Source organism: Zingiber officinale, chromosome 7B, assembly GCF_018446385.1.
Source record: "Zingiber officinale cultivar Zhangliang chromosome 7B, Zo_v1.1, whole genome shotgun sequence".
Lineage (NCBI taxonomy): Eukaryota > Viridiplantae > Streptophyta > Magnoliopsida > Zingiberales > Zingiberaceae > Zingiber > Zingiber officinale.
Window position 1 is genome coordinate 85338314 of NC_055999.1, and position 72089 is coordinate 85410402.

The 72089-nt window shown below is 36.9% G+C and overlaps 4 protein-coding genes and 1 long non-coding RNA gene across 12 annotated transcripts; 4 read left to right on the top strand and 1 right to left on the bottom strand.

Moving 5' to 3' along the window:
• Positions 1 to 2436: 2436 nt before the first annotated feature.
• On the bottom strand, positions 2437 to 2803 carry LOC122004831. Its single transcript, XR_006118251.1, has 3 exons — positions 2696 to 2803; positions 2530 to 2622; positions 2437 to 2460 (listed from the first exon to the last, which is right to left on the bottom strand). It is a non-coding gene; the product is annotated as an uncharacterized LOC122004831 (long non-coding RNA).
• Positions 2804 to 25140: 22337 nt separating this feature from the next.
• On the top strand, positions 25141 to 26373 carry LOC122003894. Its single transcript, XM_042558871.1, has 5 exons — positions 25141 to 25163; positions 25273 to 25515; positions 25593 to 25733; positions 25817 to 26069; positions 26217 to 26373. Exons 2-5 carry the CDS (start codon positions 25282 to 25284, stop codon positions 26309 to 26311), a joined length of 723 nt encoding a protein of 240 aa, XP_042414805.1. The 5' UTR covers positions 25141 to 25163; positions 25273 to 25281; the 3' UTR covers positions 26312 to 26373.
• Positions 26374 to 28542: 2169 nt separating this feature from the next.
• Positions 28543 to 30201, top strand: LOC122003895 (probable xyloglucan endotransglucosylase/hydrolase protein 26). Its single transcript, XM_042558872.1, has 4 exons — positions 28543 to 28706; positions 29167 to 29267; positions 29363 to 29556; positions 29651 to 30201. The coding sequence occupies exons 1-4, from the start codon at positions 28586 to 28588 to the stop codon at positions 30057 to 30059; spliced, it is 825 nt and encodes a 274-aa protein (XP_042414806.1). The 5' UTR covers positions 28543 to 28585; the 3' UTR covers positions 30060 to 30201.
• Positions 30202 to 37342: 7141 nt separating this feature from the next.
• On the top strand, positions 37343 to 40471 carry LOC122006185 (probable protein ABIL3). Of its 6 annotated transcripts, XM_042561577.1 has the most exons (10): positions 37345 to 37574; positions 37692 to 37859; positions 38757 to 38839; positions 38932 to 39082; positions 39155 to 39254; positions 39347 to 39442; positions 39536 to 39563; positions 39641 to 39762; positions 39850 to 39944; positions 40218 to 40471. In XM_042561577.1, exons 2-10 carry the CDS (start codon positions 37749 to 37751, stop codon positions 40386 to 40388), a joined length of 957 nt encoding a protein of 318 aa, XP_042417511.1. In that variant the 5' UTR covers positions 37345 to 37574; positions 37692 to 37748; the 3' UTR covers positions 40389 to 40471. The 6 variants fall into 6 exon arrangements, with proteins under 6 accessions (XP_042417515.1, XP_042417516.1, XP_042417511.1 ...); XM_042561581.1 differs by having other exon boundaries at positions 37343 to 37859; positions 38932 to 39010; XM_042561582.1 differs by having other exon boundaries at positions 37344 to 37859; positions 38932 to 39010; positions 39539 to 39563; positions 39644 to 39762.
• Positions 40472 to 45822: 5351 nt separating this feature from the next.
• Positions 45823 to 49934, top strand: LOC122006187 (ubiquitin-conjugating enzyme E2-17 kDa-like). 3 transcript variants are annotated; one of them, XM_042561584.1, is made up of 5 exons: positions 45823 to 45975; positions 46072 to 46151; positions 47658 to 47785; positions 49104 to 49208; positions 49585 to 49934. In XM_042561584.1, the coding sequence occupies exons 2-5, from the start codon at positions 46082 to 46084 to the stop codon at positions 49726 to 49728; spliced, it is 447 nt and encodes a 148-aa protein (XP_042417518.1). In that variant the 5' UTR covers positions 45823 to 45975; positions 46072 to 46081; the 3' UTR covers positions 49729 to 49934. The 3 variants fall into 3 exon arrangements, with proteins under 3 accessions (XP_042417518.1, XP_042417519.1, XP_042417520.1); XM_042561585.1 differs by having other exon boundaries at positions 45841 to 45996; XM_042561586.1 differs by lacking the exon at positions 45823 to 45975 and having other exon boundaries at positions 46003 to 46151.
• The last annotated feature ends 22155 nt before the right edge of the window (positions 49935 to 72089 follow it).

Below are 72089 nucleotides of genomic sequence, written 5' to 3' on the forward strand. Positions count from 1 at the left end.
TTCTTACCTTTTAGGTATGGAGTGACTTTATCTAAAGAGATGTCTCCGAAGACATCAAAGGAGATAGAGAACATGAAGGCAGTTCCTTATGCTTCGGCTGTGGGAAGCCTAATGTATGCAATGCTGTGTACGAGACCGGATATCTGTTTTGCCGTGGGCATGGTTAGCAGATATCAAAGTAAGCCTGGACAAGGACATTGGACTGCTATAAAGCATATATTGAAGTACCTGAGAAGGACTAGAGATTATATGCTAGTTTACCAAGCAGATGATTTGCTCCCTGTGGGTTAACGGATTCAGATTTCCAATCAGATAGGGACAATAGTAAGTCTACATCAGGCTATGTGTTTAACTTAGGAGGTGGAGTCATTGCATGGAGGAGTGTTAAGAAGAAATGCGTTTCAAACTCAACCATGGAAGCTGAGTATGTGGCAGCCTCTGAGGCAGCCAAAGAACACTACAAGAATTTGGACTTTTAACTACGCATTTTAGCGTTGCCATATGTATGTAAAATGTGTCGCAGAACATTTTGCGACGCAAACATGCGTCGCCAGCATGCGTCGCAATTGGTTCGTATGCAAATGTCAATATGATCTTTGGAGACGCATTAAGGTACACGTCGCCAAAGGTTACAAGATTTCACGACGCAAGTATCGGCGACACCTTCTTTTATTACGTCGTCAAATGGCGTCGCCAAAGGTGATGTCATTTCGCAATGCTAATATTGGTGACACCTTCTTTTATGCATCGCGAATAGGTTCTAACATGTCACGACACATGAAATGCGTCGCGAAATGTATTTTTGCTATATTTTTTTCCTTTTATTATTTGTGACGCAGTCTATGCATTACAAAATATATTGTTCATTCAGTCACAACATTATAATGTGTCTAAAATACATCATAAAAGTGTAATTTACTATTAATTAGTCAAATATTTTTAAAACATGAACACAACTAGCTGTCAAATATTATCCAAAAGAACATATAAGTAGTGAAATGCGCATTACATAATGTTGCAAAATAAAAAACTACATAGTCGATGATGGAGGCGGGGGAGGTGGTGGAGGAGGTCGAATTGAAGAACATGTTGGTGGAGGCAGGAATGAGAAGCCAGGAATGACCTGTTGAAGTTGGTGCAATAATGCTTCAAATTTTTGATGTTGCTCACGTATAGTCAGATTCTATTCATCGATTATTTTCTGCATAGTTACAAATTTTCCATAATCATCATGATGTTTTGAACTGATGTTTGTGGCTCTAGAACCACCCACTACAGATAGTTTAGGTAATGGACCTAAACCCTTCACGTAACGAGACCGTGAGCCTAAGACTTACGTCATGATATTGACATCCTTTGGCTGGCGTACATTATCAACCGTAGAGGTGAACTCTTCACTTTCTGATTGAGTCAATCGAAGATCTACCATTTCAGCCTAAAAAAAATATTAGTATGAAAAATAATGGATTAATGAATTTAAATTTTATGAATAAATACATCAACAATATGTAAAAAAAATTATAAACAAATTAATCATCAAATATACAAATAAATAACCAAATGCTATTTCATTTTACATTAATTCGATGAAGCAGAAGGAATTATGTGAAGTGCGTATCAACTATATATGCAGACAACACAATCAAAATACAATTGGATCAAGTAGCAACTATTATGTATAAATATTCATTAAACAGAATTCTTAAAATAAAATATTAAGAAACATGCAAGCAATGTTAACGTAATTAATTAGTTAACAGTCAAATAAACCTATTTTTTATGAGTGACTTTAAAATGGGTGAGTATATGATATTGAAAATTTGTGCTTTACAGTGAATATATGAGATACTTGATCTTTGCTTCTTTTTTTCTTTCTATCCTTTCTTTCAAATGAAACACAAGTAAGGGATATTCCATCTTTGATTCTTGTATCAATGATGCTTGAGCTATGTTACGGCCTTTTCTGATTGAAATTATGCTTAAATACACGGATGGTCTATTCTACTTCAGGAAATTACTTTATTATTTTGTTTATTGAAAGATATAGCTAAATGAGAAGTAAACATCAATGTGTCTCTTGAAGATGTTATTAACATTAACAATTAGATAGCTAGTTTGTACTCATCAGAGTCAAATTCTCTTTTACTGAGGACAATGCTGGAAATGCTTAAGTACATGTCCTAGAGTTTTTTTTCAAAATATCTTTATATGTTATTTAATAAGGGTAGATTTTGCCATTTTGTACTTCAGTATATGTGTTAATTGCGATGTCTCATCTACTTGAGTTGCACTAAGTAATAATAATAATCAGAGAGGATATCTAAATATAGCTTCAACTCGAATGTATTAAATACTTACATGTTTTTTTGCAGCCCAATCATTCTTCCATTGTCCTCCTTTGTGAAAAAATTTCTTGAAGGTGTCAATCACACTCGGAAGCTCTCCCGTCACAGGATCAGCCTTAAAAAATGAAACAATTTATTATCATATAAATTATGATAAGAAATTTTATTTTCAAATAAAACTTACAGCTGTGTGATAATGTTGAACCAAAGTTTTCGATCCATGTGCACCTTCAAGTGGCCTATTAAACCGATTATTAGTATTCTTTTCAGATATTTCCTATAAAAAAAGATAATATTAGTGCAAGTAACAATAAAAAAATATTTATCAACTAAATTTAACTATTACTAACCATTTGTTTTTTTGTGCCAAAATAATTACAAAGAAAATCCCAATCATCTTGGCTTACTCCCTTTTACGGCTTCCTTTTTGGTGAATCTTTATTTCCAAGTCCCCCAGTTGTTTCCAATGCCTCCTCATCTTACACCTTCCTTCTCGAATAGCTCTCATGGCAAGCCGCTCTACCTCCGCCATCACCAAGTTCATCTTTTCATATTCAAATTTGTTCTGCCAAAAAAATTCATAAATGCATAAATTATTATAAGAACATAATGCATTAAAGAACATAATGTAATTTCCCAATCTTACATCAAGACGGTCAAATATGAGTTGTTTATCGGCCAAAGAGACATCCTCCCAACTCGTAATACGAGGAGATATTGTGTCTCGAACTATTTGAGCTATCAAGTTATTAAACCATTTTCCATTTTCTCCAAGACTACCTCCGGTATGCTCTTCAAATTCAACCTTCAATTTATTTTTTTTTTGCTTTTTTAATGCCTTCTCGAGAACTCTACTACAAGATTGTTGTCTCCATGTCGTTTGTTTACCTCTTCCATCACCTCCTGATCCACCCTCATTAGCACCTGAACTACTACCATCCAAACTAGACATCCTGTAAAAAAAATAATAATAACATGAATAAATGAATGCATTGATAAATCATGAATACATGGACTATATATACAACATGAATAGAATAAACAAATATTAATTCATATAAATATATTTCTTACTTCTTCTGAAGTTGTGCCATTAGTTTCAATGTCAATATTATCATCATCGTCAATTTCAATAGTATTGTCATCTTCTTCATCATATTCTTCTAATGTGTCATCTTCAAAATCATCGTCATCAACTACAAAATCACCTATATTTTGTTGCAACTGATTGAATTGATAACCTCGGTTGGTTCGATATCATCATGATAGAAGCTGACATTCTCTAACTCTGGTAATTCTACCACTAATATCAATGGTTGCGAATTAAGTTCTTGCACTACGTGAGCATCAGTATTAGTTTTATCAACATCATTTTCAACTTCAATATTTGGATAGTCTCACACATTATGTGGGGCATAAGCTTGCACCAATTTCGACATTGGGCCATTCTTGATATCATTCAAGTAATACACTGATTTTGCTTGCGTGCAAGTATAAATGGATCATTCTTGTACCATTCTGCCCCAGTATAGATGCTCGTGAATCTGTTGTCTTCTTGAATTCCTCTTCTCCTAGGATCAGTGTCAAACCATTTGCACTTGAATATCAATACTTTACAATCTTTTAAATAACACAACTCTATCACGTCTTGAAGAACGCCATAATAGTTCTGCCCTCCTATGCCAGGTACAAGAATACCACTATTTTGTGTGGTTCGTCTAACATCTCGTTGTTCCACAAGAAACTTAACACCATTGATAATAGCACCAGAGTATGAATACACAATAAATTGGATCTATTAGCTAATGCATATAATTCATCTGTGGCCTCAGATGATCCAACTGCTCGCATTTCATTAACCTACAGAATTTTTGGAGAAGTATTACATATAAATTTAATTTGATTTCTAAGATTATTTAGAATTGAACCATTTATCGTACTAATGTAAATAGGTCTTTTTACTTGCCTTATCTTTAAACCACAATGGAAATTCAACTTCTTGTTGTTGCTCCAAATTATGCACTCCCCTTGCCAGTAGACCATTTCGATGCTCTCTACATGATATTTAAAATAATATTATCAGCTAAAAATATCCATTTAGGTAAAGGCAATAATTGAAAGAGTTACATATGACTTACTCAAGGTATTTTTCAACTTCTTGGCAATTATTTAGCACATACCACTCTGCCTTAATCCATAACGAAGGTTCAAGAACCATGATCTCTTTCTTGCCCAAAGGTCGACCAACATGCTTGAATACAGAAATAACTCGAGACGGACAAGTGTTCACCCTATCATCATTTCTTTCAGGGCGATTATATCGGGTTTCGATATCTCAAAAATACATTGACCAAAATGTTAGAGCCTCATTAACAATGTAAGCTTCGGCAATTGACCCCTCTGGACGTGCTCGATTGTTAACATATTGTTTGTAGATACCCATAGATCGTTCAATGGAATACATCCATCTAAAATACACAAGACCACCCATCATTACCTCTTGTGGTAAATGAAGAATCAAGTGAACCATAATATCAAAAAATGTCGGAGGGAATATTCTTTCCAACTTGCACAAAATAAGAACAACATTTGCCTCCAACAATTTAAGATCACTCACGTTCAATGTCTTGGCACATATTTGTTGAAAGAAATTACACAACTCAATAATAGTTTCACGAACTTCTTTGTTCAAGTATGACCTAATTCCTACTGGCAATAAACGCTGGAGCAAAACATGATAGTCATGAGACTTAAGTCCCAAAATTTTACCAGTGGCCTCATTGACATTTTTTGCTAAGTTGACGGCAAAACCATCTGGAAACTTCACTTATTTGATAAATTGACAAAATAATCTTCTATCTTGAGAACTTAATGTATATGTTGCTGGTGGCTTCTTCCATTTATTTCCATCTTTGTAGAGATGCAACTCTTTCCTAATCCCCATGTCTTGAAGATCTAGTCTTGCCTTTTCCGTGTCTTTTGATTTTCCTTCTATATTCAACAGCGTACTGAGAACATTATCACTTAAATTCTTCTCGGTGTGCATTACATCTAAGTTATGCCGAAGTGGTAAGTGTTGCCAATATTCAAGCTGAAAAAATATGCTCTTTTTCGACCAATTAAGCTCGATGGGAGAACGCTTGCGCTTTATACCTCCATATTGCTTATGTTTTCCTGGAATACCAACATGCACATGTTCTAACTGAGCTAATATTTCTTTAGCAGTCATTTCACTAGGAGGAGATCTCCTTTCTGTCTGACCATCAAACTGTTTGCTTCGTCTCATTGGATCATTTGGAGGAAGAAAACGTCTATGTCCAATATAAGCTATCTTACTCCTTATGCCTTTTGAAGGAGTTTCTTCATTACAAGTTGGACATGCTTTATACCCTTTTGTACTCCATCTAGACATTAAAGCATACGCAGGGAAATCATTGATGGTTCACAAAACTACTACACGCATTAAGAAAGTATCACTAGTTACTGCATCTCGAGTATTCACACCTTCCCATAATTTTTTTAACTCCTCTATAAGTGGCTGAAGGAACACATCCATGTCTTTTCCAGGAGATGTTGATCCAGGTATTAATAAAGACAACATTATGTTTTCAGACTTCATACACTTCCAAGGTGGCATGTTATATGGACAACTATAACAGGCCACATACTGTAAGTAGTGTTCATGCTGCCAAATAGATTAAAACCGTCTATTGCCAAACCAAGACGCGTATTTCTAGGATCCATGCCAAATACTGGAAATTTATTATCAAACATCTTCCAAGCAGAACCATCTACTGGGTGTCTTAAAACACCATTCTCTTTTGGTCGCTCAACATCATGCCATCTCATATTTTTTACGGTATGCCTAGAGCTATACAAATGCTTTAATCTAGGAGTTAGGGGAAAGTATCGCATCACCTTTTTTGGTACCTTTTTCCCTTTTGCATTTTTGTCAACCCATCTACTTGAGCCACATATAGGACAATTCTCAAACCCAACATTTTCTTTCCAGAAAAGAGCACAATCATGTTCACAGACATGGATTAACTTGTACCCTAGTCCCAATTCACGGAGCTTTCTCTTTGCCTCATAGTGTGAGTCGGGTAATATTGCTTAAGGAAATGCTTGCTTCATTAACTTAAGTAACATATCAAAAGACTTGTTACTCCACTTGTTGAGTACTTTCACATGCATTAATTTTACCAAGAAATTAAGTGCCGAGAAATTTACACATCCAGGATATAGTTCTTTTTCAATTTCCTCCAACATATCATCGAAATTCTCAGTTTGGAAACCTTCTTGTTGAATAGGCTCACTGGATTCTCCAATCTCTACTGGTCCTGTCAAATCAGCTAGAACATTTGTCATTTCATCTGGGGTATCAGTATCAGATAAATCTTCATGCTCTATTGGTGAATGTTCATATTGCTCACCATGATAATCCCACACTTTGTATGACTGTTGTATGTCATATCGTACTAGGTGTATCTCTACTAAGCCCGGTGGATGTAGTCAATGATTCAAACAATTATTACATGGACATCTTATTTTCCCCTCTTCATTGATGTACTCAATAGCATGTGCTACAAACATCCGAACACCATTTTTATATTCACGAGAGATTCGATTCGTCAAACTCATCCAACTTTTGTCAATCGTCATTTTGTGAAACTGGAGCCAATTCAAAATATATAAAACAATTGAAAAATGCTAAGATGCAGGTAACATCTAATCTGTACACAAGCATGTTTATTAAAGGATAAAATAAAATGAAATTTATTAAAGAGAAAATCCTATAAAAGAAAATTACTTTCTATGAACAATTTTTGATAAAATAATATCAAACATAATGAAAAGCTTAAAGGATCGGTTGACTCAGCTTCCAAATAGGTTGACAAATTAACCATTTAAGTTTAAATCTATAAAATCTTAAAGGATCGGAACAGACGCATATTCTTTTCTAGTTGAAAACAACAATAGATTAGAATTTAGGCAATTCTCTTAGTTTTTCTTTGTCATTGTTCCTCAGTTCATTGAAGAACTTTAGAATCACTGTTCAGACATCGATTAAAAGCAAAAGAAAAGAAAGGACAAGAATAAATGGAGCATAGGTCTGAGCTTGCTTTATGATGACATGGATGTCTTAGAATTGCAGAGAAGCTAAGGACGCCATGGAGTATCATGAACAGGGGAGAAGAAATCGCGGCAATGGTGAGAAGCAATAACAAAGAAATTAGTAGGCGAGAAGGCTTACCTGTTGAGAGGGAGCAGGAGATCCTCAGCGACTCGGCGAGCAAGATGCACAGGAGAGAAAAATCGGCAATGGTGAGAAGCACGAACGAAGAAATCGGCAGGCGAAAAGGCTTTTTGTGAAATCGGTTTAGCGTGAACGAAAAGGGTAGGGTTTTAATGCATTAAAATAAAATAAAATAAGAATTATTTAATAATTTGTTTGATTTTTTTTTAAATGATATTTAATTTGATTGATAATTTTGTTAAAAGAGAATACGAACCGTTAATTTATTAAATAAATTAAAATATTAATTATTTAAAAATTTGTTTGATTTGTTTTAAATGATATTTATTTTGATTTATAATTTTGTTAAAAGAGAATACAAATAGTTAATTTATTAAAACAAAATAAAATATTAATTATTTAATAAATTTCTTTCTAATGCATTTTCAAATGATATTTATTTTTATTTATAATTTATAAAATTTTTGGAAAATTTTTAATCTCGAATTTTATTTTAGCGACGATTAATGTATCTACGTCGCCAAATAACCACAATTTGAGGTAGGAAAAATTTCCACTACTATTAGTGACGTTGAGTGCAGAATGCGTCGCCATAGTGTCACATTTGACGACGTGCTTTCTATGTCGTGTCGCCAAATGATCTAGGTAAAATTTGTGTTATCTTTTAGCGACGTGGAGTAATATGTGTGTCGCCAAAGGCCTTCATTTGACGACGCATATTGTTTAATGTGTCGCTAAATGATACAAAATAAATGTGGAAAAATTCCCTCCTAATGTTCTATCTTATAGCGACACAAAACATTCCACACATCGCTAAAAGGTCATATTTTGCGACGTTAACCATGCTATGCGTCGCTAAAAGTTTGAATTCTTGTAGTGCGAAGCTGTATGGCTCAAGAACTTCCTAATGGACTTAGATGTGATTCCTGGTTTGCCCAAAATCATCACAATTTATTATGATAATAGTGGTGTGGTTGTAAACTCGAAGGAACCACGAGTCCATAAGGCAAGTAAACATATAGAGCGCAAGTACCACCTGATACGAGACATCGTCAAGCGAGGAGAAGTTGTCGTCGCCAAGATTGCATCAACAGATAACCTGGTAGATCCTTTCACTAAGGCCCTTCCAGCGAAAGCTTTTGATCGGCATGTGGAGGGGATGAGAATCAGATGTATGGCAGCAGATATGGCAGCTTAGTCTTTTAGTATAAGTGAGAGATTGTTAGAGTGTATACTAAAAGCCTAGCTTTTGTAAACATTTACTTTGAAATAAAGAATCACTTTTGGTCAAAAATATTTACATCTATGTTAAGTGTAGTTGTTCAATTAATTTATATCGTAGATAACATGGTGTGTGGTGTCACACATAGAAAATCATATTATCAGTTCTTTATAAATTATAAACAGTTGCTCATGACTAAGATGGAATAGAACAAACCATTGAAATAGTCGCAATATAATTAGGTATTAGTTTATCTTGACTAATAAATTACACTAGTACACTCTAAGTGTATTGAGTAGGACCATTTAAGGCAAGTTCTTTTTATACTGACTTAATAAAAGAACGAGACCTTAGTCATTATGGAAGTATGTGCTCTTAATCCTAATATAATAACAAGCACATATATTTAGTATTTATTTTTTTGACTTATCAAAGGGTGAGATTTAGCTCGACAAATCAATAGGCCCGATAAGTTGGTAAATGATATTACGTATAGTGTGTATTGTTGATTATAGAAGGAAACTGTGTCCTAGTTATCTAGGTTGAGAATGTCCCCAAGAGGAGCTCATAAGGATTGTCATGTTAAACCCTACAGGTGGACTTAGTCCGACATGACGATAAAGTTGAGTGGTACTACTCTCGAAGTTAGATATTAATTAAATGAGTTATCAGTAACTCATTAAATTAATGGATATTCGATATCTTAAACACAGGGAGATTAAAACACTCATGATAAGAAGGATCCCATAATGTAATTTGGGATTGGTGCAGTAGTGCAATAATAACTCTCTAGTGGAATGAGTTATCGTTGATGAACTTGAGTTGTGTGTTCGGGGCGAACACGAGATACTCGAGCTCATTGGGAGGCCAAAACCAATTTCTCCTCTAGGTTCCTATCGTAGCCTCATTAATGCCTTAAATCTACTCATGAAAAAACCCATCTTTGTGTCTAAGAGAGGGTCGGCCCATGGCTTGGTAACCAAGCCATGGGGCCGGCCACTTCCTCCTCAATGGGGGTCGGCCCCTTGCTTGGTGTCCAAGCAAGAAGGGGCCGACCACAATAATTCAAAGTAGGAGGGGTGTTTTGAATTTTTAAAATTTTCTCTTTGTAGATAATTACAAGTTTTAAAAGAAGGATTTTAAATTTACAAAACTTTCCTTATTTGAATTAGGTTACATGGTTTAAAAGAAAGTTTTAAAAGTTTTAAAACTTTCCTTTTTTAACCATCCACATGGTTTTTTAAAAGAGAGCTTTAGATTTAAAATTTTCCTTTTTTGTAGCCATGTTTAAAAAAGAAAATTTTAGAAGAGAAGTTTTAAATTTTAAAACTTGATTTTAATTTTTAAAACTTTCCTTTTTTAACATCCACTTTAGTAAATTAAAAGAGAACTTGTAAAATTTTATAAGAACTTTCATTCTTTGCTTGTAAAATTTTTACAAAATTATTTTTCCTTCTTTTAAGGGCCGGCCACCCTTGCTTGGTGCCCAAGCAAGGGGCCGGCCAATCATTCAATCAATTAAAGGAGAAAAAGGAAAAATAAAAGGAGGAAAGGAAAAACAAGAGAAAATTTTTAATTTTTATAAAAATCTTTCCTTATTTGCCTTGGGCAAGTATTATAAAAGAAGGGGATGAGAGGCCTCATGATACATCAATTCTTATTCTCTTGTTGGTGCTCTCTCTTGTGGCCGGCCCTCTTGCCCTTCCCTTTCCCCTTGCTCTCTTTGGTTCCTTGGTGGTGGTGGTGGCCGGATTTTAGAAAAGAAGGAAGAGGCTTTTGGGTGGTGTTCATCTTGGAGGATCGTCATCCACTCGACATCCAAGAGGAGGCGAGGAATACGACAGAAGATCTTGAGGTTATTAGCATACAAAGAAAAGGTATAACTAGTAATTATTTTCCGCATTATGCTAGTCTTTCTTTGTATGAATTTCAAACACAAGAGACATTAGATTTGTAACGCCCGGAAATTCTCAAAATTATTTTAGAAATATTCTATGATTTTTCTAGAACTTTAGGATATTTTTATGGAATTTTTAGAGTAGCGGAAGTAGCAAAAATAAATGAAGTCGTAAAATAGCCTACGCGGGTTTTGAACCCGAGACCTATTGGGTCCTACGATTTATAGCGGACTCTAGTAACCAAGTGAACCCAGCAGGGCCGTGCTGAAAGGGAAGGGAAACAATTATATTTATATTGGAGTTGGGTGAATTTAACCACTTAATATAAATAGGAAATTAAAAGAGGAGTTATTAGATTTTATTCGGGACTTTCCTCCTTCTCACCCTAACCTCACGCCGCCCCCTCCCTCCTCTTTCTCTCTCGGCGCACCAAGCCCCCAAGGGCTAGGGTTTCATCCCAAAGGCTCTAGGAGCATCTTCCGGCGACGACTCCGACACGAGGGCGCTCCCCTCCGCGAGAGGAACGCATAGACGCGAGAAGATCGTCGAAAGGATCGTCTCCTCCGGAAATCTAGCGATTAGAATAGTAAGAAACTTCGAGCAGGAGGTAAGAAACCCCTCACCTGCAGTATAAGTAGCTGTCGTATGAATTTTATGCTTCATTTTAGTAGTAGGTAGATTTTCGGCACAAAGGATGTGAATTAGTGCATACCAAGTGTTCGATTAAATATTAGTACAGTTAAAATGCGACTTAAGCATTTTACTAGCTTAGCTAAATGCAATAGAAGCCTTTTTACAGCTTATATAGTCTTGCTACAGCTTTCATGGACTAGACGTCCAATGGGTGGGCTCCCACAGTCGCCTCTAGGTTTAGATAACCTAGTTCTGGGTTTAGACAACCTAGTAAAAGCAAGACAAGTATTATTAGGTTATGTTCAGTATTTTACCTTCTCAGTGGCACTGTACTGGATTAGATATCCATTGGGTTGGGCTCCCATAGTCGTCCCTAGGTTCAGCTAACCTAGTAACCCTACTAGATTCAGAATTTGTAACCCCGGGTTTAGTTAGGGATGCGCGCACAGCAAGTACAGTTGCCGGGCCCAAACAGCAACATGATTATGTATTTTAATCTATTATGAATATAGTTTTCAAACATCACAAAATAGTTATGTGGACTCAGTACAGCTTCAGCATCAGATTAGTATTAGCTTAGCTCAGTTTTATATCGGTGTAGTTTTCTGTTGATACAACATGATAGTTTCTGATTAGCTCTATTGTTATGATCAGCTTTGCTTTTATGTGTTGTATGTCATGCCATGCTTAGCATATTCAGTATGTATTTCAAATAGCATGTTTTAAAAACATAAATTGCATTGTATGCATGTTTTGTGAGGTAGATGGTTTCTTACTAAGCGTAAAGCTTACAGATACTCTTTCCTTATACTACAGATAAAGGTAAAGGAAAGATGGACTAGCGGAGGCTGGAGGGCAATGCGATGAAGATGTGTGTGGATGGAACTTGGAATAAAGACCTTGGAGAAACTAGAAATCCATCTGAAACTTTAGCATTTTATTGAGTTGATACTTTCTTTATTTTCAGTTATTTTAATGTTATGAATCATGAAAGACCTGTTCAGATTATTAGTGTTCATGCTTAGAATGTCAGTTAGTGTTATTAGAATGTTTCCCAGTCATCTTAGAACTTGTGTGTGTGATTGAGGCACGAAGCAGTGCTGAAATCAGACTTCTATACGAAATCAGAAACCCCCAATCGATCGACCGATCGATTGGAGGCTTCTCAATCGATCAGCCGATCGATTGAGAAGTTCGTACCGCGAATAGTAAGCTCCTGGATCGATCAGCCGATCGATCCGGATGCTTTCTGTCACGAACAGAAAGTTTTGGGATTGATCACCGAATCGATTGGCCAGTCTGGATCGATCAACCGATCGATCCAGAATATTGCCCCGAGCACAGTAGCGTGCTGAATCGATCACTGGATCGATCCAACCTGAGTTCCGCATACAGTAGCCACCTGGATCGATCAATGGATCGATCAACCCATTCCAATCGATCCGTGGATCGATTGGGAGGCCTGATTTCAGTAAGAAACTCTTAGTTAAGTTCCTTGACCATTGGGGGATGTAATATATGTCATGAATGGTTTAGATCACACCCCTTAGCTCATATAGAATCAAGAAATGATAATAGTTAGCAAAATTTTAATTAGTGCAGCTTCCGCACCTAGACTTAGTGATGGTCATGGAATAGTTAGCACAGCATAATGTGACGGTCCGGCCTCACAGCTTAGTTAGTAGAAGGCGGGTCGTTACAGAGTGGTATCAGAGTCAGGTTCCCATACTTCCTACACACACATCAGCATTGAACCTGCAGCTTCTAAGTAAGAACATCTCTCACTTTGTATGTTATTGCTTTCGTGTTTGTAGATTACCAAAGCATGCTTGTTTATGATAGTAGTTAACATGATAACAATAGTTATTCCATTATGATTGTATTGGTCATGTATGTCCTTGGTTCCTTAGAAATGGCACGAGGACGCCCAGCTAGAAGGGCACCAGCTACTGAGCCCCAGCATGAGGCAGGCAGTTCAGTGCCTCCCCCAGACCTGACAGCAGCAGTTAGCTGAACAGCAACAGGAGATAGCCACCTTAAAGGCTAATCAGCAGAATACTCCCACAGTCACCCCGGAACCAAACTTAGCAACGCCAGTAGTCTTAGAGGTTCCACCAGTTCAGCCTACAGCACCAGTAGCCCCAGCAGCAGAGGTAAAAAGAGAGGCCTATCTGATCCAGTGGCAGAGAGTTAAGCCCGAGAACTTCTCAGGCACCAGTGAACCATGGGATGCTCAAGCCTGGTTCAAAACACTGGAGAGTATGATGGAACTTCTGGACTGGCCAGAACATGAGAAGGTGAAGTGCGCCTCCTTCTGCCTGACAGGAGATGCACGCATGTGGTGGGAGAGAATCAGAGCGAAGCGCCCAGTGAACCAGATGACATGGGCAGACTTCGAGAAAGAATTCTTCGAGGAATTCTTTCACATGCGGGTCACAAATCGCCATTACGACGAGTTCACTGAGTTTCGTCAGGGCAACCTATCAGTTGAGGAAGCCGTGAAGAAATTCAATAGGCTGGCTCGTCTATGCCCCGAACTAGTGAGCACAGAAAAAGAACAAGTCCGGTTGATGCTCAAGATGCTGAGGCCGGAAATAGCAATGAACGTGGCTGGCGGCGTTCATAGGCCGCAAACCACCGAAGAACTAGTCAGCAGTGCTCTGACCACCGAGCACTACCAGAATAATATCAAGCAGCAGAAGCAAGTCCTCTCAGAGTCAAAAGGGCAAGGAGGCTCAGGTCCTCAGAAACAACAAGGCCACAGCTCTAACTGGAAAGGGAACTCCAGCAACAAGCGCAAACCAGGGAGTTACCCAAAGGGAGGACCAGCCAGCAAACAGCCTAGTTATCCCAAATGTGCTACTTGTGGGAAATTCCACCCTGGAGTTTGTAGTAAGGGCACACGAGGATGCTTTGAGTGCGGACAAGAAGGGCACATGGCCAAGCAGTGTCCGAACAAAACCAGCTTTCCTCCACCACAGCCGGTTCAGTATGAAGTCAAGCCAGCACAGTTGCATCAGATGCAGGCCGCTTTAGATGGTCCACAGATCAGCCAGGGCAGATTAGAAGCCCCTCCAGCTACGACCAATGCGAGGATCTACTCACTCACTAGAGAGGACGTAGCAAATACCTCGACAGTTGTTACAGGTCAGATTGGTATTTTACAGCAAAATACAACTGTCTTATTCGATACTGGGGCAACCCATTCTTATGTATCCAGGGCATTTGTCGAGAAGTTAGCGATACCCCCAGAGGTACTTAGTAGCCAGTTCTTGACGACGTTACCTTCGGGAGAAATTATGACATCCACGCACTGGCTCAGAGCAGTGCAGTCATTATAGCAGACAGAGAGCTCTTTTGTGATCTGATAGTGCTAGAAATGACTGATTATGATGTCATATTTGGAATGGACTTCCTGATCAAATACGGGGCTTCCATCGAGTGCCGTAAACAGAGAGTTGTATTCTAACCTGAAGCAGAAGCACAGTTCGAGTTCATCGGAGAACCCAAGAGAAAGGCCAAAAAGTTTCTCTCAGTCATGAAAGCACAGAGATTAATGGATTCGGGATGTACGGGATTTTTAGCTCATGTAGTCAGTGCCGGTCAGGACCAGGACCAACAGCTAGCAGAGATTCGAGTCGTATGTGACTACCCAGCAGTCTTCCCTGAAGAGTTACCAGGCTTAGCACCAGACAGGGAGATTGAATTTAAGATAGAGCTCATTCCCGATACGAATCCTATTTCCAAAGCGCCGTACCGCATAGCTCCAGCAGAACTGAAGGAACTTCATGAGCAATTACAGGAGCTGCTTGACAAGGGCTTCATAGGTCCTAGTCACTCACCATGGGGAGCGCCTGCATTGTTCATGAAGAAGAAGGACGGGAGCATGTGCCTGTGCATAGATTACAGAGCACTGAACCAAGTCACGATCAAGAATAGATATCCTCTTCCCAGAATTGATGACCTGTTCGATCAGCTGAAGGGAGCAGCAGTGTTCTCTAAGATAGACCTCAGATCAGGTTATCATCAGGTGAAAGTTAAATAAGGGGATATACCCAAGACAGCATTCAGGACTAGATACGGACACTACGAGTTCGTAGTCATGCCCTTTGGCGTGACAAATGCTCCAGCTACTTTCATGGACCTCATGAACAGAGTATTCAGGGACTACCTAGATAGATTTGTTATTGTGTTTATCGATGACATTCTTATCTATTCAGGAACTCAGGAAGAACACGCAGAGCACCTAAGAATAGTATTACAGACCCTTCAGCAGAATCAGTTGTACGCCAAGTTCACTAAATGTGAATTTTGGTTAGATCAGGTGTCCTTCCTGGGTCACATCATCTCAAAGGATGGTATCATGGTAGACCCCAGTGAAACAGAAGTTGTGAGTAACTGGAAAAGACCCAAGAATGCCAGTGAGATCAGGAGCTTTCTGAGATTAGTGGGTTATTACAGAAAATTCGTAGAGGACTTCTCCAGGATAGCCTCCCCACTGATAGCTCTTACCAGAAAGAACAGAAAATTTCAGTGGACAGAGGACTGTGAGAACAGCTTTAGCGAGCTAAAGAGGAGATTGACCAGTGCACATATTCTGACTCTACCAGAGAACACAAACAGCTTTGATGTTTATAGTGACACCTCTAAATTGGGACTAGGAGCAGTATTGATGCAAGAGGGTAAGGTGATCGCCTACGCCTCCAGACAACTCAAGGAATATGAGAAGAATTATCCTACTCATGACCTCGAGCTTGCAGCAGTTGTGTTCGCCCTCAAAATTTGGAGACATTACTTGTATGGAGCTCAGTGTAGAGTGTATACAGATCATCAGAGTCTGAAGTACTTCTTCACTCAAAAGGATCTGAATATGCGGCAGCGCAGATGGCTGGAGCTGGTCAAGGACTACGATATAGACATCCTCTACCACCCAGGGAAAGCCAATAGGATAGCATATGCGCTTAGCAGAAAGTCCAGTGCTACCTTATTATCGCTAGCAGCCATGTCACCACCCCTACAGAAAGAGATCACAGATTTTGGTCTCGAACTTATAATGGGACAGCTCTCTACTATGACATTAGCATCTACCTTGCTTGGTGACCTTCAGACAGCTCAGGAGCAGGACCCTGAAATTCAGAAAATCAAGCAGGGGTTAGCAGAATCAGAAGGTAGAGAATTCAGAGTGTCCGATAGTGGGGTATTGTACTTCAGTGACAGACTCTATGTTCCAGATCAGGAAGAACTAAAGAGAAAGATTTTGGATGAGGCTCACATGACTCCTTATGCGATGCATCCAGGTTTCACCAAGATGTACCAGGACTTGAAGAAACGCTTTTCGTGGCCTGGGATGAAAAGAGACATCGCTAGATATGTTAGCACCTGTCTGACCTGCTAGAGGGTCAAGGCAGAACATCATAGACCAGGCGGAGTTCTGCAGCCTATCCAGATCCCAGAATGGAAGTGGGAAGACATTTCTATGGATTTCATAGTGGGATTTCCCAGAACCACGAATGGTTTTGATACCATCTGGGTAATAGTTGACAGATTGACTAAATCAGCCCACTTCTTAGCTATCAGGATATTCTACTCCATGGAACAGCTAGCTCAGTTGTATCTCAAGGAGATTGTCAGATTACATGGAGTCCCACGAACCATTATTTCAGACCGAGACGGTAGGTTCACCTCTCACTTCTGGGAGTGTGTACAGACAGCGTTGGGCACTAAGTTAAAGTTCAGCACAGCTTTCCATCCTCAGACAGATGGTCAAATAGAGCGAGTAAATCAGGTACTCGAAGATATGCTCCGAGCGTGTGCTCTAGACTTCAAAGGGAGTTGGTGCAAATATCTGAGCTTAGCAGAATTTGCATACAACAACAGCTATCAGGCCACTATCGGCATGGCACCTTACGAGGCTCTCTATGGGCGGAGGTGTAGATCTCCAATCTGCTGGTATGAGAGTGGTGAACAGAAAGAACTAGAACTTCAGACAGATCTAGTAGCAGATACCACAGCAGCTATACAGCAGATCCGCCAGAGGATAGAGACAGCTCAGAGCTGCCAGAAAAGCTATGCTGATACACGACGCAGACCCTTAGAGTTTTCAGTTGGGGATTCAGTGTTCCTCAGAGTAGCTCCCATGAAGGGAGTAATGCGTTTTGGGAAAAAGGGCAAGCTAAGTCCCAGATATGTGGGACCGTACCTTATCACTAGAAGAGTTGGCAAGGTAGCATATGAGCTAGAGCTACCACAGGAGATGTCAGCCATCCATAATGTATTTCATGTCTCTATGCTGAAGAAGCATATCCCAGATGCCACCCAGGTGATTGAGCCCCAGTCGGTACCAGTCCGCGAAGACCTCAGCTATGATAGTCGACCTATTCAGATAATAGACCGAGCAGTTAGGAAATTGCGAAACAAGGAGGTACCGTTAGTAAAAGTCATTTGGCAAAGTCACACAGCAGAAGAGGCAACTTGGGAGACAGAAGCTAGTATGAGACAGAAGTACCCAGAGTTATTCTAAGTTCGAGGACGAACTTTTTATAAGGTATGGGGGATTGTAACTCCCGGAAATTCTCAAAATTATTTTAGAAATATTCTATGATTTTTCTGAAATTTTAGGATATTTTTATGGAATTTTTAGAGTAGCGGAAGTAGCAAAAATAAATGAAGTCGTAAAATAGCCTACGCGGGTTTTGAACCCGAGACCTATTGGGTCCTACGACTTATAGCGGACTCTAGTAACCAAGTGAACCCAGTAGGGTCATGCTGAAAGGGAAGGGAAACAATTATATTTATATTAGAGTTGGGTGAATTTAACCACTTAATATAAATAGGAAATTAAAAGAGGATTTATTGGATTTTATTCGGGACTTTCCTCCTTCTAACCCTAACCTCACGTCGCCCCCTCCCTCCTCTTTCTCTCTCAGTGCACCAAGCCCCCAAGGGCTAGGGTTTCATCCCAAAGGCTCTAGGAGCATCTTCCGGCGACGACTCCGACACGAGGGCGCTCCCCTCCGCGAGAGGAACGCATAGACGCGAGAAGATCGTCGAAAGGATCGTCTCCTCCGGAAATCTAGCGATTAGAATAGTAAGAAACTTCGAGCAGGAGGTAAGAAACCCCTCACCTGCAGTATAAGTAGCTGTCATATGAATTTTATGCTTCATTTTAGTAGTAGGTAGATTTTCGGCACAAAGGATGTGAATTAGCGCATACCAAATGTTTGATTAAATATTAGTACAGTTAAAATGCGACTTAAGCATTTTACTAGCTTAGCTAAATGCAATAGAAGCCTTTTTACAGCTTATATAGTCTTGCTACAGCTTTCATGGACTAGACGTCCAATGGGTGGGCTCCCACAGTCGCCTCTAGGTTTAGATAACCTAGTTCTGGGTTTAGACAACCTAGTAAAAGCAAGACAAGTATTATTAGCTTATGTTCAGTATTTTACCTTCTCAGTGGCACTGTACTGGATTAGATATCCATTGGGTTGGGCTCCCATAGTCGTCCCTAGGTTCAGCTAACCTAGTAAACCTACTAGATTCGGAATTTGCAACCCCGGATTTAGTTAGGGATGCGCGCACAGCAAGTACAGTTGCCGGGCCCAAACAGCAACATGATTATGTATTTTAATCTATTATGAATATAGTTTTCAAACATCACAAAATAGTTATGTGGACTCAGTACAGCTTCAGCATCAGATTAGTATTAGCTTAGCTCAGTTTTATATCGGTGTAGTTTTCTGTTGATACAACATGATAGTTTATGATTAGCTCTATTGTTATGATCAGCTTTGCTTTTATGTGTTGTATGTCATGCCATGCTTAGCATATTCAGTATGTATTTCAAATAGCATGTTTTAAAAACATAAATTGCATCGTATGCATGTTTTGTGAGGTAGATGGTTTCTTACTAAGCGTAAAGCTTACAGATACTCTTTCCTTATATTGCAGATAAAGGTAAAGGAAAGATGGACTAGCGGAGGCTGGAGGGCAATGCGATGAAGATGTGTGTGGATGGAACTTGGAATAAAGACCTTGGAGAAACTAGAAATACATCTGAAACTTTAGCATTTTATTGAGTTGATACTTTCTTTATTATCAGTTATTTTAATGTTATGAATCATGAAAGACCTGTTCAGATTATTAGTGTTCATGCTTAGAATGTCAGTTAGTGTTATTAGAATGTTTCCCAATCATCTTAGAACTTGTGTGTGTGATTGAGGCACGAAACAGTGCTGAAATCAGACTTCTATACGAAATCAGAAACCCCCAATCGATCGGCCGATCGATTGGAGGCTTCTCAATCGATCAGCCGATCGATTGAGAAGTTCGTACCACGAACAGTAAGCTCCTGGATCGATCAGCCGATCGATCCGGATGCTTTCTGTCGCGAACAGAAAGTCCTGGGATTGATCACCGGATCGATTGGCCAGTCTGGATCGATCAACTGATCGATCCAGAATATTGCCCCGAGCACAGTAGCATGCTGAATCGATCACTGGATCGATCCAACCTGAGTTCCGCATACAGTAGCCACCTAGATCGATCAATGGATCGATCAAGCCATTCCAATCGATCCGTGAATCGATTGAGAGGCCTGATTTCAGTAAGAAACTCTTAGTTAAGTTCCTTGACCATTGGGGGATGTAATATATGTCATGAATGGTTTAGATCACACCCCTTAGCTCATATAGAATCAAGAAATGATAATAGTTAGCAAAATTTTAATTAGTACAGCTTCCGCACCTAGACTTAGTGATGGTCATGGAATAGTTAGCACAGCATAATGTGACGGTCCGGCCTCACAGCTTAGTTAGTAGAAGGCGGGTCGTTTCAAGATTCTAGTTTTTCGAATTTGTAATTCGAATTTATGTTTTTTTTGTTTTTCAAATTTGTGATTCGATTGTTCTTTTTGGTTAAACCTAGAGTTATATAAGGAAATTAAATATTAGATTTCCTTAAAAGACTTTGTCTAGGCGGTGGTGGATGATCCTATACCCAAGAAGGACTAGTGCCTCGCCATGTAGTCCTGGAAGCCAATTTTAAAAATTAATATTTAATTGAATTTATAACATAGGTATATTTGGATCAATAGTGTTAAGTTCTGCTTGCGATCCAAGTCTCAACCATTAAGAACAAATACGTTAAATTTGGAATCAATAATGTAAAGTTCCATTTGCGATTCCTAATTTAATTTCTAAAGAACACAATAGGTTATTAGAAAAGGTTCGACACTTGTACAAAATTTTTATACAGTGGAACCGGTACGATCTTCCTAGGACTAACCAACAGTTCCTTATGCTTCGGCTGTCAGAAGCCTAATGTATGCAATGTTGTGTACAAGACCAGATATCTATTTTGTCGTGGGCATGGTTAGCAGATATCAAATTAACCCTGGACAGGGACATTGAACTACTATAAAGCATATATTGAAGTACCTAAGAAGGACTAGAGATTATATGCTAGTATACCAAGCAGATGATTTGCTTCCTATGGGTTACACGGATTAAGACTTCCAATCAGATAGGGACAATAGTAAGTCTACATCAGGCTATGTGTTTACTTTAGGAGATGGGGTCATTGCATGGAGGAGTATTAAGCAGAAATGTGTTTCAGACTCAACCATGGAAGCTGAGTATGTGGCAGCCTCTGAGGCAGCTAAAGAAGCTGTATGGCTTAGGAACTTCCTAATGGACTTAGATGTGATTCCTGGTTTGCCCAAAATCATCACAATTTATTGTGATAATAGCGGTGCAGTTGTAAACTCGAAGGAACCACGAGCCCATAAGGCAAGTAAACATATAGAGCGCAAGTACCACCTGATACGAGACATCGTAAAGCAAGGAGAAGTTGTGGTCCACCAAGATTGCATCAGCAGATAACCTGGTAGATCCTTTCATTAAGGCCCTTCCGGCGAAAGCTTTTAATCGGCATGTGGAGGGGATGGGAATCAGATGTATGACAGCAGATATGACAGCTTAGTCTTTTAGTATAAGTGGGAGATTGTTAGAGTGTATACTAAAAGCCTAGCTTTTGTAAACATTTATTTTGAAATAAGCAATCACATTGGTCAAATATCTACATTTATGCTAAGTGTAGTTGTTCAATTAATTTATATTATATATAACATGGTGAGTGGTGTCACACATAGAAGATCATGTTATCGGTTCTTTATAAATTATAAACAGTAGCTCACGAATAAGATGGAAAGGAACAAACCATTGGAATAGTTGTAACGTAATTAGGTATTAGTTTATCTTGACTAATAAATTACACTAGTACACTCTGAGTGTATTGAGCAGGACCATTTAAGGTAAGTTCTTTTTATACTGACTTGATAAAAGAACAAGACCTTAGTTATTATGGAAGTGTGTGCTCTTAATCCTAATATAATAACAAGTACATATATTTAATATTTATTTCTTTGATTTATCAAAGGGTGAGATTTAGCTCGATAAATCAAAAGGCCCGATAAGTTGGGAAATGATATTACTTATAGTGTGTTGTTGAATATAGAAGGAAATTGTGTCCTAGTAATCTAGGTTGATAATGCCCCCAAGAGGAGCTCATAAGGATTGTTATGTTAAACCCTACAGGTGGACTTAGTCCGACATGACGATAAGGTTGAGTGGTACTACTCTTGGACTAAGATATTAATTAAAGTGAGTTGTCAGTAACCCGTTTGATTAGTGGTCATTCTACATCTTAAACACAGAGAGACTAACACACTCATGATAAGAAGAAGCCCAAAAATATAATTTGTGATTGGTGCGGTAGTTCAATAATAATTCTTTAGTGGTATGAATTATTATTGATGAAATTAAGTTGGGTGTTCGGGGCGAACACGGGAAGCTTAATTTCATCGGGAGACCAAAATTAATTCCTCCTCTCGGTCCCTATCGTAGTCTCTTGTATATAAAGAATTATATCTACCTATACCCACCTTCCTACCCACCCTTAGGTGGCCGGCCAAGTTAGCTTGGAGCCCAAGCTAGGGCCGGCCAAGACCAAAAGGATGAGCCTTGGAAGGGACCGGCCAATGCTTGGAGCCCAAGCATGGTGTGGCCGGCCCTAACCAAATTAAAAGGATTTTAGTTTAAAATATTTCCTTATCTGGAAGCCATGATTTAAAAAAAGAGTTTAAAAATTAAATATTTTCTTTTATAGTTTTCTACAAAAGATTAAGAGAAAGATTAGACATCTTTCCTTATTTATAGTTAAAAGGAGGATTTTAATTTCGAAGAAAACTTTCCTTTTTGAAAATCATCCACATATTTTAAAAGAGAGATTTTAATTTATAAAATTTCCTTTTATAACCAACCATGAAGGGAAAAATTATTAGAGAAATTTTTATTTTTGTAATTAAAACTTGCCTTATTTGGAGCTTGTGATGTGGTTGGCCATAATAGAGGGTTAAAAGGAATTTTAATTAAATTTTCCTTATTAACCAATGACAAGGAAAATAAAGGGACTTTTATTTGTAATTAAATTTCCTTATTTGTCATGACCTAGGAATATAAAAGAGGGGGTAGTGGTGCCTTCATGAGACACAACTCTATTCTATTTTCTTATCCTCTCTTCCTTGGTGGTGGCCGGCCCTTACTCCTTTGCTTCTCCTCTTCTCTTCTTCTTTGGTGGCCGGCGGCATCATCCCTTGGAGCTTGGTGGTGGTGGCCGAAACTCATCATCTCAAGGAGAGGTGCTTGGCCGAAACTTGCAAGAAGGAAGAAGAAGGGCTTGGGTGGTTCTCATCTCGGTAGATCGTTGCCCACACAATGTCCGAGATAAGTAGAGGAATACGGTAGAAGATCAAGAGGTTGTTGCTTACAAAGAAAGGTATAACTAGTAATTATTTTTCGCATCATACTAGTTTTTCTTTATATGATTCCAAACACAAGAGGCTAGAGATTCTATATATTCGAATTTGTTTCAAAGTTGTATTTCTTTTATTTTTCGATCTTGTGATTCGATTGTTCTTTTTGATTAAACCTAGAGTTATATAAGGAAATTAAATATTGAATTTCGTTAAGAGGCTTTGTCGAGGCAGTGGTGGATGTTCCCATACCCAAGAAGGTCAAGTGTCTCGCCATGTTTGACCTGGGAGCCGATTTCCGAAATAAATATTTAATTGAATTTATAACATAGGTGGATTTGGATCTATAATGTTAAGTATCGTTTGCGATCCAAGTCTAAACCTCTAAGAACAGATAAGTTAAATTTGGAATCAATAATTTTAAGTTCCGTTTGCGATTCCGAATTTAATTTCTAAAGAACACAATAGATTGTTAGGAAAGGTTCAGGACTTGTACAAAATTTTTATACAGGGGAACCGGTATGATATTCCTAGAATAACCAACATGACGTTGGAGATTGGTGGCCGAAATTACTACGAGTTTGCTGACGGGAGCAAAACGGAGCTGCTGGAACCTGTGGCTTCTGTGGCAACAACACAAACAATTGTCATTCTTCAGAACAGCAAGCACCGGGAACTAGGGCATGATGGAGAATCAAAAGAGAAAGGTGATTGAGGTTGGCTTACCCTCGAATCCCCGAACACCTCCTCACGCCAGCGATCTAGGGCACAGTGTCGACAGGGGCGGCTGCGCACAGGGCAGAGGGATGGTGGCGCTGCTCGGGTCGAGAGATGGCAGCGGCGTTAGGGACGACGAGCTCCTCACCTCGATCAGTGATCCAAAAAGGGGACGGGGAACACAGGCCGGCGAAGGAGAAAAGCTTCGGCGTCGAGTTGGCTAGGGCACGAGACAGAGGAATCTAGCGGTGTCAGACAGAAGAGAGGAGGAAGAGGAACTAGTGCTTCGGAAGTAGATGGCGGCAGCTCATCTCGATGAAGAGGATGAGGAAGGGAGAGCTTGGCGGTGTCGCGATGAAGGAGAAGGGTGAGTCGAGAGTCGGGTAGGAGATAGGGAAAAGAGAAGAAAACGACAGAGAGGGAGAGGGGAAAGTCGGGTAGAAATAAGAAGAGAAAGGGAAGATAAGGAAAGAAAATAAAAGGAAAATTAGAAACCTTAGGTTTAATTTAATTAAAGCCTAAGTTATTTTCTTATCAACTTCTATTTTAATTGGTTATTTTAAATAGACATTTTCTATACCTATTAATTTATCCTGATAAACTACCTCATATAAACTCCAAAAAATTGTCAGAAAATTTCTAAAAATTTCATTAAGATTATTCCTCAAATAATCCTATTATTTAATTATTATTTTATTCAGTATTTTATCTATTTAGTTGGTAAAATATTTGATTATGAAATTTAAAATATTTGAGAATGAAATATTTAATTAACGGAATATTTAATTATGAAATTCCGAATACGTGATAATAAGATATGATCTTAAATATTTAAGTGAAATATTTAATTTTTTAATGTGGATATTTTAATATATAATTATTTTTTATTAAAAAAATGAGTTCAGCGGGAATTTCAATTTTCTTTTGCGCCGAAATGGTGCCAAGCCATCTCGTTGCCATTCCTTTGGAACGAGGACGCCCAAAGAAGCCACCAAAGGTAAGCAGGGCGGCGAGCGATCGGACGGGCCCCGCTGCTTCCACATCCGCCTCTCAATTCGCGCTCTCGCATCTCAACGGCCAGATTCGACGGACCGAGGAGGCGCTAGGGTCATCCTGATTTGTCGTCTTCCACACTTCGGGACTTGAGACTGGTCAAGGATTAAAAACTGATTTGACAACTCGACGCATACACTTTTTGTCATTATCTTTTTGTTCTCTCTATATATAGAAATTTTTTCCTCTTATCTCATATTAACTGAAGGAAAACAAGGTAGCCAAGGTATCGAGATGGAGGATTTTTCTATAAAAGGAAAAAATATACTCTAATTTGAACGCTTTATCTAATTTGTATTCTGTGTGTGTAATGCAAAGTCTATAAAATGCCACAGTTTGGTGTCATGGAGAGCGCACAGTCGACAACTGCTCTGCTATCCTGCAGTGGCAGTGCCTCAGGCATGGCGGAGGACCTCCAGCTTCCTTCCGACCTGCTCGACGACGGATTCTTCCACGACTTCTTTGTGGAGCGCGGTGTGAGTGTTCCTGCTGGGAGCAAAGGCGACAAAGGCGGCGACTTGGCCGGCCTCGTGAGGCGGAAGGGGATGGCTCGCCCTTTCCTACATGACGACGGCGAGGTGGCTGGCTGAGTTTGTCTCTCTCAAAGTGTTTGAGTTATCTTCTTGCGCGACTGGTCTTAGTTTTGTCTCTGCAGGCGTGGAATCTGCACGCTGAGCCCGCCGGATGGGGCGCGGAGCACCGACGGCGGAGCAAGCAGGAGCGTGGACTTCTGAACCGACCTCCGGGGCACCCCCTCGGTCCCTTGCTGGCTTTGCATCAGCTGCAGGCGGCTCGAGTGCGTCTCGCCTCTTCTAATTTCCCTTCAAAATGCCATTTTTATACAGTGTTTCTTCAAATTCTAAACCCTGTTTGCTCCAGATCCTTCACCTGAAGCAGCAGCAATTACTGCAGCAGCAACTGCACGGCGCGTGGGAGGAAACACAAAGCCAAGCGAAAAGAGGCCTGCCTTTTTCCCGTCGGACTTCTTTTCCACTCCACCACCAACCCCACCCTGAATCCGGCACGAGAGCACTCTTCCTTTGCCACTCCGGCGCGAGGAAAGAATCCGCAGGCACCGGAGTCTTCCTCCCACGGACGACCGGCAACAAACCTGAGCAGCAAAATCAGTCAGGTAAACTTCTTCTCGCAGAGCATCAACCAACTAGTCGTCTAGGTGTTCGATCGTTGGCCTCTTCCAGTCCAAAGTATGAAAAAACAAAAAATCAAAACCGTTTTCTTTCTTTGCTGAACTATTCCTGAATTGTCTGAATTGTTTCAGATCCATTTATGAGAAGAGCAAACCCTGTGAGGAGCCAAAGGCATGGCCAGCCTGCAGCCACTGCGACCTGCCTTCCTGAGGAGTGGACCTATTGACCAACTTCACCAACTCTCTTACTAGTTGTGTGCATTTGGAATTAATCGGAGTCGAACAGGTAGAAGTAAAGAGGAACATCACCAGCTCACAGTGGGCGTAGGTATTATTAATCATAATGGCAAAAGAATTCATTAGCTTCTGGAGGAGGGCAAGTTTCTGGTTTGATCCTCACGCTGGGGTTTTGCTTAAACTGAAAGGATGAATGGACAGGAGGAATGAAATAATGCAGGTTTAGTAGGGAAGGATATGTCGACAATAAGCTCCTGATTTTACTCCTTTTGTAGGCTTCAAGGGCAATCAATGTATCTCATTAATGTTAACCCTTTTAATGCTCTGATTGATATCGATCTTGTTTACTGACAGCAGCATTCTTAACCCTGTCTTGTCTTGTAGTGTTCGAAATTGTCTGTCTTTCTACGTTGACCTTGGTGCCGTGCTGATTATTTCTCGTTGAACAAACATTTATTACAATAGGATAGAATTAATTTTTGACGGATTTGTCTTTGTAAAAAACTATAAGATAATTTTGTGATTTATTTTTTTCACATATTTTGAGGACGGATTAGGAAAGGCATTGGGGTTGAATATAACCTTTTTGTTATCATGAATATGGCAAGTCGATTACGCTCGTTTGACTGAACATGCTAAGTCGGTTAGGTTAGAGGGAGTTGCATTGGTCGCATCAACCTGGTGGGCTGAGCTAAGCCAGATTGGATTAATGCAAAGATTACTCATCTCTATTTGCATTAGTCCTCGTTTGTAAATCACTAAATCAAATGAGTGGTGTTAAGTGGCCCAAAACCATGTTAGTGCTAAACTTTTTGCAAATAAAACTCTGAGAGCTTGCTTATCTTCTCATGTTTCACTTGTAGAATAACATGTTTGATTCACAAGATAGAATACAAAATAATACAATAATTACTTTTAAGGAATATGAAAATAGTTTTTCTCATCTTAGTTTATGAAAAGTAATTATATGGAGTAGGTAGTCTGATGTTTGGTTTGTAAAAATCTTATATAGCCCCTCTATGTTAAGTTTGTGATCAACCCGAGCAATGCGACCAACATTATACTCATCTATGTCGATTGACTCAATCAATTTGTAACGGTCATGCAACTCAGATGTGACGTAGGATTGATGCAGGAGTGAATTTTAAGGACTATAATTTTAAATTTGGATGTTAGAAGTAGATATTCTTAAATCAAAATTTATTTGTAGATCTATGATTAATTAATGGTGGAACCCATAATAAGGCAATTTTGGATTAAAAATATCATTATGACTTTATCGGAGACTTTGAATATTTTTATTATTATTTTTTAATAATTTTTTATTTTCAGGTCAAAGGGTATTTTCATCTTTTACAAGTTAAGGTTTGTATGTATTTAAACGTACGGATGCACGACTGATGTAAGAGGTTATTTTCCTCTCTATTTAAATCTAAAGATGATAATTTATTTTCATGTATCGATTTCTCATGTCTTATTATAATTTGTTTCTAAACTTTTATCTCTGGAATAATCATTATTCTATCCAATGTCAAAATGCTACTTAGATACAAGTCATATCCATTTAAAAGTATACAAACATACAGGTAGCACAAGCTATTTTTAATGTAATGAGTTGCTATGAAACAAAAGTTCACTTAGACAATCGGAACATATGCATGAGCACCTTCGACTTTCTCAGTAGATTCCGCACTTCTCATCAAGGAAATGCATTAATAATGATCATAATAAAGTTTTCTTAAAGGCGTGGGGGACAAGTCCATGTCCCTGATTTCCCGAAGTCGTTGTTAAGCTGTTAAAAATCCATAAAGCTCGGTCCTAATTACAGGAGTTAGGTGCATTAGCTAGCGCTCCACAACAACGCGCAATGCATGAACTGGCCTTTCACGAACCCATGACTCTTTTAATTTGTGCCCCGCAATCAATTTTCCTACCTTTCACTCATGATTTTAAGATCATCACTTTATCAGCATAGAATGAAATATTGCAATTTAACCTAAAAACTATTATCAGTAGAAGCGGCCAACGAGAGTTAGCTAATTGATATGCATTTTGTATCAGAAGATTAGCACATTAGTGGAAGGCACATCTCTCATAAGAAATGCGAAGGTGAACTGGATCAGCAATTTTCAAGCAGCAGCCTATAAATATTGATCCATTCACGGTTATTCCTCAACCCAAATTTCATAGAAACAAGAGTCGAGGGACTGGCAATGGCGAGGATCCTGGGCAATTTAGTCTTCGGATTTGTTCTTCTCGTGGCCATGGGGCATGCCCTCGCAGACTTCAACTTCTACAGAGACATGGTCTGCTACTGGGGACCTCGCAACTTGGCCGTGTGGAACAATGGAACAAACTTGGCACTCAACCTCAACAACGCCTCAGGTATTTATTTAGCCTAACATATTTAGTTAAATCGAAATTAACCAATCCGGAAGTTCAATTTTAATTTAATTTAATCTTTTTTAAAAAAAAACAATCAGTTTTTATTATTTATTTGATTGGATTTCAATTTTAAACTTTATAAATCAGTTAAATCTATTAAATCATAATAAGTTGTTGACTCATCTATGTAAATCGAACGCAACTGGACTAATAAATTAATCCAATTTAATTAATCCAATAAACTGATAAGAAATGTTCGGTAAATTGGGTAATCAATTTAAGATCTGTTTGTTCCATCGGTTTGATTTATTTAAAAAAAAATCAATTTAATCATTTAGATTTATGAACTGATTACTTACCATTAATACATGCAGTTAATATTATTCAAACTACAGTTAATATTATTAAATTAAAGTACATAACTGCTGCTATATTATTTGGCACGGCACGGTGTTTTCAGGCTGTGGGATCAAAACGAGGAAGCAGTTTATGTTCGGAAGCATAGAGATGCAAATTAAGCTCGTCCAAGGAAATTCTGCTGGCACTGTGACTACATATTATGTAAGTCCTATGTACATTAATTAATTAATTAATTACAAGGCTAATAATTAACTAACATATGCTAATTTCAGAATTAATGGTTCATGACGTTGCAGGTGTCTTCGACCGGAGACAATCACGACGAGATCGATTTCGAGTTCCTTGGTAACGTATCGGGGCAGCCTTACATCGTCCACACCAACATCTGGGCTCGAGGGGTAGGAAGAAGGGAACAGCAGTTTTATCTTTGGTTCGACCCAACTGCGGCCTTTCACAACTACACCATTCACTGGAATCCCACCCAAATCGTGTAACCTCTCTGTCTCTCTCTCTGTCTTTCCTCAAGCTTGCAATGATCAGAGAATCATTAACCGACGGAGTGTATATATTATATATCGTGGCAGGTGGTTGATCGATAGCATCCCTATTCGGGTTTTCAGAAACTACCAAAAGTATGGAGTTGCGTATCCGAACCAGCAAGCGATGAAGGCCTACTCCAGCATTTGGAATGGCGACAGCTGGGCGACGCAGGGCGGGCGGGTGAAGATCGACTGGAAGAGGGCTCCGTTTGCCGCGAGATACCAGCAGGTGAATCTGAGGACTTGTCCGTGGTATTCGCAGGGCAGCACTGCGCAGTGCTCGGCCAACACCCCTGCCAACTGGTGGACGGCTCCAGCCTACAGCAGGCTGAACTACGCGCAGCAGGGCCAGCTTATGTGGGTGAGAAACAAATACATGATCTACGATTACTGCCGGGATAGCAAGAGATTCAAAGGGGCGATGCCTCCTGAGTGCTCTCTGCCTTTGTACTAACAGACGATCGAGGATTTCATATCGGATTCCTGATTTTACCTACATTCATGGCCGCCCGTGCCGACCATTGCTACCCTTTTAATTTGTTCGCTTAAAAATTTTTCCATTTTCTTTTTCTTAATTATTATACCTGTTGAGTACGAATAAATTCTTGCATTCCTTTTTCTTGTTCCTGTTGTGCTGTTCTAAATGGTTTTATGATGATGAACGCTAGAAGAAAGAAAGCACAGGCTCCTACCATCTAAGTATATTGTAGATAATTAATTATAAGCTATTGGGTTCTTTGATCTGGAACTGCAGCGGAATGATCAAGACCGGTTAAATTAAAATTTAGAAAAACCTCCATATGGATTACTTGTTTCCTGAAACTAACAACTACAACTACGAACTTAGAGCTAAATAAAGACTTTTGTGATGGTTTGGGTCTCTTTGTGAGAATAACACCAATTGCTTTCGATCTCAAATGCCATGAAGTTGAACAAAGTCACCGCCTAATGCATAGTCTATAAGTGATAATGTTAATAATATTGGAACACTGCTGGAAAAATACAAATGAAATTGATTATGTCCGGAATCTGAGTCGGATGAAGGTCGGATGAAGTGTCGCTGGCGTTGACAGGGAGAAGACTGTGATGCTGCGGTCATACGAGCTTTAGAGAACGGACCTTCACGTGGCCCTGAAGGACTGCTGGGCCTGAACCGGCGGTACTAGAACTCTGCGCACACTCAGACAAGCACACAGAACGTTAGAGGTCGAGAACCAGAAAAAGTCCCCGGAGCAGACCCTCCAACGCTCAAATCAGGTACTTTTTCCCCAAAAGAACAGTGTGCGAAGGAAGAAAAAAAGTAGAAGACAAGTGTGCGAGTGAGCGTACCTGCGCAAGAAAGAGGACGCTCTTTTTATATGACAGTGCGTACCTTCTGGAGACTGACCCCTGCCAGAGGGTGTTGGGTGTTAGGACTTGTCGGGTGGTGGAGGACACGTGGCCTTCTCCTATAGACTGGAGGAAGGTTCTATTTGCAGATGACCCCAACCGTAGGAATACTCCCTGACATGCAGTAGTTATTCTCTGACAGACGGTTACGATTCCCTGACCCGTTGTCGCGTAGCGCCTTCTATCCCGCCCAGGCGTGATCGAGGCAGCCCGGGTCGGTCTACTAAGTGTTGATGAACAGACTGGATGGACGGAAGGCCACGACCAGAGTCCCTTTCTCCCTGCTATCATGATTCAGACCCGACAAAGAATGACAAGTCTGTTTATGCGAGTTAGCTTGAGGAAACCCGACCGGTGTGCTACTCCGAGTTCCATTCTACTTCCCCTGTACAAAAATTTGTACAAGCACAGAACTTTCCTAACAGCCTATGTATTTCTTATGAGTTAAACTTGAATTGGAAACGGAACTTAAAATTTTTACTTCGAGTTCAACTCATGTGTTCTTCAGTAGTTAAAACTTGGATTGCAAACAATCCTTAACATTATTAATCCAAGTTCATCCCATGTTACAGAAGTTGATTAAATATTTATTTCAAGGATTGACTTCCAGGTTAAACACGACGAGGCACTCGACCTTCTTGGATATGGGATCATCCACCACTTCCTAAACAAAGTCTTTCAAAGAAATTGGATATTTCAACTTCTTACAATAACCCTAGGTTTAACTACAGAGACTTCAATAGAAGTACAAGATCAAAATATTAAATCGAAACACAAAAAATGAAACACGAAATCGTTAGCCTCTTATGTTGGTATTTCAGGATCCATACAAAGAAAAACTAGTTTCGCTGCGGAATTAAGAATTAGTTATACATTTCTTTGTAAACAAAGACCTCTTGATCTTTTGTTGTATTCCTCTGCTCCTCTTGGACGTCATGTGGGCGACGATCTACCAAGATGAAATCCACCCAAACCACTTCTTCTCCTCCATGAAATTTCGACCACCAAGGAATGCCAAAATAGGAAACTTTCTTCTCTTCTTCTTCCTCTCGAGCAACAGACCACCAAGTGCTCCTTCTTTTCTTTCAAGTTTCGGCCACCAAGAAGAGATGAGTGTCGGCCTTAGAAAGAAGAAAGAGAGAGAAGAAACAAGGTGTCGCCGACCTTAGAAAGAGGAAAGGGAGAGAGACCGACCACCAAGGAAAAGAGAGGAGAGAAATTGTAGAAATATGTGTGTTATTCATAAGGTACCCTCTACCTCTCTTTTATAATCCTTGGTCATGATAAAAAAGGAAATTTTAATAATAATTAAAATATCTCTCTTTTAAATTTCCTATTGTGATGGCTACAAAAGGAAAGTCTTAAAATTAATCTCTCTCGTTTAAACAATGTAGAAGGCTACAAAAAAGGAAAGATTAAAATTAAAACTTCTCTTTTAAATCATGGTTACAAAAAAGGAATATTTTGTCCAAATTAAAATCTCTCTTTTAAAACATTATAGATAACTACAAAAAAGTAAAGATTAAAATCTCTCTTTTATATCAGCTATCCAGTTCTACGGTCTCTTAAAAATTGATCTTAAAAGTGGCTACCACCAGCTTAGAATTAGGCCTGGAGAATGGAAGACGACATTCAAGATGCAACATGGTATATATGAGTAGATGGTAATTCCTAACACGTTCATGAGATTCATGCATCAGATATGTGACCTTTCATAGAAAAGTTTATAGTGGTTTACTTTGATGACATTCTCGTTTATAGTCCAACATGGGTATCCCACTTCGACCACTTTTGTTCTATTTTTAAAAAGTTAAAGACTGAGTGTTTATTTATCAATATACAAAAGTGTTCTTTCTTTACTACATCGATAACTTTTCTTAGCCTTATTGCGTCTATTAATGGTGTACATGGAAATCAAGCAAAGATAGATGTGGTCTTAGAGTGGCCTTAGCCAAGGTCCTTGCACTATGTCAGAAGTTTTCATGACTTGGCTTCTTTCTATTGCCGGTTCACTAGAAACTTTAACACTCTGATTGCTCCTTTCATAGAGTGTCTTAAGGGATGAGATTTCAAGTGGTCCAAAGAAGCAGAGACTAGTTTTCATTTGGTCAAATAGAAGATGACCAAGGCATTAGTTCTGGTACTTCCTAATTTTGACAAAGTCTTCGAGGTTAATGGTGATGCGTCCAATATTGGGATAGGGGGTGTTTTGAGCCAATCTGGGTATCTGATTGCCTTTAGTGAAATACTGTTCAGATCTAAGAAGAATTATTCTACCTACAACTTAAAATTCTATGTCATTGTTTAGTCTTTAAAGTATTGGTGGCACTACTTGGTATAGAGAGAATTCATCTTCTTTACTAATCATGAAGTCTTAAAGTACCTCAAGACTAACATAAGCTGAGTAGGTGGTATGCCAATTGAGTGGCATATTTGTAGGAGTTTACCTTTACATTGAGATATCAAGCAGGGAGCCTGAACTGTGTAGTGGATGCCTTGAGTAGTCACTCTTCATTACTTACCACTATGAGTACCAAAGTTACCAATTTTGAGGTGTTCATAGATACGTACGCAATGGTCCCTTCATTCGGACGGATATTCTAGGAGGTGTATAATGGTCTTCTCCACGATTTTATTCTACATAATGGTTATTTGTTAAGAGACTTGCAGTTGTGCCTTTTGAATTGTTCACCAAGGTGACAGATTATAAGTAAACTTCATAATGAAGGACACTTTGGTCGTGACAATACACAACCTCTTATATTTGATGATTTTTATTAGCCTAAGTTGACCAATGATGCAACCCACTTTGTAGACCGGTTCTTTGTTTGCCACCATTCTAAGGGTACTCACACCAATTTAGGCTAGTATAATACTCCCTTACCTGTTCCTAAAGCTCTTTGGTTCAACGTCAGTATGGACTTTGTATTGGGACTACCCCGCATCCAATGAACCTCAGATTCTATTCTAGTTGTGGTTGATATATTTTCAAATATGATACATTTTATAGCTTGTAGGAAGATTATGGATGATGTATGGATTGTCTATCTTTACTTTAAGGAGATCGTGTGTTTACATAACATTCCTTGATCTATGACTTCGGACTATGATACCAAGTTTATTATCCATTTCTAGAAGAGTTTATGGGTAAAATTGGGAACACAATTAAATTTTAGCAGTACGTACCACCTCCAGACAAATAGGCAAATTGAGGTAGTGAATCATAGTTTGGGCAATCTTCTAAGGTGTATGACGAGAGCCAAGCCAAAGTAGTGGGACTTGGCGTTACCTCAAACTGAGTTTGCCTATAAGAAATTGAGAAACAAAACCATATGTTTCTCAAATAATTCCTTCTTTCCGGCGCACAACCGACTTCATCAGATGACACTCCTCATTGTTTTCCATCACGAGTAACCCTGAGAAAAATATCCGTCTACAGTCTGCCACCGTGAGCCACCACTAGAGAAAAGGCTGCAAGCGGTTGTCAACTTATCTAAAATGCATGCTAAGAGTTTGATGCAGACCGCTGAAATTTTGAACGACAGAGCCTTTTAGATAAAAAAATAATCAAAATTGAGAAGCAAGAAAAGAAATGACTTATTCGTAAAAAATTAAGACGATTTGAAGTCTATTGAAATCTCAAGGGGGTGGAGAAAATTTTTTATTTTATTTTTAAAGTTGTACCAAGTGTTTGGGAGAGCTATTATTAATTAAAATTTATATCCAAGGAATTCTAAAAGAATTCATGAAAATCTATTGAAACTTTAAATATCAAAAGATTTTAATAAAGTTTTAAAAAGTAAAGTTTGAATAACACATGACTTTTTAAAACTCTATAAAAATTTAATTTGGATACCACTAGATTTTTATAAAGTTTATAAAATTTAGATTGAATATACCTAGATTTTAAAATCCATAAAAGTTATTCAAAATAATTAAAAATCTAACATTAAATATACCCTTTTTTTTTCTAGAAAGATCTCTTTTCTTTCTCTACAAGATAAAAATTGAGGTAAATATTTCAGAATTTTTTTTTCTTTTTTAGTCTTAAAGTCTATAGTTTATATAAATTATATAAATACATGTCTAGTTGTACGAAAAATTATCCCTCAATTATTAATAAAATTTTATTTTTTTAGTAAATGAATTTTCTCTTTTGTTTTTTTTTTAAATTCTTCTGATTTTCTTCCCTGATTTTCCTTCGTATCTTAGCCTGTTAGCAACTACGTCTACAAATAGACTAATTAGTTACTTAAATGGCTTCGACGGTCTATTTATTGTTAATTAATCTCAACATAACAACGACAGTTTGTGCTGGAATTTATGTTGAATTGATTCTCGTCACAAATATCAACTATTTACGCATCAATTCTAACAAATGCAAATAGTTAATAGCGTTGTGTCCTTATCTGACGGTTTCTTAATTGTTTTAAATATCCTTTATTATTCTAGCGTAACATAATAATTATGAAGTGGGCTTCTCACTGTCAATAGTAGGCTTCGCATCATGTTTCTCAGTTTTTTTTATTTGTCAATAAAGTAATAATATATTGATAAATAGAGAAAGTTAAAAATAAAAAGGTCCATTTTTTTTACAAAAAAAGACACTCTATATTAGCAAAAAAAAACAAAAAAACAAAAAAAAACAAAAAGAGCGTGATGAAAATCCAAATAACACCTGGTGCCAAAAAGATCTATGTGACTATGTCGCCCCAAGACAAGGTACAGTGGTAAGACGCTGTTGATGGTATTATTTAGAGGGAAAATTGTGAGGAGTAGGAAACTTTCGATATGAGTAATTTATTTTAGTGATTAATAACATTTTTTTTATGAGATCGGAAGATTAATCTGTTTGGAAAACTAAAAATCTAAATTATTAAAGATTTTTTTTTTAAAAAAAATCTGTCATATGTTTTGTAATAAAAATCTCTATTTTTTACAGTAGTTACAATATAAAAATTAACTATTTCATTTTAATAAAATTATTATTATATAAAAACCACTATGGAATAGTTACAGTAGACAGTAGTGATTGGGTAACTGCTTCAAGGTTGTCACTAAACCAACTTAATTAAAATTAATTAAATTTTATTAAAAATTATTTTAAATTAATTAAAATTAACAACTAAGTATAAATAATTATTAAGCAGTTGTTAGAATATCTACAACGCTAATTCATTATAACATCAATCATCTTATCAAAAAGTATGAGATCCATTGTAATATACTCATTATAATAACATATTTCTTTCATTCACATTCTTTTTAACATTAACACTCATTATTTATACATCTCACAGTTCACTCAATCATCTAAAAATTAATACATACTAAAGAAAATATAATTTAAATATATTTTAAAATATTTAAATTTTTATTATTCTTTAAATAATAATCTTATTTTTTAAAAAATAATGTTACTATTTTTAAAAAATAACATTAAAAATTTTTAATATATTTTTTTACCATTTTAAACGTCCACTCTTAACACTCCCCCTATCTCTCTATTGTGAGTAGATGATGTTATAATGTCCATTTAATACCTTATTAGAGATGCCCTAATATAATAATATTATATTAATTATTATAGCATTATAACCCGAATAATGGCTACACGTAGTATTGAAATTAACAGTATGTTTTAGAAAAATTATATAATGAGGCATTTTAAAATTTTTTTAAATATTCTTTTGACAATTTTTATTAGAATTGCATTTTAATTTTTGTCCTTAAAAAATAATACCTTTATCTAATATTATTCTAATAGTTGTAGTAGTAAATTTGCTTCTAAAGTAGCTTTGAGAAAAGTTGCTCCGATCCAATTGCTCTGTTTGAAGCAACTTTGATTAAAGACATTTCATTCAATATTAGTTAACTACTCTATGTTATAATAATTTTGATTAAAATTGTTCTTTGTTATAGTAGTTTTAATCAAAATTATTTTAAATAATAATAATTTTATGGCTGTAATAGCATTTGACTAATTTTAATCGAATTGAAGTATTTAAATCAATATTTAAATAATTTTAACTAATAGTATTTATTACTTAATTAAGAATTTTAAGTATATTAGAGCAAAAGCTATTACAGTAGAAAAATAAGAAAATTTTTAAAACATGAATCCCTTTTTGATTTTTTTTTGAAAGTAGGATGCTTTTTTTATATATGATAATGATAATAAAGGTGCTCTTTTTAAATTTTCTACTAATGTATTTGGATGATTAAGTGGCTTTTTAAATTGGCTTTCGACGGGTTGTAACATGATATAGTGAAATTAGTAAGGGTATTCTGAAAGATTAGTTGCAAAACAGGGTTAAAATAAAATTTTGTTTGTTTAATGAAGAAGACAAAGTGAGCGCCCTTTGTCTCTCAGCAGCACAGGAGATGACCCAGGACATCATGATGGCGACCATCCTCTCCTCCTAGCTCGCCCTCCTAGTGCGGCACTGGAAAAAGGGATCACATCCGCCACCCTCACCATCGCAGCTTCTCTGCACCATCCCCATGGTCCCTTGATCCAGTTCCTAGTGGAGCGCCACCAGACATGGGCCTCGGCTGTGGTTCGTGACAGCGCGACAAGGTACTTCCTCCACAATTTCCTTGCCCCCTCAAGTTTTCCTCTTGGGCTTGCTTATAAAGGCTGGGAAACCAAATGGCGACGGGAATGCCGGAGTGTTTTTCTTCCTGTGGTTTGCAGTGGCAGGAAGAGGGCAAATCGAGGACTTTTTTACTGTCAAAAGCTTGATTTGCAGCCATGGAGCCTCCGTCACCTTCCGGATCTTCCTTTTCCGCCAATCATCAACAAGCGTCGAGCTTGGATGACCTCCCCGTTCAACAAAGCCTGCACTTTTCAGATAGTCTCAAGGTACTTCCTCCATTTTTGTTGTTGTCTATCCCTTCTATATCTTCTGTAGGCTTAGGGGCGGAGCAGCATAATGCATCAATTGTTGCACTTTTAGGAAACTTCCTGGTTCTCACCTTCCAATTTAGGTTTCATCACAGAACACTTTGCTATATTCAAGTAGATCTTTAGAACGAGTATTATTGTGGATACCTAGATATTTGAGTGTCAGTTCTATTTATGTGATTGTTGCTTTTTGGATTTTTTGGCCTTGTTCCGCCTATGTAGATTGGATGGCATCTTTTTCACCTAAAAGAGACGTTTTGGAATTCTTGTCATGTGCCTTTCTGTATATTTCCATTCTCCTGGGAGCATATTGGCAGAGGATGTCCAGTGTGTGGAGAAGTTTGACAGGAAGGCAAAGAAACTCCCATAAATAGCAAGACAAGGGAAAATTTGCAGGGTTTTCTTGGTTAGATGATATCTTTTAATTTTTGAATAGATAAATATGTCTTGAAACTTAAGATTTTTGGTTAAATTGTTATGCACATAATTCATAATGACAATTTCTCTGGTCATTCTTTGCTTCTTTCTGATTATGCTATCTGGTTCTCATATTGATTTGAAGTTTGGGTTAGCTGGACTATGAGGGAGTTTGTTAGATTATACATATTATGAATCAAGCCCTATCTTAACATATCAATGCCTTTTAGATTTTAGTAGTCGGATGAAGCGTCACACTCTTATTGTATGGATTTTCATAGTTGATATTGTATGTTAGACAAAGGACTTTGTAGAAAATTGGGCAAGCTAAATACTAGGAGAACAAACATTTCTATTTTGGGATTTCTTTTGTTCCCTCAATTGAAAGAGTAAGTTTTTCATACTTAACATGTTAAAACACCTTTGCTTCTTTGTCAGGGCCTGAGGACTATGAGATCTCAGTTATACTCAGCAGCCGAGTATTTTGAATTATCTTACATTAACAATGAGAGGAAAGAAGTGTATGTTTGAACCTACCTCATGCCATGTTTTCGCTAGGATATGAGATTCATTTGTTAGAAGTTATCATAACTTGGAGCTTTGTCTTAAGCAGAGTGATGAGGGCACTGAAAGAATATGCTGTTGAAGCCATTGTTAATGCTGTAGATCATTTAGGTTCAGTATCATACAAGGTAAATAATCTTCTCAATGAAGAGGTTGATCAGGTATTTCTAGCAGAGTCTGAAATATCCTGTGTCGATCAGGTATGGTTTTTTTATTATTTTTTACCTCATGCTCATCGGTAATGCAACATCTGATCAGTTCCCTAATTTCAGAAACTTCGTACATGCCAAGCATGTATTGACCTAGAAGGCCTTTCTCAGCAATCTCTATTGATCAGAACCCCAAAGTATCACAAACATTACATTATGCAAGGCAAATTACCAATCTTCTTATTTTCTCAATTGGTTTCTTGATGATGCTTCATTCAATGTTTTACAATTCTGAATTGCACTCTCATTGATTAGGTGAATCCTTGGCTGATTCCGACACACAAGCTATCCTAAAATATGAAGGATTCTACCCGTCTAAGGAGAGCAACAGAATACAAGGTCACCAAACTGGTAAAATCATCCTTACATCCTTATCCTGTACTAATAATATATGGATGAAAAGTTGAAACTCGTATAATAACATAATGTGTGGTGCTTGTTCAGCAGCTAGGCATGGTCTATCTCCCTTGAGGTATGTCACTCTTCAGTTAGTAATGCTGAATTCTTGAATTGGAATCCAGACTGGTCATTGATTAATGTATACCTTAGCAGAAATGCTCGTTTAAGATCTCCATCACCTTCTCTTCCAGTAAGAGAGAACATGCTGCCCCCACCTCCTAGCATATGCTCAAATCCACCTTTACCACACACAGGGATGACCATCTGTCAAGGTATTCTCTAGGGACTTGACAACCAATTTAATGGCACGAGTACAAAAAGAAATCTATATGATGGATATTTCGTTCTTTTAAATATAGAAAGAAGAGCAAGTTCACCACTTCGAGCTTCTAGTCCACTTATACGTGCAAGAACTATATCAGACAGATCAAATAATCCCAAATCATCCAAGCAGGTAATTCTGTTTTTGCACCTTCTGCTTTTGATGACTTTATTAGAAGCAATTATTTTTCAAATATCAAGTGTTCACAAAAATTAATTTAACAACTGAGGAATCTGGTAAAAGCACAGATTCATGAACTGTGGCTAATATGTGCTTTCATTAGGATTGCCCATTCAGTCCACATTTGTAGTTTTTACAAATCAAGCTAAATCAAGCCTAAATTCCTTTAACTCATCTCGATTACCTGCCATATAAGTTTTTTCTTAGCTTTTTTTTTTGTCACAGTATATTCTGGAGTCTCAAAAGTCACTTCCAACAAGCATCTCTGCCGAGCAGAACAATCATAAACAGCTCAAGCGAAATTTAACAAAAAAGAGAGGATTCCTTAGGAGCTTGCTCACGCGGAATAGATCATGGACTGATGTGTCCTTGTACAGTTACTTGGATGAATATTGATGAAGTTCACAAAAGTATAAATTAGCTACTACTCTAATAGCCTTCTTCATCCTTTTTTCAATGTTAAAATTGAATTGGTTTTACATTTTTGTGTGTTCTCTGTTAAAGACAGATGAAGCATTGTGCAAGACAACAAATATACTGCCCAATAATTCCTAATTTATTATAAATGTTTATCATAAAATTGTCAATCTTCTATATTGTCTGCTATAGATTTTATATTCAATTCGTAAGCTTCATTGCTTTAACAAGTTGATAAAAATCTAACCTTAGGTGTGAAAGATGTTATCAAGAGAGCTTCAAATCCCATGATGAAACTTGACTTGACTTCCAAGCTCCTTAGGGTTTGTTTGGTTAAAGGATGGGCAAGTCAACCGGTAGATAAAATTGAATTGATGAATAAATAAATGGATAGATGCAAATTATTTCATCAGACATCAATGGATAAAGAAAGCCCTAATGATCACATTCTCATGCCTAAGCCAACCAAACTAACCTCTTAGGTCAACCTAATTTATTTGCTGACGATTCAAATATTGAATTTACCTAGTCTTTAGTTAACCATACATTAAGGCTTGGTTGACCTAACCTTCTTAGGTGATTTAACAGAAAGTTAGATTGAACTAATCTTTAAACATAGTTTAGGCCTTTAAACCATTAGTTTTGATTATTGATATTCACTGTTGATGCAATCATGCTTTAAGTGGTAGAATTCGATCAAGATATTTTAATGAGTTTAATAAAAAATTTAGTTATTTGACAAAAGGTTCAAGTTATGTTAATATCGTGTTTATAGATATATTTATCAAGTGTAGAGGTATAAAATACTTGATAAATTATTGTCCTGTGCGTTGAAAAGTTTAACTAGGTTAAGTCTCGTTAGATTTTGTTGGAGTAAAATGTAATATCGTTTATCCCAAATGATTTAGTATCATCGGCTCAATAATAAGATATAGACAGGTAAATCACGGGGATATTTTACCCTAGCATAGCGGTCTTTTGCATGGATAAGTCTTGCTGGATTCTTAATGTTGAATAATTTGTTGCCGAAGATTTTAGAAAAAAATACTAAATTTATAATTAAATTCAAACTTATTTGTTAATATGACCTAAGTAAATAATCTCAGGTTGTCGGCCTTGAAAGTAGAGTCGAGTTGCTAAGTTGTTAAGAAGATTGCTGCTTCATATCACTGAGTCTGAAAGTAGAGTCATCGAGTCGGGAGTCAGAAGCTGAGAGAGATGTTGAGGTATGCGCTTAATGCAGTTTCTTTAAAATAAATTTGCACCACCTTCGACTATTCTTTGAGATTCTCTTGGGTCATATGCTTCCTAGGATACAACTATAGAACCACGCACATAACCAAGTACTGGTTGTTCATGTCAAACTGAGAATTCGCTTGAGTGCTATCATGAATAATTTAGCCGAGCGGATGCACGACTAAGAGGAAAAAAGTCGGAGAACGAAGGTAGAGAACTTCTTTTGTTTTTGCTTTTGCTTTTCCTTTTTTCTTCTCTACCTCTGCTCTTGCTCATGGGCTCCTTTTATAGGAGGGCTCATCTATGGCTGCAATGAATGTCCGAGTCATGACTATTTAATGTATTAGGACCTTTGTGTTCAGCTAGAGGGGTCGAACAACCTTTCTTTGATTTCTTCCTACAACTTCGTTAGCGGAAACAAAAATAATCGAAAAGCTAGAATGAAAAAAATAAAAATTGCAATGTTGACTCCTTGATTTACTTGGTCTCCACCTTTTTGAGGTGACTAATCCAAGGATTCACACCGGCGATTAAGATTCCACTATGAACTCTCCTTCTTGAAACAACACTGAAGGTGGAGAAACCTTTCTTACAAAGCGATCTCTTCTTCTTACAAGATGAAAAATGAGTTTAAGAAGAAGAAATTGAGTGTGTGGAAATTTGGAGATCACTTGGAGAGCTTATGGACATTTTAGCATAACAAGGTTGCCCTCTCCAATCTCCAAAACTTCTCTTATATAGAGTTTTGTGAGTTGAGGTCGAGATGACTCTTTTTCACAGTCATCAGTTGACTAATGATTCTCACCAGTCAATTGATGAGCCCTAACTGCTATTAACAACAATGATTTCTAGGATGTCCTGACGTTAGCGGCCTAACGACTACATATCAGTCGATTGATTTTGATGATCAATCGATTGATAAGCTGATCACAGAATATTGCTAACATTCTGTGAGTTGATATCAGTTGACTGATATTTGGACCAATCGACTGATCTACTGATCCAATCGATTGTTCCTTTCCATAAGTCAACTGTTTTGCTATAGACATCTTTCTATGAGTTCTCATATTCAAATCAGTCGACTGGTATACCTCAAAACTGATGTTTAACATATCTGAGTGTGATCCTTTCATACTCAGAACTTACCCTTAGCCTAGACCTAAAACTTCAAGCATCTTCCATCAGCCTTGTGCTCTTAGGATGCTTTCAAGCCCATGACTCTTTACCCTTGCACTTGCCTTCAAGTGCTTCCTTTGGCTTGGTCATGCTATCAGGTTTTCCTTTACCAAGAGATCACGCCTTCAGGACTTCACTGCCAAGAGCCATTCTCTGGGACTTTACTATTGGTCCCTTAGCAACCGGCTAGAGGGGGGTGAATAGCCTGCATAATAAAAATAAACAAAATCCCTTTCTCGATCTTATAGCTCGATTAGAATAGACACTTGGATAAAAGAAATAAGAGACTGATTAAAAAGAAGAGGTACAAAAAGGTTACTTGGTTTGCAATCAGGGGATTGCTAATCCAAGGAAGTTGAAGCTCACTAAACAATCACCTTCAGCGCGGAGAAGCCTCTTACAACAGTTGAAGCACTTAATTACAAAACAAAACTAAAGAGGAATCGTTTACAAGTGTTGTTCTGACATATTGGGATCAGGGCTATATTTATAGCCCTGGTCGGGGGCGCTTGGAAGGGTTACAGGCGCCTGGAGGAGGATAAAACTTTACCCCCGTCGTAACAGAACGTATCACGTTGCGTTTGGCTGAGATTTTAGGTTCGGGTGCCCGAACCCAAAAGTCAACTTCTAGTTGACTTTTTGGTCCGAGTCTTCTGTTCCAGTTCCGCTCGCTTGGGTCCGGGTATTCCACTCCGGTTCCACGTTTGCTTGGGTGATTTCGGCTATTCGGAATAGAGCTCACCTGAACCTATTTTCCAACCTTCAAGCAATCTTCCGCTTCGGCTTCTCGTCTCTCGGAAACATCACGCGTCTTCTTCTCGTCCGCCAGTGTACTCTTCCTCAGCGCCTCATCCCTCGGTCGCACCGAGCTCGTCGACTTTCTCTTGTACCGTTCTTCTCACTAGCTGCGTCTTTCGCTCGACTTCCTGTGCTCCTAAGTTTCGACACACTTAGACACAAGATATCAAAATAACAATAGGATCTAACTTGACTTTGGTTGATCACATCAAAATCATCACGGGGTACTTATAATCTCTCCTTTTTTGATGTGGATCAACCTAAGTTAAGTTAGGGTAAATTAAGAAATAAATAGTAATAGAAATAACAAGTACATATTTTGCATATAAGAAAAATATGTATAAAAATAAAAAATATTCCTTCTCCTTAGACTTAGTCTCTAGTTTTCCCCTTTGATCATATTAAAATGTGAAATCTAACGAATAAAATCAAGTAGTTTTTAAGTTTTAAAAAATCTAGATTTTTTCAATTTCTAAAGCATGTTCGGAAAAAAAAAAAATTCAGTTTTGAAAAAAAATAGTTTTGAAAAAAAAATTTAATGTAATTAAATACTCGGCAAATAATAAATTTACAATTTAAAATTTTCACTTTTAATTTTTTCTCAGATAAAAGGTAAATGGTTTCAAAGGAGCACAGATCCTTTGGTCCTCAAATTATAGATCAGAGGATGATCCATTTTTTTAGACTCTTGATTTGGATGGATCCCATCTATTTAAAAATATGATTAATCTAAATTAAGGATCCTCATACAATGGACCATATCCTGATCCGTAAATTACGGACTAGACAATCCCTACTAATTTCAAAGGGATAACCACATTAAAAGAGTTGTAACATCTTTATTTTATTTTTTTAATTCATTTTTAATCACATTAAAAGAATTCTAACATCTTTGCTTTATTTATTTTAATTCATTTTGCTGCACTATCTAACACTCTAATAAAAAGATAGATCCGCTATCTTAGCGGTCCCCCTAATGTCGGTCCCACGGATATGGAGGGAGGTTCATGCAGGTATATAAGCCATAGGCACATGGCGGGGTAAATCCCAGGTCGTCAGTTCCTGAGAATCGACCCCTGACCATTACGTCAGAGATATCATGCGTCCACCGTCTGTGTTACGCCTTGAGGGCTCTAACACTCTAATAAAGCTTTCAATTCGAGTTGATTTTTCTATTTTAGATATTCACTCATTCACCCTTCCTTTTATATGGTCAATCTTCTTAAAATTTTCACAAGTTACCTTAATAATATGGTAAAAAAAATGGTTGTCCAATGCCTCCGATAAATTACCTTAATAAGCACTTTAATGTCATTCCCTACTTATAGATTAAATCATTTCATTACAGTAATATTACAATAAACAACCTGTGAGAGTCTTGGAGCCCATTTTAAAGTTTGATGATCATTCAAAATTTCGAAGCTCACTATGGGTTCGTATTTATTTATTTAATCTAAGTATCTAAATCTGCTGCCCAATTAATTTTTAGAGGTGGATAGCCTTCCTTCAATTCGCCCATCAAATAAATTTCATAGGACGAGCAATTTAGTGACCCAATTATCCCCGCTATTCTAGTAGTTCAAACTCGATAGTGAATTTCTTATTGATCTTCAGATTTAAATCCTTCGTGCATCAGAAAATCTATTGTGGCTTTCCTGTTGCACTGTGTCGTGCAACCATGACTTCATCGTTGTAGCCAGGGGCGAAGCTAATGCAGGATCAGTATGGACAGTTACCCACACTAAGCTATAAAATATAGCATTATATGTTATGAAGGGATAAAATAATAATAATTTTAAAAATAGCTTCTATTCTTGATTCATGTGAAAACATCAATGTCTTTATTGTTATTATCATAATTCTCCCCAATCTTAAAATAAATTACACATTTTACCTTTCTAAATTACCGTCTAAGCCACTCCATTCACTAGCACACAAAAATATTCTAATAACAAAAAAAAATAGAAACACGAATGGTTTTTTTTGCCATCAATCGAATTTTAGTGTCGTTTCGAAAAAGTGAAAACTATGAGTCAATATTTAAAAATATAAAATTAAGTGGTCATAAGTGAAAAATAACTTTAAAATTAGTTGCCGTGACGATTATTAATTAATTAACCGCGTAATCACAGCTCACCAACCACAAAACACGCTTCTGTAATCTGTACGATGTCGTCATTGTTATGGCACCGTCACTTGCGCCAAAATTACTCTGTAAAAGTAATTGCCATACGCCATAAAAACGTCGCTACGGAAGGAACCGTACCCTTTCCGCCCTTAGCTCTCCTCTTTCGCCGTTCCTTCCACGGACCGCGTGAGGAAAAGGCGGCGCGGCGCCCCAGTAATTCCTACAAAGGTGCGCTGCCTCAGCTTCTAGGTCCAGATTTTCGTCCTCCTCCTTCTCTTATCATCTGTTGTCTCTCGATTCTTGCTGATTTGGTACGGGAATTAGGTCTTGCTTCATGGCCTCCAAACGGATATTGAAGGAGCTCAAGGATCTCCAGAAGGATCCTCCCACTTCCTGCAGCGCAGGTAACCCTCACTTGGATCTGTAAATTTCTGCCTTTTTTTTTTTTTTCCTGTTTCCATTTCCTTCGATTTTGGCATGGATCTGAACTTTTAGGCACGGATGGAGAGGTTTCTGTGCCCGGATGAGTAGATCTCATGTCGTTGATATTAACCGTGTGTATTGGGAATACTTTCATAATCATTTTGGAATGGCTGAAAAATCAGAATCATTATCGTTATTCTTCACGTTTTCTGTTTGAGATCAGAGAAAATATTAGCCGTGTGTTATTACACATCCCTCTTGATGTGCACCGCCTGACAGAAATTTACCTCTGCTGTGTCTAGAGATTTTTTTTGAAAATTTTTTGTCATGTCGGGTGTGGACGGACTTGTGAGTTGAGCGATCAAGCAATTCAGGAATTGGTTACTGAGCAAGTTATAGATTTATGTCTACAAAGATCATTGATGTAATAGCAATAAGAAGGTATCTCTTAGTCGCATCTCTGCACCTCGGTCTCTCTCTCTCTCTCTTACCACCACCGCCTTCCTAGTCACTTTCATTACTCTACCGCGCTGCCCGTGATGTTGTCCAGCCCATGCCTCCGTTGTTGGCGCCACAAGCATCAACACTTCATATCCAATTCCAGGCCCCAACAACCTCCATCTCAGTGACGACCAAAGACCTGATGGTTTGGAGTTGCAGTTGGAGCTCACCCTCTTCTGATGCTCAGGCTGCAAGCGAGCAGTTCACACTCCAGGCTCATGGATTCTCCCCTTTGATGCCCTTGATGGCTCCACAATCTATCTGTTCTTGAATCTGACATAAATATCCCCTGAGCCTATTTGGACTGAAGGGAACCACAAGGGCAAGTCTTTGGACATCGGTGTCAACACACTCTTGGACACCCATGTGCATACCAGGACTCAATCAATATCTTTATAGTTTACAGCATGATGGTTGGACCAATATATCTATTCATATAGACAAGATACATTGTGTGATACTGTTGGTAGTTCAATTTAGATATCTTGTGATTTTTCACTTGAGAATCTAGGTATGCAAGATCCATGCAGGCTATTTGTTTTATTTTGGCTGATACCAAGTTTTTAGAACATAATTTTTTGGGATTCACTATTTTTCCTTTGATATTATTTTATAATTATCTGAAAGGTAAAAAATTTCATGTTAAATAATGCATAGACAGTGTATTCAATATTAATAGACAACCATTCAATTGATAAGAAAATGTTTTGCACTGGTGCTGTCTATGAACAATGCCAAAAAAATTTCTCATGGTTTGAAACTTTGGGCACAGGTAGCAAACTGTTAAAAGAGTTGATAAAAAGAGAGGTCCTGTAGTTTATCCCCAAGCTTAGCATTGCTTTAGTTACAATGTTGGACTAAATTCATTATTTTGAACAAAAATATTATGTGGATAAATTTGGATGTGTGCAGAAAATCGTTGTTATGATTATTTGCATTGTGCCCTTTATTTCTTATACTACCTTTAATGTGATGGAATTTGACAGGTCCTGTAGCAGAAGACATGTTTCACTGGCAAGCAACAATAATGGGTCCTCCAGACAGTCCCTATGCTGGAGGTGTTTTCCTTGTGACTATCCACTTTCCTCCTGACTATCCATTTAAACCTCCTAAGGTATCCTAAAATTTACTAACTAGTTCAATTCAAATTTTGCCTCGTGTACATTTCTTATTCTTCTACTTCTAGAGACAATTTCTAATCAATCACCTCACAGTTCAGGGACTACCTTCCTTTTATTTGTCAATATCTCATCAATTGTTATGCTATGACAAGTTGCATGATGAGATGCACAGGAACGTCACTATACTGAGATTACAATAAATATATAAAAAGCATTTATTTGGCATGTAAATGGCATAGGAAAATTATTTATACATTCAGAGCGTTGTGGTTGACCTTGTTAATGTTGTTTGAGGTGAGTGGATGATATTATAATTGCTAGTTGAAAAGGAAGGAAGGACTTCCTTAAAATACAAGGTTTTGTTTCATTTTCTCTGGGAGCTTACCCACTTCTTCATTTTGCTGTTCATATTTCCTCATAATATTTACAAACTTATTCCACTGTACCTCTTCCATAACTCCATTGTGTCAAAGCCAATTGGTTACACTAGTCTAGAAGTAAAACAAGCCAATTGACATCAAATTTCACAATTTTCTGGAAATAAAACAACCATTAAGAGATGGAGCTCGAGGAGGCCTATGCTTGCAGCACTTGCAACATTGCATCATACATGGCCAGTGTTTGTCATTCTTGCTTGTAAGCAAACTGAAATGAACCTGCTCCTTGATATGTTCTCATTTTTTTTTCCTTTTCTGTCTCTTTTTTTTTCCCTTCTCTCTTCCTTTTTCTTGTTCTCTTTCTTCCCTTCCATCACTCATCATATTGGCACAGTAAACTATACCAATCTGGATCATGTAAAAAAGGCCAAATTAAATTTAGTTGATCATTATAAATCTAGAACCTATTAATCTAATACATGATTAATTAATCCTTACTTATTCAAACTTAATCCAGATCTACAGATAAATTTTAGCAATTGTATTCTTGTTAATCACAGTTCATAAGAGTTTAACAATGACGATAGAAAGGGTTTCCTGTTCTGAGTAAAGAGTGGGAAGGCGCCTACAACTAACTTTTCATACCTGGAGCTTCACATAAGTGACAATAAAACAGAAAAATCTTGTTGATACAACTTTGAGAAAGAATACTTTGCTCTAACTACTGTAGTAATCCGTTGGAAGTTAGTAACAACCTTCGATTTCTTCACAATTTTGGTCATTACATATTGCAAAATTGCTCATTGGGCCAATATCAAGATGATCTCTGTGGTGGGGTGATTTCATTAACTGTTTGACATATGGAACAATTTACTTTTAAAACAAGGATGATATGAATTCCTGAGTATCATGCCTGGTTAACTGTTTTATGCAGGTTGCATTCAGGACAAAGGTCTTCCATCCAAACATTAACAGCAATGGCAGCATTTGCCTTGACATTTTGAAGGAGCAGTGGAGTCCGGCTTTGACCATTTCCAAGGTTATTGATATTGACATTTTCATAGTCACATGTTGTCGTAGATCAAAATAAAATTATTGTTTAGCTTTTGACCTCAAATTCAAAACATGCCCAATAACAACATTTAGCTTGTGCTTTCATCAAGCTAAAGCAAGATTTGAACTTGGCTTGTTAAAATTTATACACCACTCCACATCAGAAGCTTGAATAGTTATCATGCAGGAATTAGACAGAAATTGAGATTCATTCTTGAATTTGATTTTTAATCCAAAACTATGACGCCTTGCTAAATGAATCATTCCATCTCGGAGTCTTGCCGGCTAGCAGCTTAGCCAGCTTGCAGTTCCAGCTTTACTATCTGATATTTAGTTTGATGACAACTGACTTTATGTTTCAGGTACTGCTGTCTATCTGTTCTTTGCTGACAGATCCAAACCCAGATGATCCTTTGGTCCCAGAGATCGCACACATGTATAAGACTGACCGGACCAAGTATGAAACTACTGCGAGAAGCTGGACCCAAAAGTATGCTATGGGCTAGTAATTTGGTTCAGGCTGCCTCCTGGCTTAGACTTCCATTCACTCGTATCCACTAGAATGAAATGATTGTGTATGCAACAGCGCCTGTTATCTCCTCAGTGAGGATTACAAATCTGCTCTCTATGAACAGGAATTTTAATTACAAAAAACCTGTTGCTAAATATGCGTTACAATTCTTGCTAAACATATAGGAACATGCTTTCTTTACATGATAGTGATGCTAAAATTCCTTGTAGAAAATACTACTAGAATATATATGCTACATTTTATGATGTCTTGCTGCTCTCTTGGAGTTCATTCCGATGGGTAAAGGAAAGCAACTGAAGCCACTTAAGCCAAGTCTCATGCACTCGTGGCAACTTATGCTGAAGTGAAGTAGATGTAAAATTATTCTTGCTTCGTGCCTCCATTCAAATGGTCTAATAAATTGCAATTGTTGGCCGATATACAATAGAGTGAGCTCCGACAAGCAGCACTACGCAATTTTCGATTCACTTACATAGCGTTGGTGCTTCATCAAAAATTGAGATGCTTGGTATGATAGTCCTCCATGTCTTCGATTAGTTATAGGGTTCGATGTTAAGGCACTCAAATGAACACATTAGAATTCACATTCTCTCTTCCTCAGCTATGCCTATAAATAATATTGATTTTTTCCGTACAAAAGGCTGCTCTACCTTTTACTCTAATAAATAATATTAATTTATAAGTTAGATGGTAGAGATGTCTCACCCGTAACAACATGGGTATTTAGCCCAAACCAGGCATGCCTGAGAGAAGTCGAACCATGCTTGCCTTGACCTACTCTAGTCCAACTGATTTTCAATCTTTAAAGTAAAAAAAATATATAAAAAACATTTAAAAAGTACAATTGGAGTAAAAAAAAGTTGCAGAAATTATAAAATTGAAAGAAAAAATATATAACATGTTTCGATTTTCAACTTAGTGTAGGTGATTTTGACATGATTATTTTCTCTTGAATTTTGAATATGTATAGTTAGTTGTGCTAATGAGCTATTGGAGCCCTCATACTTGAGACGAGACCAAACAACTCAAAATGATAAAAAAATTAGTCTATTTGAGTCAAATTTATAATTTTAATACATAGATATTGTATAGGAGATTGTTGAACTCCATTCACTTCAACATACCAAACAATTCAAAAATAAAATTGTTGGATAATTATTGTGAAGACCGATATGTATATGGATGACTGGATTACTAGTTGGGAAATGTTGAATAGCGAGTCTTCCTACAATTAACACTTAAACACTTGCAAGTCACTTAGCAAGGTCAATTAATAAAATTTGTAACAGAAAGGAAGAAAACAAATGATAACACATTCAATATAACGTGGTTTGAGATCTTAATTCACACTTTATAATCAATTATTGTTCAGCAAGACACTTCCAAAATTTTCATTATTGTCTCCTTTTCAGCATAGTAAAAAGTGATTATCCTCTAAATTTATTTTTGAATTTTTTTTTTTATCTTTTCACCCTTGATTAGTATTAACAAAATATCATAGTTATCAAAATTTATAATAATATTTTTTTATTAATAGTTTATTATTTTTTTTCAAAATTAGTGAATTACTATTTTTATTTTTCTCCAGTACTACTAATCCAAGATCAAGTCTTGGAACATTTGCTATTATTTTTTTTGTGCGCGTTTCTTTATTAAATGGCCCACCAAGAAGGTTACAGCATAGCTCGTCCGCCTCTTTTCTCCGGTGAAGACTTCGACTACTAGAAGGGTCGAATGGAGTACTATCTGAAGACAGAGGTAGAGATAGAGATGTGGATCATCATTCAAACGGGCTTCTCCCTACCAATCGACAACACTGGAGCACTTGTGTCATGCGAAAACTGGGACACACACTTGATGAAAAAGATAGAGACTGATGCAAAGGCAACTCGAGCCCTACAATGTGGACTAACCAAAGATGAACTGAATCGAGTTGGACCATTCAACAGTATAAAGGATCTCTGGCAAAAGTTGATCAAATTTCATGAAAGAACCTCTGATGCTAAGGTATGTAAGAAAGATTTGTTGTTAAATAAATTACATAACATCAAAATGTAGAACGGAGAATCAACAGGTCAACTACATGCCTGAATCCAAGATCTGCTGAACGACCTCCACACGATTGGACAAAAATTAGAGAATCGCGATGTCATTAGGTATGCATTGAATGCTTTTCCGAGGAATACCTTATGAGCATTGATGATAGATTCTTACAAAGTATCTAAGGATCTTTCAATTATTAGATTAGATGAATTTTTTTTCGATTTTGAGTTACACGAACAGATTATTGCACGCTCGACCAAGAAAAGTATTGCGTTGATTGCAGGTACAAGTAAGACGAAGGAAACCAGGAAGAAGTACCAGATCAAACCCGAGTCAGGGATTAATTAGACTCAGATGAAGATGATATCATCACCGAACTAGTGAAACTAGTTCGAAAAGCACTTAAGAAGAAGAAGATATCTCAATCGAACACGAAGGTCAAGTCTGGAGTTACCTGCTATGCCTGCAATAAGAAGAGACACTACAAGCCTGACTGTCCAAACCAGAAGTAAGGAAAAAGGAAGGCGTTGAAGGCAGTGTGGTCCGTGTCATCGGAAGAAGAACACAAGCAAACAAGCTTCCTTGCTCTACTGGTACAAGCGTACGTTGCCGAAACCGAGTCCGAGTCCGAAATCGAGAGGGAATCAGAAATCGAGTCTGAGAGAAGCCACGGATCCGTATCCATTTCTGAAGGGCCAAACAACACTGTAAGATCTTCTCAAGTAGATAATTGTACAATTTAATTAATTATTTAATATGTAAAATATATCCAAGTCAAGTCTCTCCAAAAGGAGGTAACAACCCTTAAGGAAATGACTAGCCCAAGCTCTTTGACCGAACCTATTCAAACTGGAACTTCAACTCAAGTTCAACAACTTGAGAAAGAAAATTTCAGTATGAAAGATCAAGTCAAAGAACTAAAGGGAACATTGGAACGGTTCACCTTAGGTTCAAAGAATCTTGATCTGATTCTTAGAAAACAAAGGGTCGTATACAATCGATCTGGACTTGGATACAAGACTAAATATAAATTCAAATCATACTTATCTCTTATCAACAGAACAAATAGAAGAACAGTCCAAGCATGGGTCCCCAACTCTAACTTGATTAATCAAGTTGTACTTGTGGACCCCCAATGATCAAATTCATTACCTTGATAGACTCTATCGAGGCTATGATCTAGGGGGAGCCAATAGAAAAACCATAGTTATTATGTAAATTTAGTTGATGCCAGTTTTACTAATTTTTCATTATACATGCTTAGATTAGGATAGATAAAGACTTAGGCTTGATTGACACTTGACTAGTCAGACATAGAAATTTCAGGAAGGGAATTAAATATTCAATTTCTTTAAAAACCTTTATCTAGAAGTGGTTGATAATCCAATACTCAAGAAGGCTTAGTGTATCACCACAGCTTGAAAGCTAATTATTGAAATAAATATTTAATTGACTAACTGTTAAAACTTAGTCTAACTCAAATATTGATCAATCCTTAAATTGGAATTTAAATTGAAGATTAAATTAACCATCTCACAAAACCTAAATTAGATGAGATGACCCTAGGTTTAAAGTAGTTAACCAAACCTAAATTAATTAAATTAAAGCTAACTAAATTAATATTCATAATTAATTTTAAAATCATAATTAATTTCAAAATCTAATTAATTACAAAATCACAATTAATTTCAAAATATAATTAATTACAAAGTTTAATTAATTTCAAATCTAATTAATTACAAAATCTTAATTAATTTTAAAATCTAATTAATTACACAAGTTTAATTAATTTTCAAAATCTTAATTATTTTTAAATGATAATTAATTTTCAAATCATAATTAATTTTTAAATCATGATCAATTTTCAAAAATATAATTAATTTCAATTAATTGATTAATATCAAATTCTAAATTCAAACTTAATTAATTTTTAATATGTTAATGTTAATTAATTTTTAAATTATAATTAATCTTCAAAATTTTAATATTATCAAATATTTAAATCTAATGAAGCTTATATTTTAAAATTTAAAATTTAATATTTTTGAAATCTAAATTTAACTTATTTTTTTGAAATATTCTTTAATATCATCATAGATAAAATAAACTTCAAGATTAATTTAATTCTATCTCACACAAACTCATAAGCTGGACATGCTTGATAACCTAAAATATATGAGATGGAAAATTAGGAAAATAAATAATAACTTTTATATTTTTGATTTACATGCATGGACTCTAGGATCCTCAAATATTTTTGGCATTAATTAAGGGGGAGTGAAAGGTTAAGACATTAATTTTTATTTTGTTAAAGCATTATTTTTCAAAGTTAAACTTTTCAAAAGTTCAAAATACTTCTGAAAGAGGAAGTTCAATTTTTTAAATTATTTTTGAAAAGACAAATAAATTATTTTTGAAAAGACAAATAAATTATTTTTGAAAAGACAGAAACTAAGTATTTGATAAAGTATTTTTAAGTATTTTTCAAAGAAATTATTTACTTAGCTAAGTATTTTTATCAAAATATTTTTAAAGCTAAAGTTTTTATCAAAATCTTTTTAAAGCTAAGTTTTTATCAAAATATTTTTAATGCTAAGTGTTTATCAAAATCTTTTTAAAATCTAAGATTTTATAAAAATATTTTTTAAGCTAAGTACTTAACTAAGTTTTTATCAACTTCTTTTCAAGCTAAGTACCTAACTAAGTTTTTATCAACTTCTTTTTAAAGCTAGGTACTTAACTCAGTTTTTATTAAATTTTTTAAACTAAGCTTTTATCAAAATATTTTTTAAGCTGAATACTTTTAACTAAGCTTTTTTCAAAACTTTTATAAAACTAAGTATTAAAGCTGAGTTTTTATCAAAGTCTTTTTAAAGCAAAGTTTTTATCAAAATTTTAGAAAGCTAAGTATTTGACAGAGTTTTTTTTTTTCAAAAAGTTTGGCTAAGTGTTTATCAAAACAATTATTTTCAAAACCTGAAATTTAGCTAAGTTTTTTTTTTCTAAAAAAAGAGCTAAGACAGTTTTGAAACTTAAAATTAGCTAAGTTTTTTTTCTAAGTACTACCCTTCAGGGGGATTTTAACAGAGTAAACTTATTTTGTACTGTCTTTACATGTTAAACAAACTTCTCTCTACTTATTTTATTTTTGATTTATGTCAAAGGGGGAGAGAAAAATCAAAGTTAAGAGTTAATCATAGTTTTTGTGAAAGAGGGAGCATAAGGGAGTATTTTTTCAAATTATTGTATTTATGCTCATACTAAAAATCCTTTAATTATTGTTATGTTTTACTTAACTTTGAACCACATTGTCATAATAAAAAAGGGGGAGATTGTTGGTGCAGGAAGCACCAGACGATCGAACCTAGATTTTGATTAAGTCAAAGGGTCCAAAGTTAAGTTGTCTTGTGATCTAACAAGATTGATTGAGCTTGCAGGAAAGTCCTAAGTTGTCTTAGGCAAAAGTTCTAGTGGATTCTAGGCAGATGGAAACCCCTAGGGTGGTAACCCTAGGTCCTAGGGGGTGGTAACCCTAGGTCCTAGGGGGTGGTAACCCTAGGTGATGGAAAGTCTTAGCTGCGGTTAGGCAGGTGGAAAACTCTAGGGGTGGTAACCCTATGTCCTATGGGGTGTTAACCCTAGGCGAAAAATCTTGGCGGGTCAAGGGCTTTGGGCAAAATCCTAGAGTCGGGGACTCTAGGTGAAAACCCTGATGGTCATAAACCAGGTGGAAGTCTGGGCCGATCGTGGAGCAGACGTCTAGCATGAAGACCTAAAGTCTTGAACACGGAGCAAAAATCCAATCGGCCTGGAGGACCGGTCTGGCAACAGTTAACTTCTCCTGAGAGGAGTGGGTGAGGACATGTTCCCCGGTGAGGGAATAGTAGGCGTCGGTTCGACCTAGGGTTTCTAGAGGAAATCCGAAGTCAGAACCGGATAGTCTGAAGATTGTCAAGTTATTGATTTATATATTATTTGTTATTTTGTCTAACTCTATTTTATAGGAAACTAACAGTTTTGTAGGGTAGGACTTAGCCTTGATCAGTCAATCGAATGTCTGGATCAGTCGATCGAACCTCAGTACAAAAGGATCAGAATTCCAGCTCTTGGTGAAGTGTTGACCAGAGGTTCGGTTGACCGAATATCAGGATCGGTCGATCGAACCGAGGATAGATAGAGACTCAGTCGAGCCGAGTTGATGTTATGCAACCACAAGTGCACAGTTTTGTCGTTAGTAATAAAAAGATATCGAATCTCAGGGAATGGTTATAAGCACTAGAGATGTCTCACAACGAATTAGCTAAACAATCGACAAAAGAAGCGAATGTACTAAGTAGCAACTAGAAATATAAATAGAAAAACAAATGTAAGAACTTGGGTTTTATGAGAGTTCTAGGAGTTCAGTTTCATTGTGATATTTATCAATGTAAGGTGATCTACCAATTCTTATCCTCAATCGCCATGTATTTGCAGGAAGTTGCCAGTTTTCTCCTGTAGAAGTCAACCGACAAGGAACTTTTATCTATACCTCTAGTAATTTAATAGTCATGATCCCTATAAAGTTCGTTAGTGGGGCAGCCTGCCATCAACGCCCCTCGGTCATACGACATAGAAACACATACCATTCAAACCACATAAAGGCATAGGGGATAAATGCACTCAACTATTCCACCTCCTTGTAGAGACTAGCTTCACCTTTCAAGGTGATCCCCTAGATGTCTGTTAGCAGGGAAGCTTGTCACTAGCGCCTCTCGGTCATACGATCTAGGGGATCCCTCTATAAGATCCACAAGTATCACAAACATCCAATCAAGTATGGTAATTAAATCCAAACACAACAATTCACACAAGATCAAATAGATACAAAATATAACAACATCATTGAGATAGGAAATTGATATATCCATGAGATTCTTACATCAAATCATACCACAAATACTCCGTTAGTCCTAGAACAATGAATTTATTCCATAATATAAAGATAGAGATTCGAAGATAAAGAGATTACAAAAATTTCAATCCCAATCAAGAAAAGAGATTAGAAATGCTTATCTAGTGATGAGGAGTGATCTTTGGAATCAATCCCTAGCTTATGGAGTTGAATTAGAGATGAAAATGGCTTTGGAACGCTAGATCAAGGCAGTAGAAGGTGAAGGTTGGCCCCAAACTTGATCTCCCCAAAAGGGAGAGCCTCCTCCCTTTGAAAGGGGAAGAAACCCCTTTATATAGGGCAGGGCACGGGCACCACACGATCCGTGCCACGACCGTGTGGCACACACGACCCCAACTTCTTTGCTCTCGACCAAGGTCACACGGCTGTGTGGCCTTCACACGGCCGTGCACTACTCTGCCACTGGCTGGCTCACACGGCCGGTGCGTGGCACACGACCTGGCAATTCTTGGTCTTTGGATACCTTGCATGGCTGTGTGGCACACACGGCCCGGGCTTGCCTCTTCTCTGGAAATGTTGCACGTCCATGTGGAGATGTTACTTGGGTCGTGTAGATCTACACGACCTTGTATTGCTGGGATGACACGGCTGTGTGGATCCACACGGCCATGTCAAGCTCCACATCTGCTAAAGCTACACGGCCTGCCTACTCCACATGGCCATTCCAAGCTCCTCCTTTGCTGAAGCTACACGTCTTGCCTGCTCCACACGACCAAGGTCATTTTCCTCCCTACTCCTTTGGCATGGCCGTGTGGCTCACATGGCCAGTGTTGTCTTCCTTTGCTTGTTGGCTGGATCAACCACGAATACCATTTCTTCTCCAAATTCGACTCCTGAAGACAGAAAATACACAAGAGAAGATCTCCGAACAAAGAAGAGTATTTATGCTAAAAGTAAGGCAAAGAGTATAAAAGTGTATAGACAAAGCATGTGTAAAATATGTGAATGTGCGTCAAAACATGCTAAACAAGTGTATATAATCTACGTACATCAGTTAATCGGATTGGATGAGGCGAAGATCATCAACTGATTAGTCGATCGAACGACGAGATCAGTCGACTGAATGAAGGCGCTATCCGGAGAGGCTACATTTGGACGGAAGGCTAGGAGGATTCAGCAGGTTCGGTCGACCGAACTTGGGGATCGATCGATCGATCAGGGTTGAGTCAAAACTTGATCCCAAGATCAGAGGATCTGGATCAGGTTTGAAGAGGCTATAAAAAGGGGTCTCGGCCAGCACTTCAGGGACACCGAAAATTAAACTACTTGCGCTCCTGTGTGCTGTTCCGAAATGCTTCAACAACACTCAATTGCTGCTTCGACAATCGACGACTCTTTTACTCATCCTTATATTATTGTCACAGGCTCTAAACCAAGTAAAAGAAACTTGTTAGCGATTGTGTTTGTTTCTTTTCTTTATTCCACTGCATTATTCTAAGTTTGCTAAAATGAATGAATTAGCCATGAGTGCTATTCACCCCCCTCTAGCACGTCATCGATCCTACAGTTTCTTCTTCTTCAGAAAGTTCTATCAATGGTCAAGAGGTAATAAATCTCCTATAGGATTATACCTTCTCATACAAGAACAAGACTTAATCGAATCAAAATGCAGAAATTAAAAGTCCAGAAATTAAAAACAAAAATTAAAATTCAGAAAAGTGTAGAAAAGAAAATGCAAAAATTAAAAGAAGAAAGTGCAAGATATTTACAAAAAAGAAAAGAAAATAATGTTTAGACTAACTCGAGTGTTTGTCAACTAATGTTATAAACATAATCCCTAACAATGGCGTCAAAAACTTGTTACGAGACCACAAGTACATAGCTACATCATCAGTAATAAAAGAAATAAAACCTACAGAGATTGAATAAAAGCACTATAGACTTAGCATGGTGAAATAGCTAAATGATTGAAAGTTGTGAATTTATGCACAATAAGACAAGAGAGAAGTAAAGAGAAGAGAGAACTAGGAAAGAGAATCGATTGAGGAAACTTGATCTAGGGGAATGTTCTAGGAATTCAGTTTGTTGTGACACTAATTAATGTACTAAGAATTGCCCATCACCCATCCTCTATCCTTATGCACATGTAAGAAGTCTAACTCAATACCGACACTATCCCACGACGGTCATGTCGAAGTGCTATCTTTATTAGTATCCAATGGTACTAAGTAAAAGGGGTTACCTAGGAAGTCCGGTGAAAGGGCCCTTATCACTAGGGCTCGTCGGTCACATATTCACTAGGGTACACAAGACACTCACTAGCATAGGACTAGAAATGACCCATTAAGCCTAATTCAGTGCTTCCTTGTGGAAAATTATCCTCCCTGTCAAGGTAATGCTTTAGATGTCTGATTAAAGGGATACCCCTATCACTAGGGCCCCAGGTCATACGATCTAGAGCATCCCCTTTATGGGGTGAATAAATCAATACAATCATTCAATCAAACATGAGATCTAAGCATAAATACTTCACACACACATTTAATCAAATAGAGACAAGGCATAAACATGTCATATAGATAGGAAATTAGCAAATTCAAAGAGTATACATCAATTATACCTCACATCTACTTCCTTAATCGTAGAATAAGAGAATCTATTCCATAATAAGAGGAGATAAATCTAAAGATATTGAAATTGTAAGCTTAAAAACCAAATCTAAGAAGAAGAGGAAGAAAATCTTAACCAAGACGATGAGAGGTTTTCAGATCCAATCCTATGCTTCGGGAGATGAAGGAGAGGGCAAGAATGACTTCGTATTAGGAAATGAAGCATGAGAAATGAGTAGAACTGGACCAAGTTTGGTCCTCCTAAAGGGAAGACCTTCCTCCCCTTGAAAAGGGAAAGAACTCCCCTTTTATAGAGCAAAATATGGCCTAGGCATGGGTCGTGTCATGGTTGTTGGTGCAGGGAGCATCAGACGATCGAACCTTGTAACACCCACTAAACTTTTAAGATAAGAATGATGAATTTTCCTTAGAAAAATATTAGTAGAATGTTGAACCAAAAAGAAATAAAAAAAAAAGAAATAAAAATAGGGAGTGGTCAAGGATTGAACCTTGAACCTCTCATGATGTAAATAATAGGATTAATGGGTAATAACCAGTTGGGATAGGAATGCTATATTGATAGCAAAGGAGGGAAACTCATGATAAGGATGAGAGTAAAAGCTAGCCAAAAGAAAGCAAAGAGCAAGAGAAAGGCAACTTGCCTTCCTTCTTTTCCCTCCCTCTTCCTCTCCCTTTGCCGTGACTTAAAGAGGAGAATTAAGGGGATTCATTCCCCTTTGTTTCATCATGAATGATGAGAACAAATAAATAAATAAAATAGAAAGAAAATGAAAAAAAAGGGCTAAGGGAGAAGGAAAACAAAAATCAATTTTGCTACCTCTTTCCCCTTAACATAAAAGGGAGCAAGTAAAGAGAAGATTTTATTTTTCTCTCATTTCTCTCATTCTCTCCTCTTCACCACCGAGAGCCCTCAGCCCCCTCTCCTCCATTTTCGGTCCCCAAAAACAAGGTTCCTCCTAGGATACAAGGAAGGCTACCAAGGGAGATCAAAGGAGGAGAACAAGAAGAAGAGACCCATTCTTCCATCACCACACTTTAGAACCACAAGCGAAAAGGATGTAAGTATCCCCTCACCTGTGGTACAAGTGGTTTTAATGTGTTTTTGGATTTTATGAGGATTTTAAAACCTAGAAACAAAGTTGTGAAAATTCGGCCAAAGAAAGGACTTGTTGATCCTAGGAATGTTTAATATAAGCCTTGATTCATGATAATTTTTCTATGCTTTGTAAGAAGGTTTTCTCTCATATTTTTATATATATGTGATGCTGGATTAGAGATGTACCTAACCCTAGAGTTTCGGTCAAAAAGGTTTTATAAGGGCTAGGGAATTTATTTGTTTACCTAACTTGCACAAAACCCTCTAAATAAATGGTTAAGGATCCATTATTGTTTTCATACTTGAAGGTTACTTGGAACCAAAAGTACCCCACTCACAAGTTTCGACCAAGGAAGGGTTTAGGGTTAGGAAGACTTTGAATTTAAACTCACCATGTTTATATGATAGAATATAGAGTTTCTTAAAGAGTTGCATGCTTGTATGTTGATAGAAACTCATGAATATCACTTTTAATGTTTTGGCCATGGTAAGATGGATGCTTTAGAATAGCTTAAACATATTTTTGACATGCTCAAAACCTCCATGACAATAAGATATGAAAGTTGTTTGATGCTCCCATGCTTAATTAGAGTATAGGAAAAATTGGTTGCATGATATACGATGATTATGACCACAAGGGTCCTAGCTTGTTTGTGAACCAAATTTATATGTATAGTTTCCTTGATATTTTTGCCATAAAACTTGTTTAGGTTTTCCATACTTTAGGCCACCTAAAACCTAGTTAAAGACTTGGAAGGTTTCGGCCAAACATATGCTATGAGATAAAGAAAGGAAAAACCTAGGAAACCTAAGACACAATTTAAATGTATGCTTATAGTGCTTGACTTTTATACATGTTATGAAATGTGTTATGACTTTCTATGCTTTTATGCCATTTGAACAAATTCCATGCTTGATGAGGTTCGGCCATGTAGGTTTTAAAGACCTAGAAACCTTAAAATTAAGACCTCATGTGTTAAAGATGCTTCTTATGAAAATTGAGATAACATGTTGATTGTGTTCACATGCTTATATATTTAACTATGATTCAAATGGACACTTTAAAGTCTCGGCCATGAAGGGATACATGCCTTAGAAACCCTAGAACTTACATTGAACATGCTCATGTCACTCTCCATGAAATATGAAATGTAGAAAGCTAAAAATTCACATGCTATATGTTGTTAGTGACCTAAATTGATGCTAAGGGAAGTTTCGGCCATGACCACTTGTATGATGCCATTTATAAATTTATACATGATGTTAGAGGAAGTTCACATGCTTATATGCTTGCTTGAAAACCTAAATGAGTATTTGTAAGTTTCGGCCATGACATAATTTTAAGGGCTTAAAGGATTTAGGAATTAACTCAATTGTGCTTACCATATTCCTTGAAACAAATGCTATAAATATGGTTAAGGTTTCCATGCTTTATGTCATTTAGAACCTTGTTTCACACTTGTTAAGGTTCGGCCAAATGAGGTTTAAGGACTTGGAGAACTTAGAGTCCAAGTAAATCTTGTTTATAATACTTCCTATGAAAATGATATGTGGATGAATTAGGTTCTACATGCTTGGATGTTGTTTAAAACCTAAATTGGCACCTAAGAGGGTTTCGGCCAAGATAAGAACCCAAAGGACTAGGAAGCTTAGTACTCAAATTAATCATGTTACATTGTTCCTTATGATTGGATGAGCACATGATACACTTCTATGCTTAGACATGTATGCTTGTGAGCTATACAAGATGAGAATTTCTACGATATGTTATGAGTTCAGAATATGCATGCTTTATGTTATGATATGTGGGTAAATTTTACATGCTTTGATGATATGATATGAGCTGAAAATATGCATGCTTATGTTATGATATGTGGTTAAATTATACATGCTTTGATGCTATGTTTAGTGCTTAAAATATGCATGCTTTCATGATATGTTATGTGGTTAAATTATGCATGCTTTGATGCTATGTTAGTGCTTAAAATATGCATGCTTTTATGATATGCTATGTGGTTAAATTATGCATGCTTGATGATATGCTTTATGCTTAAGATATGCATGTTTTTATGATCTATGCCTAAGTGATGCATATTGTTATGATATGATGTATGCCTAAGTGATGCATATTGTTATGATATGATGTATGCCTAAGTGATGCATATTTTTATGGTATGATGTATGCCTAAGTGATGCATACCTTTATGACATGATGTATGCCTAAGTGATGCATACCTTTATGACATGATGTATGCCTAAGTGATGCATACCTTTATGATATGATGTATGCCTAAGTGATGCATACTTTTATGACATGGTGTATGCCTAAGTGATGCATACTTTTATGATATGATGTGTGCCTAAGTGATGCATGCTTTTATGATGTATGATATGTATAAGTATGACATGTACTTTACTTTATATGGCTTGTACCAAGGGTGGGCTCCATAAGCGCCCCGGGGTCGATGGAATAAGACTCAGGCCTCGTTAGGGATGAGCTCCTAAGTGCCCCTAGGTCGATGGAGTAAGACTCGGGCCTAGTATGTTTGCCTTGTAGGGTTCAAGACTTGCTACCTTGGACCTACATAGGTTGCGCGCAATATGTAAGTGGTACATAGCCGGGATCCCCTTTAAGTTGAGATTATGTTCAAATATATATGTAAGAAGAAATGGTTTTAAAGATCATGAGACATACACATGTTTTTCGGATACATATTTTTTAAATCATATTGCATATACCTTATGACGATTTATGATATGCTATGGTTGGATATGATTATGTTATGTTCCATGATATGTCCATGTGTATGATATGCCATGACTCCTTATGACGATATGCCATGATTAGATACGATTATGTTATGCTTCATGCTATGCTTTACGCTATGATATGCCATGACTAGTTATGATTCCTTCATGTTGCATGATATGCTTAAAAGAGTATGTTACATTATGTCATGACTAGTTGATATGATGCCATGTTGAGACATTATTTGATTATACTATGATTTTCAGTTTTAGTGAGTAGGAAAGGAACTTACTGAGCCATGAGTGCTCACAGCTTACTGTCCTTGTACCACAGATAAAGGAAAAAGCTGGATGAGCTAGAGGAGCAGTAGGAGAGGCAAGGAGATGTGTGTGGCAGTGGCTAGGCAACCAAATAAGAACCTGCTTTTAAAACTTTTAAAGAACTACGCTTTGGTATCATGAATTGTAGTACCGTATGTGTGACTTGATGTTATGTTTCTACTAATTTTGATATCATGTTATTGAGGCCATGATAGTGTAGTTCGGATTTGATGATAAAGAAAATAAAAGAAAAGTTTTTATTAAACTAAGAAAATTATTTTAAGTCTTCCGCTATTTTAAAAAGAAAGTTTGTACATAGAGTATCGTAGCCCCGTCCCTTAGGGTTAGCAGGGAGGGCGGGCGTTACAAACCTGATGTTTGATTATGTCAAAGAGTCTAAAGTTAAGTTGCCTTATGATCTAATAATGTTGATTGAGCTTGCAGGAAAAGTCCTAAGTATTTTAGGTAAAAGTCCTAGTGGATTCTAGGCAGGTGGAAAACCCTAGAGGGTGGTAACCCTAGGTCCTTAGGGTTGGTAACCCTAGGTGATGAATGTTGGGACTTTCGAGCCGCAAAAATCGCTTTTTGCGTTGCGGAAACCCCGAAGTCCCATGCCACCGGATCTGTGCGAAGATTGAAAACATAATTTCGTGTACAAGCTGTTTCTCTAATCCTAGATCTACTCTGGATCTACTTGAAAGAGAGGTATACCTTTGATGCGAAGCCCTTCGCAAATCCCGCTCGTCCAAATGTTGCCAGATCTCGAGTGTGTTCAAATGTACACACCTCTAGTAGTATCCACACGAACAAGAAGTGATTCTCAAACCACTCTAGATGGAGAAGAGAGCATCACAAGTGTGCTAGCACTCCCAAGGACTCTCGGATGGGATTGGAAGAAGAAAGGAGAGAAAAAGAAGAAGAGGATTCTCATACACTTCTCTAAACTCTCTATGTGACTTTCACTTACCCTTTCTTTTTGGATTAAACTCACTCACCTTCACCCTTCTTGCTTGGAACTCTCGGCAAAGAGGCGAATGAGAACAAGAAGGAGCTAAGGAGGAAGAAGACAATAATTCACCAAATCAATGCCAATGAATCTCATGTCAATAAGTAACATTCAATGTTAATGAATCTTGCATTCATATGGCCGACCACACATGGAATGCCAATAAATTACATTCAATGTCAATGAATCTTGCATTCATATGGCCGGCCACACATCGACATTCCATGCCTCTTTCTCTCCCTTGATGATGTGGAGATGATGTGGCAAGAATGTATTTGTTGGCCATGCCATGTAGGATGAGTCATCCTTCATGAAGTGGCATTTAGTCAAGTCAAACTTGATGTTTCAATTTCCCATTTGGTCAAGTCAAACTTGACCACACATCTTCCTTGTTGAGTTAAATCCAATCTTTGATTCAAGTCAATTTCAATTTAATGAGTCATAATTCATTAATATAAATTGACTCAATGAATCAACTCTAAATTAGACTTATTCAACAATTGAATCCAATTGAGTCTAACCCAATAAGTCTAATTCGGATTACTCTTAATCCAATTTTGGTTCATATGAACCTAATCCAATTGGTTCATCATATGAACCTAATCTCCATCCACTCGTTCTTTGTGTGTGACCCAATAGGTTTTTGTAACGTTGGTAATGTTTCTAAATCTTATTTAGAAACATAAACAATGAGCGGTATCTAGCAATACATCATTGCTACCCAAGTTACAAGAATGTTGAGATCCAACATCACCTTTGTGACTACTAATTGTGACCCTTCACAATATATGACAAATGTCCTTCTATCCTTGACATTTAGATTGATCAATGTGAGGCATAGACCGTGTCATCCTCTGATCAATCTAAATCTTGAACTCCAAGTAGACTCACTCTAATCAAATGAGCTCAATATCTCATATTGACTCATTTGGACATGACCATGCACTTAGTGGTCTTACTCTATCAAGAATAACGATGTCACTCCCATTATATAGGAGGGATAGATCCCATCTACATCACTCACATCCCTCCGCATAATTTGTTACATACCCAGTAATCGCCTTTATAGTTCACCCAGTTACGGGTGACGTTTGACGAAGTCAAAGTATGTAACTCCTTATGTAGGGAACCATGGTGACTTCAGGTCCAAGGACTAATAGTCATACTAATAGCCACATGAGAAAGTATATGACACTCATATAACGACCCATGATACTTTCTCATAGTGGGTCATTCAGTATACATTCTCTAATGCATACCCATGTGTCAACTTGATATCTCTATATCCATGACTTGTGAGATCAAGTCATCGAGTTGACCTACATGCTAGTCTTGTCGCATTAACATTGTCCTTGAATGTTAATACTTGACTAGGAATGATTAAGAGTAGTGTTCCCTATATCATCTCACTATCGATTCAACCAATCGATTGATATAGGTAAGAACCTTCTACTCAAGGACGCTATTATACTTAGTTATTTGACACCAATATAAGTAAGTATAATAACTATAACAAATGCCTTTATATACATAGGAATATGATACAATGAGTCCATACAACAATCATCAAATGATTGGCTTTAGGGCTCTAACTAACAATCTTCCACTAGCACTAGTGCTAATCAGTGTAGACTCTAAGCCCCAATGACCTAGTGCGACCATCATGCTTTCTCTGTGCCAATGCCTTGGTCAAGGGATCTGCGATGTTAGCCTCAGTGGGTACTCTGCAAATCTTCACATCTCCTCTATCGATGATCTCTCGAATGAGATGGAAGCGCCGTAGTATATGTTTGGTCCGCTGGTGTGAGCGAGGTTCCTTAGCCTGCGCAATTGTTCCATTCACTACAAGAAAAAAGCTAAACAACAACGCTTTTTTGGCGTTGTCGTATGTACTTAAAAAGTGATGTTGTAGATGGTGTTGTAGAAAGTCATATCAAAGACAACGCTTTAAAAGCGTTGTGGTTGGTCACAAAGACAACGCTTTTTAAGCGTTGTCTATTCGTTCTTAAAAAGCGTTGTTAAAGATGCTGTTGTAAAAATGCACATATCAAAGACAACGCTTTAAAAGCGTTGTGGTTGGTCTCAAAGACATTGTTTTTTAAGCGTTGTCTTTTATTACTTAAAAACGTTGTCTTTTTAAATTTATAAAAAATAGTGTTTTTCTTAATTAAATAGCAAAAATTATAAAAAATACTCAAAATTTACATATAATTGAATATCCACAACCACAATCATTTTTATAATAAGACTATTTAACAAATAAATAAAACTTTATATTATACAAACAAAATGTATACATATTGATCCACAAATTAAATTTGTATCATACAAGTTATCCTTAACTTCATGACAATAATTTTTCAAACACACAAGTTTTACAAAACCTCATCATTGACTAACCGCTATTGTTGGTGTCCATCGCATGGAATTGCTTCTTTAAGTCCAACAATCTCTTCTTCGAAAGGCTTTCAGCTATCACTCTTAGAGCCATCTTCTTCAACTTGTCATCAGCACACCTGGGTTGTAGGCAATCAAGAAATTTTGTATGAAAACTTTCATACATGTAAATCTCGTACTAAATAATATGTCAATGTTATATATACATGTAATTCATACCGTAAGTGTGTTTATATCGTAACTGACAAGTTTTCTTTAGGGCCAACTTCTACTCAAGCTCTTTAAACACTGCATCAAAATAAAAAAATTGGCATTAGTTCTGTGCTAAATGAAAATCATATTTAGAGGAAAAAGCGGGAGTGCTGTAGATGGATATATTAACCAAGCATATTAATGTTTGACCTGTCTTTACAAGTTCTAAGCATATATATTAACCAAGCATATAACCTAAGAGGAATAAGTTACAAAATGCTACTTGATGTTTGACCTGTCTTTATTGGATTTTGCGGCCCCGGTCTTCTTGTAGCCAGGCACAATGTAATACTTGATGTTGACTCTACCTTTGCAGTTGTTTCGGCTTGAGGAGTGACAAAGAATGGTGGAGTAGAGGATGGATTTCAAGTATTCATCCGTGCCATCGAGGAAATGACTCCAGTAGGTGACTAGCATGTTGACCAGGGCATGCTTGGAGAAGATGACTTGTTTCAGAAGCTTTTTAGATCAAAGATACGAAGTGCATTGTTATAAAACTAGATGCACGAACACTTGCTTATACGGTTCTTGAAATAAAATACATTCGTAACCGTCACTAGCCCAAGCTCAATAAGGAAAATTCACGGTAAATGTGCATAGTATACCTCAGATACTGCAGATGATAGGGAAGGCCAGAAGACAGTTTGACGCAAATATTGAGATTGCCCAAGCCAATCCATGGTACTAATCCTGACAGCTCCTCCAAATCGCACTGACTTGATTGTGTCCACCCATCCTTGTTCATCAGCTTGGAACCTTTGAAATGAAAGCTGCATTGGGTACATGGAAAAAACAACAAAAAGGGAGGATAAATGATAGCCACCAACCTAATTGTTCACAAATATCTGTATAAGTTATTAAGGGTGTTCATAGAAGTTGATCCTTTAGCCGTGTCTGTTAGATGGTCAAATCTAGGCGCCAACTCAAAAATGTTGGCGTCCAAGTGTTAGTGTTCAACTACTTCTGATTTTCTTCATCTTTGAATTGTTAAATACATAGGGTATTTATAGGGAATACTCAAGATGTATCTAAATAAATACATGAACCAATATTAAATGACATACATTCATCATCCGAAGAGTCATTCATGAATCCTCCAATATTCATGCTCCAGATGACCATACATTAGATTATAAGTCCAATTAATTTGATTGCAAGGTTGTAAACAGTCCTTGAGGGCTATTGATAGTGATTCCAGTACGTACTGGAAAATAATGGAACAAACCTATGAAACAACTATCAAGGGATTCACTTCAACTTTCCTAAACCAAAGAAGAAACAGATGGATTACAAAAGAAAACAATTTGCACCATCAAATTGAAACTTATAATAAGCCTTAATAAATTAATGAAAAAAGAATTGTTTAGAAGTTCACTGAGAAACATATGAAAATACAACAAATGCAACTGCAAAAAAAAAAAAATAAAAAACTAGTATCCAATTAACTTTTTTTTATACTTTCAGATCAAAAGGTCAAATTTATATACTTTGGTTCATGTTCAAGCAAGAGGATAACAATCTCATCGACAATTAGTATTTCCTTTTAATATAGAACACTAAAAAGAAGGAATATCAATGATGAAACAAACCTGAAAATGCGAGCTACTGAGGCAGCGAGCAATCTGCTTGAACAAGGTAATCATGCAGCGTTGGAACTCTGTCGTGAGCATCAAAGACCAAATATTACCAAATATTAAGATCACTGACAAACCAAATAATACCTTATTTTTAACAGCTATCTAGAGGATCTGGCTTTTTGACTTGAAGCTGGTTCAAAGAAGACAAATCAAATATACAAATACTAAGATGAAAGCATAATGAAGTAGTTAACTTTTTCTACTTTACCTGATTATAAGATCTACAGCTTCTTGCTCAGTATTTTGCTGCACGAGTAATTATTAGAAAAACAAACCCAATAGTGGAACAAAAGCTAGATAAAGAAACTAGATAATTTACACTGACAGAACTTTACAGAATAACATATAATACAGTGCTTTGTACTTGCATATTAATCCAGAAAACATCCTTTCACCTAAGTGACAATTTTTCCAAAACATCATCATTCACTAAAAATTTTCACAAGTTTTTAAACTTCAGTGACAACTTTTCTTTGGGGTCAACTGCTCAAGGTCGATCTGGTAACTATGCACTGCATCAAAAAAATTGGCATTAACTATGATTCCACCAAAAAAACCACCATTCCATGAACTTAAATCTAAATAGAATTATGGCAACTATCATTCCATACCTATTCATAAATATGATCTTGTATGCACTCCGCCAACTCGGACCGAACCTCATCAATTTGTTCACGAGAGTACCCTATTTTTGTGAACTGTGAGCATACACAATTTATGTTAATGGAAAAAATAATCAACACTGATCACTTTGCAATTTTAAATAGTTTATGTCAAATAATTTGAGATAAGCTAAATAATGTTACTATTGATTGCAGCGAATCTCTCTCAATAGTCTCAACTTCTTCAATAATTTCTCTCATAAATCGCATCACAAAAAAACCACATTGTTTCGCATCCGGTTGTTGAGGAGCCTATATATAGTAATTAGAGTCAAATTGTTAATGAAAATTATACACATTACAATATATGTTAAACAAAAGTACACATACCTTAACTACTTCCCACTTAACATTTTTCCTACCTTTCCTTCCCTTGGTTGAATTAAACAATTTTAAGGCCCTTCATACGTTAAGAATATTTGTTAAATAAGATTTTTATTATAATAAATATTTACTAAAAGAAATCTGAACTCACATTTCCATTACGTATTTTGAATCATCATCGCGAATGCGACAACTTAGGGAATCCAGCAGGTAAATAGCATCCTTGTAAGGTTCAATAACACTAAGATTCCAATGGAAACTAGGCAAATACATAGGATTAGATCATAAAATTGAATAAATTATCGAAAGGAAGCAATTGAAAGTGATGTTTTACTTCTTGCTTACCCGACATTACATGGCACTAACACTAGTTGATCTGTTGATGCACTTGTCAGCTTATCTGCTAAAAGAGTTTCCCTTTGATTCAGGGTTTCAAGCTTAACTGATTTGTCTTGTGCCGTTTTTGCCAGATATGGGAGTTTGCGAGGATTCATAAATCTGAATTTCTTTGTCTTGGTATCTTTCACCATCTTTTTATACAGACACCTATCATTGCAAAGAAAAAAATATTTAGATACTAAATAATAAAATTTAGATACAAAACACTCATAATAAGTTGGAAAAAATAATGATCACTCATAACACTAAGTTATGGCTGATGATAGTAACATCCATACATGAGAACTTACTATGAACAGTCTTGCATATTAAACATACCAGAAATGTATACATGCAAATTCTTTTATTTCTTGAGGACAAGCACATTTAAGATACTTAAAAATATACAAGAAAAAAGATATGAGCAAAGTACTTCCTGTCTAGAAGAACAAATGGCAGAAGGCAAACATTAAGGGCCGGTTGAAAATGAATGAGCTATATTTATGTAAAGTGTACCACATCAATTGATATTAGTAAACCTCTCAATAGAAATGATGAACTATTAACTTAATGAGAATAACATGGTATGAGAAAATTACTAGAAGTTGAATTTTTCAAGAGTAAACTTGTTCACACAACAATATTAGTAAACTTCTTGCAGTTCAACTCAGGGATTTTCTGTCTTGCTAGATATTAGAATTTCCCAGCAAACATAAAGCAATGCAGTAATTTCCCAGCATAAGTAAAGCAATGCAGTTGCAACTAAGAAAATAATATTTAGATACTAAATAATAAAATTTAGATACAAAACAATCATGTGGATTAAAAAATAATGATCACTCATAATAAGTTGGTGAAATTGTAACAATAAACCATAATAAGTTGCTAAAATTGGGAAGCAAACATGTGATGAAAAAGTTGCTGAAATTTTTTGACCATACAGGTTTCTCATCAAAATGCAATCCCAATAGCAAATTTCTCACTTGGGGAGATAACCTAGTTATCTATATTATCCATATGTACATGTTTGTTAGAGTCTACGTATAGGTAGTTAGGTACTTTTGCCTTGGTATAAATTGTAGAGTCATATAATATTGGAGCATTCACCAAAACATATTCTCTATTGAAACATGTTAACCTTTAGTTGAAAAATGAAACCATTCCAGGAAAATGCTTGAATTATAACTTATAATAAGCAACTTTGTTTCTTTAGCACTTGAGAATCTGCAACTTCCTCAAAGGGACATCAACATAAGCAACTCAATGCAATAGTGCATGATGTATTAAATCATACTTAAGCCATTAAGCTCTTAGAAGGCAAGTGACATAAATATAACAATAGTAGTTGATATAAATTCAACAAACTAAGTAGGCACAAGTCACTGCCCAGAATTAAGATGAGATAATGCAGAACACAAGTTTTAGATACAATAAAAATGAGAGATATTCTCTGCGCATTAAGGGTACACAATAAAAATAATAGTAGAATAACACTAGAGATTGATTAATTTCAAGCTGCACATTATACTTGACGACAAAGAAAGGTTGGAATGTGAATAATATCTGCAACTTGGCCAACAGCTTCACACTGAATTTGAGAAAAAAGGATAGCATGTTATATGCTTCATGCTATTTTTAAGGATTAATACCTACTGCCAAAGTCTATAGCTAAACGTTTAAAAATTCCAGATTAAATCATGAGAAAATACAATCAGGGGAGGGGGAAAATTGATGCAGTATGAATCCGGCAAAATGGCTAGTTCGGAAAATAATCAAAAATAAACAAAATCTTATTCTAGAGGGATGGAAGAAATTTTACCTTTCTTTCTTCCGTTCCTCCTACTCTCGAATCTGCTCTGCGAGGAAGGAACTAAGATCGAAGGGTTCAGAGGAGTTGAGGAGCCGTGAGAAGATTAGGAAGGGTAAGCTGACTTTGATTGAGGAGATGGG

Bases quoted from the DNA above. Each gene is read 5' to 3' on its own strand.
- LOC122006185 (XM_042561577.1), top strand. From the start codon at position 37,749: ATGGAGCCTCCGTCACCTTCCGGATCTTCCTTTTCCGCCAATCATCAA. The intron at 39,443-39,535 runs GTAAAATCATCC...GTGCTTGTTCAG, and splicing joins AATACAAGGTCACCAAACTG to CAGCTAGGCATGGTCTATCT. The intron at 39,763-39,849 runs GTATTCTCTAGG...TTTTAAATATAG, and splicing joins AGGGATGACCATCTGTCAAG to AAAGAAGAGCAAGTTCACCA.
- LOC122003895 (XM_042558872.1), top strand. From the start codon at position 28,586: ATGGGGCATGCCCTCGCAGACTTCAACTTCTACAGAGACATGGTCTGC. The intron at 29,268-29,362 runs GTAAGTCCTATG...ATGACGTTGCAG, and splicing joins GCACTGTGACTACATATTAT to GTGTCTTCGACCGGAGACAA. The intron at 29,557-29,650 runs GTAACCTCTCTG...ATATCGTGGCAG, and splicing joins TGGAATCCCACCCAAATCGT to GTGGTTGATCGATAGCATCC.
- LOC122003894 (XM_042558871.1), top strand. From the start codon at position 25,282: ATGGAGAGCGCACAGTCGACAACTGCTCTGCTATCCTGCAGTGGCAGT. The intron at 25,516-25,592 runs GTGGCTGGCTGA...TTGTCTCTGCAG, and splicing joins TCCTACATGACGACGGCGAG to GCGTGGAATCTGCACGCTGA. The intron at 26,070-26,216 runs GTAAACTTCTTC...GAATTGTTTCAG, and splicing joins TGAGCAGCAAAATCAGTCAG to ATCCATTTATGAGAAGAGCA.
- LOC122006187 (XM_042561584.1), top strand. From the start codon at position 46,082: ATGGCCTCCAAACGGATATTGAAGGAGCTCAAGGATCTCCAGAAGGAT. The intron at 46,152-47,657 runs GTAACCCTCACT...GGAATTTGACAG, and splicing joins TCCCACTTCCTGCAGCGCAG to GTCCTGTAGCAGAAGACATG. The intron at 47,786-49,103 runs GTATCCTAAAAT...TGTTTTATGCAG, and splicing joins ATCCATTTAAACCTCCTAAG to GTTGCATTCAGGACAAAGGT.